This window comes from Rhinoderma darwinii, chromosome 4, assembly GCF_050947455.1.
Source record: "Rhinoderma darwinii isolate aRhiDar2 chromosome 4, aRhiDar2.hap1, whole genome shotgun sequence".
Lineage (NCBI taxonomy): Eukaryota > Metazoa > Chordata > Amphibia > Anura > Rhinodermatidae > Rhinoderma > Rhinoderma darwinii.
The window spans coordinates 307,922,215-307,994,303 of NC_134690.1; the positions used below are offsets into that span (position 1 = coordinate 307,922,215).

Genomic DNA, 72,089 nt, shown 5'->3' on the forward strand with positions numbered 1-72,089 from the left:
CCTCTGTCCGAAACTATATTGACCGGGGCCCCGTGGAGACGCAGAATGTGTTTCACAAACAAAGAAGCTAACGTCTTGGCGTTAGGTAGTTTCTTAAGGGGCACAAAGTGGCACATCTTGCTGAAGCGGTCTACTACCACCCACACCACCGACTTGCCCTGAGATGGAGGCAAATCGGTGATAAAATCCATGGAGATATGGGTCCAAGGTCTCTGGGGAATGGGCAAGGAACGTAGTAAGCCCGCAGGTCGGGACCTAGGGGTCTTGGACCTAGCACAGACCTCACAAGCGGCGACGTAAGCCCTAACATCTTTAGGCAACCCAGGCCACCAATAGTTTCTGGTAATGAGGAGTTTGGTACCCAAGATGCCAGGATGACCAGATAGAGCGGAGTCATGGTTTTCCCTGAGTACCCTTAGCCGGTATTGCAGGGGGACAAACAGTTTGTCCCCAGGGAGGTTCCCGGGAGCTGAACCTTGATCAGCTGCGATGTCAGAGGCTAAGTCAGAATCAGTGGCAGAAACAATTATACCAGGGGGTAAAATACAAGCAGGATCCTTCTCAGAAGGAGGATTAGCCATGAAACTACGTGACAGTGCATCAGCCTTAATATTTTTGGACCCAGCCCTATAGGTAACCAAGAAATTAAATCTGGTAAAGAACAGTGCCCAACGAGCTTGTCTAGGATTAAGCCTCCGGGCAGATTCTAGGAAAACCAGATTCTTGTGGTCAGTAAGGACCGTTACCTGGTGTCTGGCCCCCTCCAAGAAGTGACGCCACTCTTCAAAAGCCCATTTAATGGCTAAAAGTTTGCGGTTGCCAATATCATAGTTACACTCCGTGGGCGAAAACTTCCTAGAGAAGTAAGCACAGGGGCGGAGATGGGTGAGGGAGCTGGTACCCTGGGACAAGACGGCCCCCACTCCCACCTCGGACGCGTCAACCTCCACAATAAATGGCTCCCTTTGGTTGGGCTGAACCAGCACGGGGGCCGAGATAAAGCACTTCTTGAGGGTCTCAAAAGCCTGGACGGCCTCAGGGGGCCAATGGAGGACATCAGCACCCTTGCGAGTGAGGTCCGTAAGAGGCTTAGCGACGACCGAGAAGTTGGCAATAAATCTCCTGTAATAGTTAGCGAACCCCAAAAAACACTGTAGCGCCTTCAGGGAGGCAGGTTGGACCCATTCCGCCACAGCCTGAACCTTGGCAGGGTCCATGCGGAATTCATGAGGAGTGAGGATTTGACCTAAAAATGGTATCTCCTGTACCCCAAACACACATTTTTCGGTCTTCGCAAACAGATTATTTTCCCGAAGGACCTGGAGGACCTTCCTGACATGCTCCACGTGGGAGGACCAGTCCTTGGAAAACACCAGTATGTCATCAAGGTACACTACAAGAAAATTACCCAGGTAATCTCTCAGAATTTCATTAATAAAATTCTGGAAGACGGCAGGGGCATTACACAACCCAAAGGGCATGACTAGGTATTCGAAATGACCTTCGGGCGTGTTGAACGCAGTTTTCCACTCATCCCCCTCTTTGATGCGGATAAGGTTATATGCCCCCCGTAGATCGAACTTAGAGAACCATTGGGCCCCCTGAACCTGATTAAAAAGATCCGGAATCAAAGGAAGGGGATACTGGTTCCTTACTGTGACCTTATTCAAGTTCCGATAATCAATGCACGGCCTAAGACCACCATCCTTCTTCCCCATGAAAAAGAAGCCAGCACCTACAGGAGAAGTCGAGGGGCGAATGAAACCCTTGGCCAGGCATTCTTGGATATACTCCCTCATAGCTTTACGTTCAGGACATGAAAGATTAAATATCCTCCCCTTAGGAAGCTTGGCACCAGGCACCAAATCGATGGCGCAATCGTAATCTCTATGAGGGGGCAACACCTCGGAGGCCTCCTTAGAAAACACATCAGCGAAGTCCTGAACAAACTCAGGAAGCGAGTTTACCGCCTCCCGGGGAGAAATAGAGTTAACCGAAAGACATGACATCCGGCAATTGGGATTATGCAGCTGCAACCAGGGAAGACCTAATACCAGATCGGACGATAATCTCTGCATCACCAGTACAGAGCACTGCTCCAAATGCATGGAGCCAACACGGAGTTCAAAAACAGGAGTATGCTGAGTAAAATAACCATTAGCAAGAGGAGTGGAGTCGATACCTACTACAGGGATAGGATAAGGTAAATCAATAAATGGCATTTTTAGAGACATAGCAAATTCCACAGACATGATATTAGCAGATGAGCCCGAATCCACGAAGGCACTGCCAGTGGCAGACCGGCCAGCAAACGAGACCTGAAAGGGAAGCAAAATCTTATTGCGTTTAGTATTAACGGGAAATACCTGTGCGCCCAAGTGACCTCCCCGATGATCACTTAGGCGCGGAAGTTTTCCGGCTGCTTATTCTTGCGCCTGGGACAGGTGTTCAGTAGATGCTTGTCGTCCCCACAATAGAAGCAGAGACCATTCTTCCTGCGAAACTCTCTACGTTGTGGAGGGGACATGGAGGCCCCGAGTTGCATAGGTACCTCCGAGTCCTCCGTGGAAGAGCGAGGAGACGGGACCTCGGGGGGAATCGCAGGGCAGTCAGAGGGGAAAACATTGAAACGTTCAAGCTGACGTTCCCTGAGACGTCGGTCAAGTCGTACTGCTAGGGCCATAACCTGGTCTAGGGAGTCAGAAGAGGGGTAGCTAACCAGCAGATCCTTGAGGGTGTCAGATAATCCTAACCTAAACTGGCACTTTAGGGCCGGGTCGTTCCACCGAGAAGCTACGCACCACTTTCTAAAATCAGAACAGTATTCCTCAACAGGTCTCCCACCAGGAGAGGTCACCAGCTGACTCTCGGCTAAGGCAGTCCTGTCAGTCTCGTCGTAAATGAGACCGAGGGCAGAGAAAAACCGAGGTGAGGTGAGGGGTACTACAAAGGCAGCGTCAGACTGATTGACCCTCTGAGCCAGGGCCTGGACCTGTAGGGAGAGGCCCTGCATCTGCTGGGTCAGGGTCTCAAGGGGGTCCATGATAACGTCAGCGTAGAAGAAATGGTAGACTAGGTAAGGGCTTGTTATTAGCGCTTGTTATTATGTAATGGCAGGAAGGAGGTGAAGGGAACAAGTGAGCCCTAATCTACCCACCGCCCTGTCCCTGCCTACTTGCAACGACCCGCCCTAGGCGACGGGGTACAACTTGGCGGCGGTCCCTACGCTGTCTAAGTGCAAGGGAGACAAACAGGGAACACGCAAGGGAATACAGTAGCCCACGGAACGCCGCGAGGAAACGGAGGGTTAATGAGCCAGTCAGGATCAGGAAGTAGTGGAGTATACAAACGGGAGCACGGAGCAGAAGCAAGCCAGGGGTAGAGCAACGCAGGATAAACGGAACTGAAGCAAAGCAGAAGCACGGCAGAAGCAGGCTGGAGCAAGGCAGCAGTGGGGCCAGGAATCCAAAAAGAATAACAAGCAAGGAGGAAGAGAAAACAGCAGGTATAAATGGACAGGGGGCGGAGCTAACTCTGACTGACCAGGCCGCGATAGGCTCTCCCACTCCTGAGCCTGCCACCCTGATTGGTGGGAGCAGGTGTCAGTCTCAGAGGTCTGGCCTCAGGTGTCGACTGATTAATCCTGGGAGTATACCCAGATGTAGTACCTGGCAGATCCTTTACAGCTATAGTACCAGTACAGTGGTACCCCCCGAAAAATTACCCCATTTTGGAAACTAGATCCCTCAAAGAATTGATCTAGGGGTGTAGTGAGCATTTTGACCGCACAAGTGTTTTGCAAAAATGAGTAAACAATAGATGTTGCAGATTGAAAATGGCTTTTTCCACAAATATGCCATTTCAGTGCCCAATGTGTTGTGCCCAGCTTGTACCACCGTAGACACACATCCCATAAATTGTTAAGCGGGTTCTCCAGAATACACCATATGTGGTCATAAATTGCCGTTTGGGTACACTGCCAGGCTCAGTTGGACCACCATTTGGCTTTTGAAGCGCAGATTTTGCTTGGTGTATTAGTGGTATTTCAGCTTATAATGTGGGGGCATATGTGAACTGGGCGGAGTACATCAGGGTATATGTAAGCTGTGCGGAGTACATCAGGGTATATGTAAGCTGGGCGGAGTACATCAGGGTATATGTAAGCTGTGCGGAGTACATCAGGGTATATGTAATATGTGAGGAGTACATCAGGGTATATGTAAGCTGTGCGTAGTACATCATTATATATGTAAGCTGTGCGGAGTACATCAGGGTATATGTAAACTGTGGAGTACATCAGGGTATATGTAAGCTGGGCAGAGTACATCAGGGTATATGTAAGCTGGGCGGAGTACATCAGGGCATATGTAAACTGGGCGGAGTACATCATTATTGTAACGTCTATGGTCACGGCCCGTCGATCGGTCGTTAACCCCGACGGCCGTGGCCATGGACAGCTTACCTGCCTCCAGCGTCGTCCCCCAGTCAGGCGCCGGCACTCTCTTCCAGATTCTGAGTGTCTCCGGCGGCTGCGCGCGCCCGCGCGTGCACGGCCTTAAAGGGCCAGTGCGCGCATTTTTGTAAAAAGCTGTAATCTGGCCCAGGCTATAAAAAGGGCTCTGCCCTCTTGCCCTTTGCCAGTTAGTTTTCCCGTTGTTCGTCTTACTTATGGTCTACCAGTGTCTTCCAGCCTCCCAGTGTACCTTGCTCCTGTATTCCGTATCCCGTATCCAGTTCCTGTGCCTACCAGCGTCAAGTGTCTTCTGCCACGCCAAGTGTCATCTGCCACGCCAAGTGTCTTCTGCCACGCCAAATGTCTTCTGCCACGCCAAGTGTCTTCTGCCACGCCAAGTGTCATCTGCCACGCCAAGTGTCTTCCGCTTCATCGGATACTGCCCGCCACGTCTGGCGCCACCTGTCACATCTGCCTCTATCCGTGCTGTAGCCACAGCCACCGCCGGGACTATTTCAGGTACCCAAAGCATTACTGTCTGCCATTGACTTCCGCATAGACTGTGACCTGGTCAGCTGCCTCCCCGCTACGGCGGTGCGGCCTAGTGGGTCCACATACCCTGTGTCCGTGACAATTATATATGTAAGCTGGGCGGAGTACATCAGGGTATATGTAATCTGGGCGGAGTACATCAGGATATATGTAAGCAGGGCGGAGTATATCAGGGCATATGTAAGCTGGGCGGAGTACATCAGGGTATATGTAAGCCGGGCGGAGTACATCAGGGCATATTTAAGCTGGGCGGAGTACATCAGGGTGTATGTAAGCTGGGCGGAGTACATCAGGGCATATGTAAGCTGGGCGGAGAACATCCGGGTTTATGTAAGCTGGGCGAAGTACATCAGGGTATATGTAAGCTGGGCGGAGTACATCAGGGCATATGTAAGCTGGGAGGAGTACATCAGGGTATATGTAAGCTGGGCGGAGTACATCAGGGTATATGTAAACTGTGCGGAGTACATCAGGGTATATGTAAGCTGGGCGGAGTACATCAGGGTATATGTAATATGCGCGGAGTACATCAGGATATATGTAAGCTGTGCGTAGTACATCAGGATATATGTAAACTGTGGAGTACATCAGGGTATATGTAAGCTGTGCGGAGTACATCAGGGTATATGTTAGCTGGGTGGAGTGCATCAGGATATATGTAAGCTGTGCGGAGTACATCAGGGTATATGTTAGCTGGGTGGAGTGCATCAGGATATATGTAAACTGGGCGGAGTACATCAGGGTATATGTAAGCTGTGCGGAGTACATCAGGGTATATGTAATATGCGCGGAGTACATCAGGATATATGTAAACTGTAGAGTACATCAGGATATATGTAATATGTGCGGGTACATCAGGCTATATGCAAGCTGTGAGGAGTACATCAGGGTATATGTAAGCTGTGCGGAGTACATCAGGGTATATGTAAGCTGGGCGGAGTACATCAGGGCATATGTAAGCTGTGCGGAGTACATCATTGTATATGTAAGCTGGGCGGAGTACATCATTGTATATGTAAGCTGGATGGAGTACATCAGGGTATATGTAAGCTGGATGGAGTACATCAGGGTATATGTAAGCTGGGCGGAGTACATCAGGGCATATGTAAACTGGGCGGAGTACATCAGGGTATATGTAAGCTGGGCGGAGTACATCAGGGTATATGTAAGCTGGGCGGCGTACATCAGGGTATATGTTAGCTGGGCGGAGTACATCAGGGCATAATAGGATGATGTAATAATGGGGTGAATGAATAATCCATGGATTGGTGTGGTACGCTTTGAACCAATCCTTTATACACAGGCCAGGTTTATTGGGTATTATGCAAAATATCTGTGCTCCAGTATTGCCTAATGTTTGACTTCTTCACTAGCCCTATAAGCCGCACAAGGCCCTAAAGTTTCCTCATCTCCGATGCATCTACAGGGTCCACCTGTGGGGTCCAGCAAATGACGATGTGGGATATTTAGTGAAATTCTACTGGACCTGAAAAATTAGTCTGGGTCGTCATTTAGCATCATTGCGTTTTGAGAGCCATAACGTGTTATTTTTCTGAGCTGTGTGAGGGCGCGTTTTTTGTGGAACGAGCTGTAATTTTTATTGGTTCCATTTTGGGGTACATGCGATTTTTTTATCACTATTTATTCCATTTTTTGGGAGATGAGGAAACAACAAAACAGCAATTCTAGCACTTTTCTTTGTTTTTTTTTTACAGTGTTCACCGTGCAGTATAAACAACATGTTAACTTTATTCTGTGGGGCGATACGATTACAGCGACACCAAATTGATATCGTTTTTTTACGTTTCACTACGTTCCCACAATAAAAATACTCTTTTCTAAAAAAATCATGTTTTAGTGTCGCCATTTTCTGACAGCCATAACTTTTTTATTTTTTAGTTGATATCGCTGCGGGATGGCTTCTTTTATGCGTGACGAACTGTAGTTTCTATTGGTACCATATTGCGTTACTTGCAACTTTTTGATCACTTTTTATTAAAAAAATTTTGAGACAAGATGACCAAAAACTAAAATGCTGTCATTGTTTTTTATTAAAAATGTTTACGGTGTTCACCGTGTGGTAAAAATAATGTGATATTTTTATAGATCAGGCCGTTCCGAACGCGGCAATACCTATTATGTATAGGTTTTTTTCATATTTTAATTTTTTTTCTAATAAAGAAGTTGATCAGGGAAACAGGGCAAGTGTTGTTTTTTATTATTTATTTATTATTTATTAACTTTTATTTATTTATTTTTCTTTCACATTTTTTTTTACATTTTTTACTTTTTCTTTTACATTGACCTGGGGACTTGAAGATCTGGTCTTCTGATCCCCGGTACGATACACTGCACTACTTATGTAGTGCAGTGCATCGTAACTGTCATTCTTCATTTGACAGTTAGCGTATTAGGTCGTGCCTCGGGCAGGACCTAATAGGCTACCATACCTGGGCAACCAGGAAGCCTAGTAACGGCTTCCTGGTTGCCATAGCAACTATCACCACCCGCGATCCATCGCGGGGCGCGCGGGGGGTACAGAGGGAGCTCCCTCCCTCCGTCAACCACTTCAATGCGGCGGACGTCATTGACAGCCGCATTGAAGGGGTTAAATGGCTGCGATCGGCGGTAACAGCCATCGCAGCCATTGCAGCGGCATGTCAGCTGTGTATAACAGCTGACAGCCGCTGAAGATAAACCGCGCACAGCTCCTGTGCTTGCTTTATCTGCAGGGCGTAACTGTACGCCCGTCTGCGGGAAATCACTTTGATTTCGGACGTACAGTCACGCCCAATCGCGGGAAGGGGTTAATAATCTTTATTTCACATTTATTACTTATTTCATTAGTCCCACTAGGGGACTTTACTGTGCGATCTTCAGATCAATGCTATAATACTTTGGTATACTTCGTATACCAGAGCATTATTGCCTGTCAGTGTAAATCTGACAGGCAATCTATTAGGACGTGCCTCCGGCGCGTCCTAACAGGCATATGTCCAGGGCAGAACTGGGGGCTTTTATCAAGCCCACGGCTGCCATGACAACCCTTCGGAGACCCGCGATTGCATTTGCGGGCCGCCGATGGGTGAACAAGTTAAATGCCGCGGTCACTATTGGCGGCATTTAACGGGTTAAACGGCCGCGATCGAAGTCAACTTCTATCGCGGGCATTGGAGCAGGAGCTCGGCTGTCATCAGACAGCTGAGCCCCGACTCCAGCCTGCACTGGAGACCCGTGCAGGACTTAGACTAGGCGAACGTGAAAAGGCGTCAGCCTAGCCTAAGGCTCCATAGTGATGAACGTGAAAAGGCGTATTGTTGGTCACTAAGGGGTTAATGGAGCTGTACGCACATGTATGCAGTGAGCCCACCCGCTAATAGTCGGCCATAGCGAAGAGACTGCTGAATAAACAACCTGCGACTAGAGACATGCTGGCCGTTATAGTACCACATAGCAGCAGACCACTACTGAACGTCATTACCGGAAAGAGCGCGTCCTGTCAGCGGAGCACACGACACACGAGAAAACCGCCTCTCCTCTCGGGTAATACCTCACGCCGGTCCTGCAGGTGTCGCTGTCCGCGGCCGCTTGGTCTCACGTTTTTTCCTCACTTTGAATCTAAACATCTGACCACGTCCAGTTCGCTCTCTGCTGTTACTTAGGAAACGGGGCGGAACCTATAACTGGCCAATAGCTGCTGGCCATTTTTTCTTTATTCAATAAACTTTATTGTACAGAACAATTTAGACAACCTAAAGCTGCTGCTCGCTGGCGTTCGCCACCGGGGTGCTTAGGGTGGCAGGAGGTCCTGCCTGTCTTATCAGAGTTGTCCTTGAATTAAATGGAGAAGATGTTTTGGAATATTGGGCAGGGGCGTAGCTGGGGGGAAACATTATGAAAAATGGGGGAACCCCACATCGATTTTTCCAATTATTATTTTTTTTTTTTTTTTAGATCGACGTGGGCCCCTCCCCCCCACATTTTTATAGCCAGCCAGATACAACAGAGCAGCAGCCGAGCATTACCAGGGTGGGAAGGGCCACTGTTTTTGTACTTTACCAGCCTGCGGCTGCCCCGGTGCCGGTGATCACTACAGATAGGGTCCGCCTGCCTGGACCTCCGCCAATCAGTTGTATTGGAGGGGGTGCAGCGATAGTGAGAGCGCTGCTTCCCCTTCATTCCGGTCACTTCTGAATCGCCGTCACACCGCAGTGAGAGCGCTGCACCCCCTTCAAAACAGCTGATTGGCGGGGGTCCCGGCAGGCGGACCCCGACCCATCAGTTATTGATAGCCTATCCTGGGGATAGGCCATACAATTTTAGGGACTGGACAACCTGGGCCCCAGCAGGCAGTAATAGTATACTTACCCTCCTCTTCAGCTCCAGCCGCAGCGGAGGTCCTGACTCCATCCAGAGTCGGGATGTTGCGCACAGCGATGCGACGTCATGACGTGAAGAGACGCCAGGATCTCCCCTGCGCTCGGAACGAGGAGGATAAGTATATTGTCAGTTACTATAGTAACAGGGGCACGTGTAGTTTATTTCATAGGCCCCAGGAGGTACTATAGTAACATTTTATAGATGTGGTGCGAGGGGCCGCGGGCTATTGTGGCAGCTGCGACCCCTATAGTTATGCCACTGTATGGAGAAATGACTATACAAGGGATAAGATTTATTTGCTAATAGTGGTGTCAGGGATCATTACTATGTATATTGTTTGAAAAATATTATCCTCACACATATGTATATACATTTCAGTTCTTTGTGTAATATACTGACATATATAACAAGTTCTTTGTTCATGTCGGACACACCTATGGAAGACACCGCCCCCTGGAATGCAAGAAGAGTGAGTCTGAGAAACTGGTAGGGGCTTGGGCACTCCCACATCTCTGGGGAGGAGGCATGTGTCTCTTTCTGTGTTTCTTTGTTCTGAATAAAAAGTTTTCAGTCTTCCTCCTGGCTGAGAGAGGGAAGCTGTGTACCAAACATATTTGGCTGGTTTACTTCTTCCAGGCATGCCTTCAGCTTTCAATTTACAGAGGTGGTTATTCGGTGTGAAATACGGACTTGACATTTGGCGCCCGAACGTGGGGCCTCACTCGAGGAAATATCAAAATCCGGACAATCGACAATCACAGGGTGAAACTGAAGACTCAAAGTTGCCCACTGAAGGAATTTGATCACCTCCGCAACACGGTAAGCAAGTTAATTTTATGAATCTTCGACTTATCTGTGTTAGTGGACAGTCTTGTGGCGATCTGTAGAACCCTTTTGTTGATTTACTGGATTATCTCAGGCGACAGAGGTGATATTTTCAGCTGTGAGGTCAAAAAAACCTGTGAGACCTTAGTCGCGCTCGACTAACCATCGTCTGGGTAATTAGGGACTAGATAGAAAATACGCGGACACAATATAGATGTGTGATAAGTCGTGGATAGTATTATAACCTGTCCTATACGCGGGCACACAGGGTGCAATGATGCACTGATAAGACGTGTGATAAGACGTGAGACAGGTGCAAGCGGGGTGCAATGCAAAACACTGATAAGTCGTGTGATAAGGCATACGCGGTGTGTATGAAAAAAAACCAAAAAAAACAACCTGTTAAGTTGTGTGATAAGTCGTGGGTAATATATATATATATATATATTAACCATGTCAGAGAGTTATAGACCGAAGATTGTTATATAAATTACGTGTATAATATAGACTGTTAGAATGGATGGTTTATGGTCCATATTCAAATCATCAGGATCACCCGATCCTATTCATGATTTGGTGAAGTGAATGGAAGTTAGGAATAAGAAAGGTATTGTATGTTATAGGTATTAGAAAACACAGGACCAGCCGACGCCCGGTAATGGTGTCCGTACCTCATGTTGAGTGTGTCCTCATTGTGGGTGGGAAACCCCCCCCCCCTCACAGCTGCGCACTGTGTTTCCAATGGGAGAGGCTGCCCCCCACCACCCACCCCTGATGTGGTCACGCCCGGCTCAACCAAATCAGTATGAAATAATCGCCTTGTTAATTTTGTCATTTTTAGTGTCTTTCCTATTTTTAGGTTCCATGCTAGACGCTGTTCACTGATGAAGCAACACGTCATCATAATATAGAGATGGTGGCTGACAGATTGGATACTGTTACAGATTATGTGGTTGATGTTTTGAATATAGATAATTCCTATACAATGGTGTGATGAATGATTGCAGATACCTATGTTGTTTTGCCGGCATTGAAAGTGTTAAGATTGTGAGACTAGACGCTGTTAGAAGCTGTGAGTGTGTGACCCCCCCGCCTCCCCCCTGTAGTATGCTGTGTTTGGGAGGAGGAGGGGGGCTGACTGGGTGCAGTCTGCAGAGCTGATGAGACAAAGGATTTCAGTATGCACTGCTGAGAGATATATATATGTCAGTAATGTCTACAAACCTAAATACATTTCTTCTCTTTGCGCATGCGCTGTTGTTTATAAAAGTTACGATATTTATGTGTTGTGATGTGATCAGATTTCATGTGTTCTGATGTTAATTCAGATGTATTAAGCTATAGATACTGTGAGACACGGGGGGGGGGGGGGGTTTGAAAATGTATGTGCCCCCACCGTTCCCTATTTTTATATACAGTTTATTGGTTTGCAGTAATTAATGTTATCAGATATAATATTTTCACATTATAATGATTTCACACATGAGTTATGTCATTGTAAAGATAAAATGTATTTTCGTCAGGAAAAAGTCATTATTGTTTCACATTAATGTTGTACATTACAGGGGGTTAAACTAGTGCCCGACTTTGTTATGTTGAGATGTAGTTTTGAACTCTTCTACATTACTTTCGGAGAGTCACAGTTCTCCCTGTAGATAATGCCCACATAGTGCCACACAGTGCCCATGTAGATAGCGCCAGTGTTCCCTTTAGATGGTGCCAATATAATGCCACAATACCCATGTAGATAGTGCCACCCCCCCCCTGTAGATATCGCCACCGCCCTATACTTGGCAACATTCCCCCCTGTATTTTAGCAATATTCCCGCTGCAGATAGCACCCCCCCCCCCTGTATATGGCACTACCCTTTCTGTAATTAGCACCACTGTAGCTCCCTGTAGAAGCGGAATCCCTCTGGCCGAAGATTCCACACCTATAGGAAGCCCCTGATGTCTCTGTCCATATATGGATTGTGACACCAGGCGCTTCTCCAGTAGCGGAATCCCCGACAGAGTGACGGCCGGGGATTCCGCTCCTAGAGAGAGCCACTAACGACAATGTCCAAATGGACAGTGCCGTCAGGGGCTCTCTAGAAGCGGAATCCCCGGCCAGTGCGATCTGACACTGGGGATTCTGCTCCTAGAGTCAGTCCAGGCACTATCTACTGTGGTGGGGTTGTGATTTGCAGGGGGGGGGGGGGTGGCGGCACTATCCATTGCTATGAATGAAATCGGCAGCTAAATTGCACACTAAAATCAACAACAAAATTTGCAGATTTTGGTATGGATTTTGAGGCAGGTTCCACAGTGTACCCAACCTCAAAGGGTGACTTGTGTCTGAAGGAGTCTAAAGTTTTGAGCTGCAGTGAGGGGTCATATAATTGACCAATCGGCTTCTAAATCCTGTATTCCAAGAGGACTGCCCAGGTGTAAATGCATTTTATGAAAAGTAGCGCTCTTCCAGTATGGAGAAAACTGCTTTTCTAGGGCCACTTATATGTTGCTACTCTGGGTAATTGAATGTGCGACCCATTAACCCTTTCATGACCAAGGGTCATTGATGCCTCTGTGTCCTGGTCAAATTTTCCATTTTTGATATGCACTTCTTTAAACGATAATATCTTTGGAACTGCTTTGAATATCCCAATTAATTTCATTATGGTTTTTTTTACAAGACTTATAAGGCTTTAATTTTCTAGATTAGTTCAGTGTTTTTAAATTTTTCTTATGAGCAGACAAATCACATAAATAAAAAAATTATATATATATATATATATATATATATATATATACACACACACACCGTAGAGCTCTGTAACAATTAGTCACCCTGGATCGCTGTGAGGAGGGCTATATACACACGACCGACCGTGAAAACAATGACAGTCAACAACGGATCAACTGTCAGTTTTACATGGCTGTTTTGCATCCATGTGTCTCAAAATTTTAATTCGTTTCCTGGCCGTCTGACACCATTTTTCACCGCCATTTGCCATCCGTTTTTCATGGACGTTAAAAAAATGGATGAATTATATTTAAGTTTTTTTTGTCCCACCCCCCTGAAAACACCACAGTGCCCATGTAGATAGTGATGCAATACCACTGTAGATAGTGCCACATTGCCCACATAGTGCCAGTGCCCACTGTAAATAGTGTCACAGTGCCCCCACCGTTCCCTATTTTTATATACAGTTTATTGGTTTGCAGTAATTAATGTTATCAGATATAATATTTTCACATTATAATGATTTCACACATGAGTTATGTCATTGTAAAGATAAAATGTATTTTCGTCAGGAAAAGGTCATTTTTGTTTCAGGCTGTTGTACATTACAGGGGGTTAAACTAGTGCCCGACTTTGTTATGTTGAGATGTAGTTTTGAACTCTGCTACATTACTTTCGTAGAGTCCACAAAGGGGGGAATGGTGAAGGGACTGATCAGGTACAATTTTGGTTTGTTTTGAATTAATTAATTTGGTTTCAGGAGATCTAAAAATGTGTAAGAGACCCCAATGAGTAATCCAGATTAAATGTGTATGAGAGTAACCTAAATGTTGAGGTTTTTCTGTGTAGATGGTTCCAGATCTTTCCAGAACAGTAAATACGGCACTGGGTAAGCTGTGCTGTAGTCTCCATCCAATATGAGGTATTGTGTAAAAGACCATCCCCCTCCAGCAAATTTACACATGAGGCAGAGGTGACGTCACCCACACGAGTCTTTATGGATTTAGATGGGGGAGAAGGCAAAACAAAAATTGTCTGGACATTGTTAATTTGATGTAAAGTTTTTAGGAATTTCTTTTATTTTTTATTTGTCTTTGTATTAATCAAGTATTTGCAGAACCTGATAAAAGTGAGATTCTCAAAGTGTTCTGGATTATCAGATGAGTGTGGAGAAGTGTATAACATTTGGTTTTATTTTAGAGGATGAAGACGCCACCCCTTTGAGATGTTCTATCTATATGCGACATGGGTTTCTAATGTAAATTTGTAATAAAGAGATTTTATTATACAGTATGTACAAGACAGGATACGAGGCACCAGGTAAATTACCCAGAAACCACTCTCACCTTCTTGTTCATCTCAAGGAGCGGAGCTGGAGGTGCTCGCTGAGGCTTGTAACCTGGCAAAAGGTAAGACGGCCGACATTTATACTGACTCTAGGTACGCTTTTGGCATCGCCCACAATTATGGGCCCATTGGTAGTAGGAACTTTATTGGATCATCGGGTAAGTCAATTGAGAGAGTGAGAGAAGACAGACCTGACAACAAGGGTATGTGCAGCCAGGTGTCAGTAAATTGGCTTGTCCCTGGATACAATAATGCCACCACTAGGTTTGAAGCAGCCGGCATGATGTGCGTATGGCATGACATAGGTAAAACAGCAAAGGTACCTGTGAAAAGTGCAGCCCGGCCAGATTACCAGTTCCAGCGACTGCAGAACATACAACTACCTGAGGTAGAAGTGTATGACAATGTGCTCGTGTGTGTAGACCTGTTCTCAGGGGGGTCTGAAGCCCGGCCTGTATCCTCCCCACTGCAGATGTTGTGTGTAAGTGACGGGGGAACAATGTTATCCCAAGTATTGACCTGATGTTTGTACAATAAGATATCAGCAGTTCTCCAGATGTTATCCCAAAGTTAGTTTGTTTAATAACTGTATTTAAGAAGTGTTGTGGGAATATTAAATACTGAGGTTAAGTTTTATGTAAAGTTCTAGACCAGCCTTAGCATTGGACTATTAGAGTCATGCGTCAGATAAAAGGTACAGAAGCGGAATATTCCCATTCGAAAACATTTTTATTTGTTTCTTTTTATTTTTGTTGTGAAAGGGAAATTTTAGAGCAGAGAATTCTGTGCAGTGTATATATGTGTATGTATAGATATATATATAAAGGAAAGAGAAATCAGTTTGTAGGTATCAGTTTTAGTTACTGACCAGTTTGAACGTTTAACATAAATCTGTCATTGTTTATGTTTTTCTTCAAGTTAATTATCTGATTAAGATCAATTACTGATTAGGCTATGAAAAGCTTGTTCTCCACAGGAAGAGTCCAACTGGGAGCGGAAGGCGTGAGAACCAGATTCTAACAGAATGTGGACGGATAAAGGAATGTGAACCGGTAACACCCAATGCACTCTTGATGGCTTTTGCATTGATGGTGTATGACCTCACATATGCCCCAAGACTGCAAGGATCGATTTGGTAAGATCTAATTGGTATGTCCCAGGTTTTACAGCTGTTGCTGCTAAATTCTGTTAGAGCTGTTTGATTTGCCTACAGAACAGTCCAGACAGACCGGTGCCAACCTTATCATACCCGCCTCCCACAAAGAGAACCGACCTTGAGAGGCCTTCCCAGGTAGAACGAACCAGATTAGAGTAAGAAAAAATTGGTTTGAGACACTTGTCAAATAAACATGTGGAATCTGTGTATGTTTCTGTGAGGTGGAGATGTTCTAGGCAATCAGCTGAGATCAAGGTACAAATCCTGCTGAAAGAGTATCACCAAGTGCAAATGAAGTACCCAATAATTACACATCTTCTAGGTGCCATGTCCATTGTAACAGAGAAGTTTTATTTTGTTTTTTTCCTTATATAAAGGTGTTTGATGTCGTTTAAGGGCCTGACATTATTGTATGTACTTAGAACAACGTTTATAGTTTATGCGGATGATGTTATCACCAGATTAGTATTTATTTTAACAATTGACAAGAGTTGGGGGTCCCCAGCAAGTGCCAGTAAATATGAACTAAGAGACTTTTAATATGATGAACTCCATCACTGAGATGCGGCAGGCGCAGCCTGAGCCACTACAACGCGTTTATCATGAACAGACGGCAGTGTCACAATTCTAAGCGGCCGCCCAGACAAGTAACTTGCCAGAGAAAGAGTACAGATGCGGAGGGTTCGTGATAGTCACAATACAACTCCACTAATCCGCCTACGTGGGATCTCACCCCAGGCTCACAGCATGAGGTGCTATGTACAGTCTGATGACGTAAACTAAAGGAGACGGTGTCGGACAGATGAGAAGGACCAAACCAAGTCCTGATGACATCAGAAAAGATCAAAGTAAAGACCAAAGACCTGAGTGAATCCGTCAGCAGGATCAAGTATTTTGATAAGTAAGTGACTAGGAGGGGGTAATAATAACTCCCCCACTGGACACCAACGTAGTCTGACTCCACAATTGTGTGGGTTACCCTGAGGGTGACAGTCAGTGAAGAGCAGAAGACAGGAGAAGAAGAAGACGATGGTGTACAGGACTGGCAATGAACTGATGGGGCCCGAAACCTGAGGGTGATAGCATTATGATTATTAGTTGAGGCCCTATTGTTCATAATGTCTGAGGTTTATAATTATAATGTGTGTAAATATGCCACGGTGCTGCAAATTACAATCTGAGGAGTTTTATGTGGAGGTGTGAGGTGAAGATCACTGTGCTGCCCATGACCTGTCATATCTGCAGGGGTAAAGTCCCATTAGGACAGTAAATGACAGTGCGACAATTATTACTGTTAATAAAAATGTAGACCGGATTAATTATATATATATATATATTACAACCAGCAGCGGTTTGTAGATTATATCAAGACAACCATCCTGTATCCAGAGGAGAATAGGGAAAGTTAGGACCACTCCGACACCTTGGAAGTCCAGGTACAAAGGGGGGTTACTCATCAGGAGTAGCTCGTCTCAAGCTGGTGAAGAAATCCAAAACCCCTACCCGCCTGGTTCGAGTGGTCAGTGATAGGTTGCTAGGCAAGACTCAGGGATAGAGTAATAATATTTTTAGGGGGGACTGTCAGGGATCATTACTATGTATATTGTTTGAAAAATATTATCCTCACACATATGTATATACCTTTCAGTTCTTTGTGTAATATACTGACATATATAATAAGTTCTTTGTTCATGTCGGACACACCTATGGAAGACACCGCCCCCTGGAATGCAAGAAGAGTGAGTCTGAGAAACTGGTGGGGGCTTGGGCACTCCCACATGTCTGGGGAGGAGGCATGTGTCTCTTTCTGTGTTTCTTTGTTCTGAATAAACATTTTCAGTCTTCCTCCTGGCTGAGAGAGGGAAGCTGTGTACCAAACATATTTGGCTGGTTTACTTCTTCCAGGCATGCCTTCAGCTTTCAATTTACAGAGGTGGTTATTCGGTGTGAAATACGGACTTGACATTGGACTGCCCCTTTAAGGGGATTAGTGACTGCTATACTGTATAAAAGGGGCGTCTGTTATTCAGGGACTTTGCTGGTCACCCAGAAAGGGGCGTGTGAAACATTTTCAGCTAAAAAGGGAGCCTTGGTGGACTATTCCTTTAAACAGGCTCTGTCACCACATTATAAGTGGTCTATCTTGTACATGATGTGATCGGCGCTGTAATGTAGATTACAGCAGTTTTTTATTTAGAAAAGCAATCATTTTTTACAGAGTTATGACCTATTTTAGCTTTATGCTAATGAGTTTCTCAATTGACAACTGGGTGTGTTTCACTATATGACCAAGTGGGCGTTGTGGAGAGAAGTGTATGACGCTGACCAATCAGTGACCAATCAGCGTCATACACTTCTCTCTTTTTTTTTTTCTTTATCAAAGATTTTTATTTTTGAGAATATACACAACATAACAGCATATACATGGTTTCATACATTTGCAAAATTCACACACAGTGCAATATAACCACTTCAATATCACCTAACATATGCAAAGACATAGAACAGTAGAAGGAGGCAACCTCCTAGTCAGTAAGCAAAAACGAAATAAAAATGCAGTGAAAATAACAATATCATAAGTGCAGCAAAGATAGTGCATTATTTAGGGAAACCAGTCCCCACAGGTGGATGACAATTATCGCATAAAAGTGCACATTATACGACAGACTAACACAGACACAAGACAACAAAGGGAAACACATACGGACATAGCACGCAAAAGGTAGACTTGATATAGGTATTCAAAAAAGGCCATCCAGCCAGAGAGGTAAATCATCACCACCCCGGAATCCACACCACACTGCCCAGGTGCGGACAAAGAGCTCAGCTGTACCCTGATCAGCAGACATCAACTCCTCCATCCTCATAATTCCGTTCACCTCCGTCACCCATTCCTTCAGGGAAGGCACAGTGCTAGATTTCCAATGACGAGGAATCACTGCTCTTGCTGCGGTTAAAAAATGCCGAAAGACACTCTTTTTGAGGTGTGAGAGTGATCCCGGAACCATGGAAAGTAAACCAATGGAGGCCGAGGTCTGAACCTCAGTATGACAAAGTTTATTACCGAGATCAAAAATCTTTCCCCAAAAGGGACGAAGTTTGGGACAATCCCACCAAATGTGCAGCATGGTTCCAGGAGCCTCCCCACACCTCCAGCACTCATCAGGTACATCAGGGAATATCCTATGCAGCAAACAAGGACAGCGATACCATCTAGTGAGAATCTTATAATTTTTTTCCTGAGCAAAGCACGAGGTCGGTAGCTTATGCGCCAGGAAGAAAGATGTGCCCCACTCCTCAGCAGAGTGTCTAGTCCCCAATTCCTCATCCCATGCGGTAGTGAATGTCAGCTGAGAGTAATCGTATTTAGGTAGAAGGATCCTGTGTAAAAAGGACAGCACATGAGAGGGGGCAGTGGTCAACAACAAGTAGTGTTCCAGAGGAGTCTTATCCTGCAGCAAAGCACAACGGTCGCCCATTGAAAAAAGATAGGAGCACAACTGAAAATAGGACCACCAAACCGGACGTCCCCCCGGGCAGGCCCCAGAGACCTCAGACTGTGACAATATTGTACCCTCAGGTGTAAGAGTCTTAGCCAAGAAACCACCGTCCTGTCTCTCCCAACAGAGGAATGTGTCCACACCCACCGCCGGAGAGAAGGAAGGATCATCAAACAGAGGATTTAGAGGACCTGGACGGTGAACAATGTCCATCGTAGCAATGATCCGCTCCCAGACTACAAGAAACTGACGTGTGAGGGAAGGCAGAGAAGATGTAGGCCGCTGAGAAGCAGACAACCAAGGCAGAGACGACAGTGCAATGGGAGACATAGCCTTCTCAATGCGCACCCATTGCTTACCCGCACCTGGAACCAGTCTACCAATCGCATCAGTAACGCAGCTTGGTGGTAGCATTTAAAATCCGGCAATCCTGCCCCCCCCCCTCAATTTTCGGTCGACTAAGGACAGTAAAACGAACACGAGGCTTAGAGGAGCCCCAAACAAATTTAGTTATGGCCCTATGCAATATTTGGAAGAAGCTCGTTGGAATTATGATAGGGACGGTTTGGAATATGTAAAGGAATTTGGGTAGGATGTCCATTTTTACAGCGTTAATGCGCCCAAACCACGATATGCGACTCCCACCATACGCCATTAAATCCTTCAAGGTGCGCTGCAGGATGGGTGTGTAATTTAGAGCGAACAAATCCGACTGGTGTATGGGAATTTGCACCCCCAGATATTTTAGAGATTTAGATTGCCATTTGAACGGGAAAACTCGAGCGAGATGGGTGGCTAAGGCAGTATCGAGAGATATATTCAATGCCTCCGATTTGGAATAATTGACTTTGAAATTGCTCACATGGCCAAACCGCTCAAATTCCCCGGTCAAAGATGGCAAGGAAACCATGGGAGTCGTAATGTATACCAGGAGATCATCGGCATACAATGCTAATTTGTGATGTTTTGCGCCAACACAGACACCATTAACATTAGGGTTGTTCCGCAGTGCCACGGCCAGGTGTTCCATGACCAAAACATAGAGTAAAGGTGAGAGTGGGCACCCCTGCCTCGTGCCATTAGAAATAGACAAAGATTCAGATAACAGACCATTAACTCGAACCCGTGCCGTAGGCCCATGATATAATGCCATAATCCTATCCACCATAATGGCGCCTAGGCCAACCTGTGTCAGGGCACTGCGGAGAAACACCCAATGTACCCTGTCAAATGCTTTTTCCGCATCGACCGAGAGTAAACACATCGGTATCTTATGGGATTGGCAGTATGATGTTAAAAGTAGGGTCTTGTTAGTGTTGTCCCGTGCTTCTCTACCACGCACAAACCCCACCTGGTCATCTGTGACCAAATCGTGTAAGGGAGGCGAGAGTCGAGAGGCCAGCAAGTTCGCAAAAATCTTAACGTCAACATTTATCAATGATATTGGTCGGAAGTTTGCGCACGCCGTCGGATCTTTGCCCGGTTTTGGTAAAAGGGTAATATGAGCCTCAAGGGATTGGGGTGCAAAGGGACATGAGGAAGACACTGAATTAAAAACTTTGGTCAAGAACGGAGCCAATTGATCCTTAAATGTCTTGTAGAATTTATTATTAAACCCATCGGGTCCTGGACTTTTGCCCAAGGGGGAATCTCCAATAGCGCGCTCCACCTCCGTTTCCAGAAAATCTTCCTCAAGTCCCAAAGCCTCCCCGTCCCCCAGGGACGGTAGCGCAGTGTCGTGCACATAACGGTCTATTTTATCACGCAACGCATCCGCCTGCATATCATGAAAATGGCCTTTAAGATTGTATAATGCCGAGTAATACTGTCTGAAGCAATCAGTGATGCCCACCGGATCATGAACCTCACCGCCCGAAGGAGAAGTAATTTTAGGGATATATGACGCCTGGGTGCGAGGATGTAGTATCCGTGCCAGAGACCTGCCACATTTATCTGCAAATTCGTACGAGTGTTTTCGCATACGGTCCCTGAATCGAGCGTGTGACTGGTCTATCAAAGACCGCAAGGATTCTCTCGCTGCAGTAAGTTCCGCAAATATCTGTGAGGAAAGCACTCGCTTATGACGGGATTCAAGGTCCCGTATCTGAGCAAGGAGCCGCGTAATGGCCACCCCTTTTTCCCGCTTCAAACGAGCCCCATGCTGGATCAGGACTCCCCTGACTACACACTTTAGCGCCTCCCACTGTAACGGTAATGGGGTGGTGTCACGTGTATGTACCTCAAAAAAAACGTTTAGCGAGTCCTTAAGAGCTGACACACACACTGAGTCACACAATAGATTATCGTTAAGTTTCCAAGATTGGAAATTGGGTACTGAACTAGGAAACGTAAGTGTCAGAAATACAGGGGAATGATCCGACCAAACCATAGGGCCCACCTCAGAAATAGGATGCCAGGTAAGCAAATGGTGGCTAATAAGAAAGGCGTCCAATCTACTATACATATTGTGTAGCGGGGAGAAGTAAGTGTATTCTCTTGCCTGAGGATGCAGGATCCTCCACACGTCAATCAATTGCATGGAATGCATCACAGTTTTCAAGGCTCCCAAGTGGGACTTCGGAACCGCTGACCTGCCCGAGGAGGTGTCAAGCCTGGCATCGAACGTCAGGTTAAAATCACCGCCCACAATCAAAACTCCCTCCGTGAACTCCTCCAATTTCCGCAAATACCTGCAGCACACTCGCGCCTGATCCTGATTGGGGAGGTACAAATTAGCTAAGGTGAACAGCTTATTCCGAATGGACAGTTTAAGAAACACATAACGACCACCCGGGTCAAGCAGAACGTCTACCAGTTTATGAGAGAGTGACTTGTGGATACAAATACTAGCACCCTTGGACTTGGATTCCGGGTTGGTACTGTGGAACCAGACTGGATAATAACGATTTGTAAACTGTGGAGTGTGGCCCACCTGAAAATGAGTCTCCTGTAAAAACAGGATATTCACACGTTCTTTGTGCATGTTGTACAATATCTGCGAACGCTTTTCGGGGACATTAAGCCCTCTAGCATTAAAGGTACAGATTTTCAGCTGCGCCATTTCCAACGCACGTATGTCTAGCAAATCAAGAAATGTGCTACAACAGTGAAGAGAAGGACAAGACAGACAAGGAAGGGAGACACGACAACGAGGACAAACAAGCGGGTGAACAAGCACCCACTCCTTGATCTAATCAAGGAGAAACAATCCAATATACACCGGATATAACCAGTGAAACCCTAAGAGGAGGAGTGTCAGGACAAGGTCTAGCCAGTGCCCCGCACCCCCCAACCCAGCAAATTTTATATAGCAAATAACGATATAACACACAAGAAAGGAAAACCAAGGCACTTAGTGTGATACCCAAAAATAATTAAATAAGAGTTACGTTGTTAGTAGGGCCCTAAAGAAACCCCAACAGCGAACACCCCTGCATACATTCATTGTCAGCATAAATGTGCAAACAGGTTAGCAATAAAGAAAAATAATAAAAATAATAATACATTCACGATTGTGGCGTGTTAACGGCAATCGACCTATATAGCCACCAGGTCTCCAACAGCAATCACCTGTGATACATAATGCAGACCTATTCAGTAATGACCATATGTAACTCCGCATACAATTGCTTCAGCTGATAAACACAATAACCATTGTAATTAGGCTCCGACAGCAGGCTGCAATTAAGAGACATTAAAAAGGGCATCACATCGGCTCCACAGGCCGACCATCATGACGCCTCATAGGAGAGGCAGGAGAACGACCTCGCCTGCGTGATCGTGGACGCGGCGGCGGGATGGGAACATAAGGCCAATCAGGGAGAGAGACTCTAGGCAAACGGAGAGCCTCGCAGAAATCTGGAACATCCCCCGGTTCACGAACACTCAGCAGTGCCCCGTTCCTGCGAACCTGCAATTGAAAGGGGTGACCCCAAGAGTAGGAGATCTCATGTTCTCTCAAGGCATCCAGCAAAGGACGTAGCACTCGGCGCTTGTCCAAAGTCATCCTGGACAAATCAGACAGTAGCTGGATCTTGACTCCCTGTAATAACACCTCGCCTTTATCCCGGGCCTTCCTCATGATCTGCTCCTTAAGAGAGAAAAAATGGACACGACATAGCACATCTCTAGGCCTATCAGGATCCGGGTTGCGCGGACCTAGAGTCCTGTGAGCTCTATCCAGCTCCGGAGGATCATCAGCAGGGCGCCCGAGTAAAGAATTAAACAGAGACTGTAGAGCAGGAATAAGTTGACCCGGAGAGATATCCTCAGGAATGCCCCGCAGCCGAATATTATTACGGCGATTCCGATTCTCATGATCCTCAGCAAGATTAAATAATGTGTGGATCTGCTGAGAGTGCTGATCCAATCGGTCGGCATGAGAAACTTGTTGCTGAGTAATACTGGATACATCGCTTTCCATCCGCTGTACTTGATCGGACAATTGAGATAAATTGGTAGTAAGAGATTGTATTTCCGATTTATATGTCGTCTCCAGACGGTTTACATAACGTTCCATGTCCTGTTTAGTGGGCAATGCTGATAACTGCTGTCTCAAGCCCTGTAAATCATCCCCTAGGACAGCAGAACCCCCTATGTGAGAGGAGGGATGAACAGCCATATCTCTGGGAGAGGTAGAAGACAGCATTGCAGGCCCCCGCACATGTGGGGAGGATAAGGGAGAAACCTGGCCGCCATGACAGGCACCACGTGGCGAGCAATCCCGCGCAGGCAGCGCCATCTCAGCCCCAGAAGAGCTCGGCTCAATCCCATCCAGCAAGGAGGGAAACTGCCCCTGAGAGCCCGATATCGAGGGGAAGGCACTAGCGGTACCTGATGCAGCGACGCCGGCTGCAGATGATAGCCCCTCTGAAAGCGAAGTCCCGGCGCCATCACGCCTCCCCTCCAGCGGCGCCATCTTAGATGATGTTCCAGATGCAGCGTCGGTCAGAAATCTCTGGATAGAGCCGGCTGAAGACATCTGCCGTGTACAGTAAGGATTCCCCGTGGAGGCCTTGGATTTCCTGACCATCAGGGTGATAGAATGATACTTATTAATGTGCTTATGAGTGGGTTAGGGAAGTGCAGGAACGGAGCTCTCAAGCAGCACGTCTGGTCAGCGCCATGTCCAAGCCACGCCCCCGTCATACACTTCTCTCCATTCATTTACACAGCACATCTTGATCTTACTAGATCTCTATGTGCAGACACATACACACACTAATGTTACTCAAGTGTCCTGACAGTGAATAGACATCACTACCAGCCAGGACGTGATGTCTAATCACAATCCCGACACTTCAGTAACGTTTGAGTTTGACTTACAACACAGTTTATCGAGATCACGCTGGGCTGTCATTTACAGCGAGATCTCGTTGTGCTGTGCTGTAAATCCCACACAAACATTAGCGAAGTGTCAGGATTCTGAATAGACATCACGTCCTGGCTGGAGGTGATGTCTATTAGCTCTCAAGACACTTCAGTAACGTTAATGTGTGTGTATGTGGCTGCACATAGTGATCTAGTAAGATCACTATGTGCAGAGTAAATGAATGGAGAGAAGTGTATGGCGCTGATTGGTCAGCGTCATACACTTCTCTCCACAACGCCCACTTGGCTAAAATGTAAAACACGCCCAGTTGTCTATTAAGAAACTCATTAGCATAAATCTAAAATAGGTCATCACTCCGTCAAAAATAATCGTTTTTCTAAATAAAAAAACACTGCTGTAATCTACATTACAGCGCGGATCACATCATGTACAAGATAGGCCACTTATAATGTGGTGACAGAGCCTCTTTAAGTGTCTTTTAGAATATGTTGGAGATCTGGGATCAGTGTAAGAAGATGTATTGCCCATAGTGTTTGCTAGTCGACTTTTCACTCACTAAAATCCAATGTAATTTAATCCGGCACTTGATAATCCAGAACGTCTGATGATCTGGCTCTTGTTTCCAGCACAAATCTGTATAATGTGGAACCAATGAAGAAATTCCTCTAAGGAAATGTTGTTCTGAAATAATGGAAAGGGTGAAGCTGGGCCCTGAGGAGTGGGGGGCCGACATGCCACATTAGAGGACTCCAGTACTATACATGGACATGATAATTGGGGGTCCCTGATACAGATTTACATTGGGAGCTTCAAGTTATGACTGCTTACAAGTCAGTTTCATATACCTTTGTGTGTCGTCTGATAATCGAGTACCTATAAAGTCCCATTGATGCCAGATTAAAGGAATTTTCCGTACGTTGTGCACTACAGTCATGTAACATTGCTGCGTCCCTGAGGCGTCTTGTGAATATACAAGACTGTTCTGGAAACAAGTGCTGAATTATCAGATTTTCTGGATGATCGGAAGCCGGATTAAGGGAATTTCAGTGTATTTACATCACGTGCGCCGCGCGACCTGACTCATCTTTATTTTTATACAGACGTCAAATGACCTGGTTGTTGTAGTTTTATTCTTTATTATATGAAAGTTCCCACATATTAAATCCTTGTGTGAATGATGGGAATCCGAATCCCATATATGAGGCCGGCCCCGCAGAGAACAAGATTATGTAATATATTGATTATAGGCGTATGGATAGAGAACAGTCCAGCAGGCAGCGCAGTATCGTCTTGTCTCTATTGTGAAGCGATTTGGCGGCAGAATCAGGTTTTGTCGTGTACGGGTTGAACCCACGACTATTAGTAATAATGAAGCGGATCATATTGGTACATCGTGCCCCCTCCCCTCTCAGATCCGGTTATGCCGTGTCCATTCGTTGAACGGTTTCTTCCACCAGATCGCAGCGAGTTACGGTTTCGCTCAGGACGGCGGTGGTGCCCCGCAGGTAACGATAAGAAGCGAACCTGGGATGAGAGTAGGGAGAAGGATTATACGTAGACCATGCGACATTGGTACCATCTGATGGAGTGTCCGCAGCGGGGGCATGTATAGGGGACGGGGCAGGACATGTTCACATTATGGCTCATGGTATATTCACACCCAGGGTCGTACTGGCCCACCAGAAGATCCTGCGGTTGGCCCTGAAGATCCAGCAGAAGACCCCCCCATTGGGAGCTGACACCACACCAATCATAAGTGTAGAGCTAACCTGAGCCCCCGACCCATGGGCACCATAGCAGCCGTAGGGGCTGATTCTATGTACGCACTGCAGGGTTTTATGTAAGTTCTGCAGCTTTCTAATGTGCTTTGTACTTCAATTCTCATCATTTCCAAGATATCTGCTTGCTATCAGTGAATGGAGCATGCATAGTTGCAACCCATTATGTCAAGCTGAAAATGTGCGTTGCTTGTCACAGTCAGACGGTGTGATCAAGTTGTGGTGCATTGCCATGAAATTGTTATGGTAATCACAAATATAAACCGCGATTTGACTGCACCATGTGAATAGACCCTAGCAGAGTTAGGTCAGAACGGATTTTCATTTTCTGGATGTAAACAATTAATATTTCCATTCACTGCAAGCAAGCAGAAATCTTGAACTGGGTGAGGAGTTAGAGCTGATAGTATATTAGAAAGTTGCAGAACTTTTCATTATACAGTGATTAAAACATAAACCCTCCATTATGGACGATCCTTGTTCTCCCCCACAAGAGATTTCAGGGGACACTGCCACCATCAACATTACATTGTCAGCGAGGTAGCATTGATATGGGGGTACCCTATATATGTATATGGCCTCTTATATTATTTTACCTTTTTCCCTTGGCCTCCATTTCGGTGTAACCCCTTAATACCTGTGCCCCTTCACGTGTAATGACACAAAGATCCACGCCACTGCCGGAGCCAAGGTCACAGATGATGCCCGCCGTTATGGAGTCCGTGACTAGTTGCTTAGCGTCCTCCAGCTGAGAGAAGGTGGGAGTCAAATTAAATCTTACTGTCTGCATAGTGAATGAGTCTATTCACAGTATATGAGTCTATTCACACAGTGCGTCATATCGCAGCTTACTGCCACAAAGCAATAAACCACAATTTGACTGCATTGTGTGAATCGACCTATAAGGCCACTTGATCAATATTTCAGGCAAACCCCCTCCTTTGCGCAATAATGATCTACTAAAAATGCATTGAGCTCATTATTTGGCAGGTATGAAAGCGCCGCAGATGACCAACAGCAGCCACTATTGTTGTATAATCTGTGGTGTATGGCCAAATCACCCCGTTATACAGTGACATGACGGATAATGAGGTAATGTTGCCATTCAGGAGCCTGGGAAAGCTGGGCGGCAGTTCCTTGTGGCCATATTAATTGTCACTAAGAAATGACAGAAAAGAAGGATAACATCTTGATAGAAGAGGGCGGCTTTTTTGGGCTCCGCAGCTGCAGGGATATTACATTTCACATTGATGCCCACATTTATGGCCCCCTGTATTCTGTGAATGGAGAGAGCATAGGGGCTGCCATAAAGTGTGACCGGCCATGACAGCAGTTTTCACTTCCCTCCATTCACGGCCTGGATCCTGCGGACAATGCTGGCGGTGATTTGAGTTCTGGATATATATTAGGGACAAGCTTACAATATATTTCCCCTATAAACTACTTAGAGGGGCTCCATGAGGTGCTCCACTTTCACTGTACTTCACGTCTTATGAGGAATATATGGCTACCTACATGAAGTTATTACGCTCTCTCCTCCATGTCGGGTTTGACCATCAGACCCCAGACCATCACATTACCTCCACCATGCTTGACAGATGGCGTCAGGCACTCTTCCAGCATCTTTTCAGTTGTTCTGCGTCTCACAAATGTTCTTCTGTGCAGGGGCGTAGCTAAAGGCTCATGGGCCCCGATGCAAAAATTCTTATTGAGCCCCCCCCCCCCGCAAACTCTCCTAAGTGACCCAACAATGCAGCACTAGCAGCCGGGGCGTCACTAAGGCTGGGTTCACACACCCTATTTACGGACGTAATTCGGGCGTTTTAGCATTGAATTACGTCTGAAAATGCGGCTCAACAGCGTTGGCAAACATCTGCCCATTCATTTGAATGGGTCTTACGATGTTCTGTGCCGACGGTCATTTTTTTTACACGCCGCTGTCAAAAGGCGGCGCGTAAAAAAGACGCCCGCATCAAAGAAGTGCCTGTCACTTCTTCAGACGTAAATGGAGCCGTTTTCCATGGACTCCATGGAAAAACAGCTCCAATTACGTCCGTAATGGACGCAGCGAAAGACGCCTGCACATGCTATTACGGCTGAAATTACGGTGCTGTTTTCTCCTGAAAACAGCACCGTAATTTCAGCCGTAACGGACGCTGCCGTATGAACATACCCTCAGGGCTTAAAATGTCAGGGGAAATAGCCCCAATACATATGTGTCCGCCCCCCAAAAAATGTGTGTATAGGAGACAGCATATCTATAGCACTACGACCCTATAAACTATGGATAGGATTAGATACATTGGCTGAGCAGACAGTATCACACATGATAGGATTAGATACAGTGGCTGAGCAGACAGTATCACACATGATAGGATTAGATACAGTGGCTGAGCAGACAGTATCACACATGATAGGATTAGATACAATGACTCAGCAGACAGTATCACACATGATAGGATTAGATACAGTGGCTCAGCAGACAGTACCACACATGATAGGATTAGATACAGTGGCTCAGCAGACAGTATCACACATGATAGGATTAGATACAGTGGCTGAGCAGACAGTATCACACATGATTAGATTAGATATAGGGCCCAGCAGACAGTATCACACATGATCGGATTAGATATAGGGCCCAGCAGACAGTATCACACATGATCGGATTAGATACAGTGGCTCGGAAGGCAGTATCACACATGATAGGATTAGATACAGCGGCTCAGCAGACAGTATCACACATGATAGGATTAGATACAGGTGCGTTTTGTGCGTTTGTGTTTTTTTACAGGTTCGGTTGTTGGACTTCGGATACGAGGACTTCAATGACGGCGTTTTTTTTATTCTCAATAAAATGGTTAATGAGGGTTGTTTTTTTATTTCAATAAAATATTTTTTCTATGTGCTTGTATCTTTTTAAACTTTATTATCACCGCCTAAGTAACGGCCGCTGGCTGATTGACAACCTCCATTACTAAGGCGGGGCTTAATGTTAGCAGGTGCAGAGTCCAACACTAACCCCCCATTATTACCCCGGTACTCACCGCCACCAGGGGTACTCGGAAGAGCCGGGTACGAACTAGTACCGACCATCTGCAGTGATGGTCAGGCACCGGGGCGGCCGCAGGCTGGTAGTATTAGGCTGGGGAAGGCCAAAAACAGTGGCACCTACCACCCTGGTAATGCTGCCTGCTGCTGCTGTGTTGTATCTGGCTGGATATGAAAATTGGGGGGGGGACCCGCCATCAGTCTTTCCAATTATTTTTTATTTTTATTTTTTTAAATGACGTGGGGTCCCCCCCATTTTTCATAACCAGCCAGATACAATAAAGCAGCAGCAGGCTAGCATTACCAGGGTGGGAAGGGCCACTGTTTTTGGGCTTTCCCCTCTTGATACTACCAGCCTGCGGCCGCCCCGGTAGCCGACCATCACTACAGATGGTCAGGTACTGGATCGTACCCGGCTCTTCCCAGCACCCCTGGTGGCGGTGGGTACCGGGGTAATAATGGGGGTTAGTGTTAGCCTCTGCACCGGCTAACACTAAGCCCCGCCTTAGCAATGGATGCTGTCAATCAGCCGGAGGCCATTACTAAGGCGGTAGTAATATAGTTTAAAAAAAATCAAAGACATAGAAAAAATATTTTATTGAAATAAAAAAAAAACCCACACAACCCTCATCAACCATTTTATTGATAATAAAAAAAAAAGCCATCATCGAAGTAGTCCTGGAATCCGACGTAGTCCAATGACCAAACCTGTAAGAAAACACACAAAAAAACACGATTAGTAACACATGTGTTAGACTTAGATACAGAGCCCATGTGTGATACTGTCTGTGGGACCCTGTATCTAAGCCTACCACAAGGTAGGCTTAGATACAGGGTCCAGCAGACAGTAATCTTATACAGTATAAGATTACTGTCTGCTGGACCCTGTATCTAAACCTACAGTGTGGTAGGCTTATATACAGGGCCCATCAGACAGGATCACACATGGGCCATGTATCTAAGCCTACGATGTGATTGGCTTAGATACAGGGCCCAGCAGACAGGATCACGCATGGGCCATGTATCTAAACCTACAGTGTGGTAGGCTTATATACAGGGCCCATCAGACAGGATCACACATGGGCCATGTATCTAAGCCTACCATGTGATTGGCTTAGATACAGGGCCCAGCAGACAGGATCACGCATGGGCCATGTATCTAAGCCTACCATGTGATTGGCTTAGATACATGGCCCAGCAGACAGGATCACGCATGGGCCATGTATCTAAGCCTACCATGTGATTGGCTTACATACAGGGCCCAGCAGACAGGATCACACAATCTGTGATCCTGTCTCATGGGCCCTCTAAGCCTCCTAAATCGTAGGCTTAAAGGGGTTGTGCAGTCCCTAAACATTGATGGCCTATCCACAGTACAAATCCATCGGTATGATGTGCACGGCCAACTTCTTTTACATATAGCATGGTGCTGTAGGGCTTCAGGACTTGATCTGACAAGTCCAACCCTCCCATGTACCTATTGTAATCCAGGATGCAGTCTGGTTTGGGGGTCTCTGTACTGGTACCTCGTACTGGTACATGGGTACTGGTGTCAGGGCCGCCATCAGGGGGGTATTAGGGGTAGTAGTGTAGGGGGCCCGGCCAAACTTAATTGAAAGGGGGGCCCGGCAACTGCCGCGACTTGCCTTTGGTAGAAAAAAACAGGCCCCTGCAATGGGGCCTGTTTTTTTCACCAAAACAATTTTGTGAGCTGCGGGCCCCACTCTCGTTTAACACCGCCGTGAGCTGCGGGCCCCCCTCTTATCACCGCCGCGAAACACCGCCCGCTTGCGCGCGTACGAGCGAGCGCGCGAACGACCGCGAGCGAACGCGCGAACGACCGCAAGCGCGCGTGTCCAGGCGCGCCGCTGAGAGGGAGGCGGTGCGCCCGCAACACAAGATCCAGGGGGAAGGACAGGACAGCACAGCCACACTGGACAGCGGCGCAGTCTACTTACCTGCTGGCCCGCCTCTGACTCGTCCTCCTCGTCCTCCTCCTCGTCCGACTCCGCCTCCTCGTCCGACTCCGCCTCCTCGTCCGACTCCGCCTCCTCCTCCTTCTCCAGAGTGTGGCTGCGTAAGGAGAGGGGGAGGAGTCTAGTTGTTGCGCGGCGGCAGTTCTACGATCCCCGCCATTTTCTGGAGCCTGGAGGTGAAGGTGAAGGATGACATCTGGACCGAAGACATCACCTGAAGAGGACTGGAGTGGGAGCAGCTCTTCTGACACGGTGAGTAAAGTGTCTCAAAGTGCTGTTTATGTATGGCCCTGTTCACACAGAGTATTTTGCAGGCCGAAAAAATCTGCCTCAAAATTCCTTAAAGAATTTTGAGGCAGATTTTGACCTGCCCACACTATCTTGCCGCGTTTTTTGCTGCGTTTTTTGCCCGCTGCGATTGAGGACAGCAGACAAACGCAGCAAAAAATGCATTTTCTGCCTCCCATTGATTTCGATGGGAGGTCAGAGGCGGAACCGCGGCAAGAAAGGACGTGCTGCTTTTTCTTTTTTCCGCGACTGGCTCCCATTGATTTCAGATTAAATCAATGGGAGGCAGTTTTGGAAGTTTTTTGGTGCTGATTCTGACGCAGTGTCCGAGTCAATATCAAGGGCCAAAAACTGTGTGAACTGGGCCTTATTGTTAGGGCTTATTCAGACGAACGTGTAATACATCCGTGCAACGCGCGTGATTTTCACGCGCCTCGCACGGACCTGTGTTACTCTATGGGGTCGTGCAGACGGTCAGTGATTTTCACGCAGCGTGTGTCCGTGTGTCCGCTGCGTAAAACTCACGACATGTCCGATATTTGTGCATTGTTCGAGCATCACGCACCCATTGAAGTCAATGGGTGCGTGAAAATCACGGCCAGCACTTCCACAGCAGTATAAACTATGAATGAAAACAGAAAAGCACCACGTGCTACAAACATACAAACAGAGTGTCATAATGATGGCGGCTGCGCGAAAATCACGCAGCCGCGCATCATACGCTGCTGACACACGGAGCGGTTATGACCTTTTGCATGCACAAAACGCCACGTTTTTGCGCACACAAAAAGCACACGCTCGTGTAAATCCGGCCTCAGGGTAGGAACACACTAGGCATGAACACTGCGGATTTTATGCAACACATTTTATTGTGGATAATCCGCAGCGTATCACAGTCGCAGCAGAGTGGATGAGGTTTAAACAAATCTCATCCACACGCTGCAAAAAAAATGGACCTGCAGTGTGGCTTTTTAAGCCGCAGCATGTCAATGTATTCTGTGGAATCGCTGCTCCTCTGTCGCGGAAATGCTGCGTTTCTGCCGCAAAAATCACAAATGAGAAAAAATAAAAAAGGCACTTTTTTAAATTTATACAAATTTTAGACTTGCCCCGGCCGTAGTCCTGGTGACGCGATCCTCTATTCTTAGCGCAGCCCCGCCTCCTGTCATGACGTTTCATCCCATGTGACTGCTGCAGGTCACATGGTCTACAGCGTCGTCCCAGGAGGCGGGGCTACGTTCAGAAGAGAGAGATGCGTCACCTAAACTACGGCCGGGGCAAGTCTAAACTTTTTTTTCCCTGCAGGATTCCCGCAGCGGACATGCCTCACGAAACCTGCGCCACTATTTGGTGCGGTTTTGCTGGCGGAATTCCCTGCGGCTACCGGGGCGGATAAGCTGTGTAGTTTTACTCAGCATATCCGCCTAGTGTGTCCCTTATGATGTCGCTCCTGGAGCTGCTGCTGGTCTCTAAATAGGCAGTTGGTCCAGTAGAATTTGGAATTATTTTTTTTTGTGAACCAGCTTAAAAAAACACAAAACTTTTGTATTAGGGCCTGTTCACATCACCGTTCGCTTCTGCTCCGGGGTTCCGTCTGAGGTTTCTGTCGGGTGAACCCCGCAACGGAAAGTGAAAGTGACAGCACAGCTTCCGTTTCAGTCACCATTGATCTCAATGGTGACGGAAACATCGCTAATGGTTTCCGTTCGTCACCGTTCCGGCAGGTTTTCGGACGGAATCAATAGCGTAGTCGACTGCGCTAATGGTGACGGAAACGGAAGCTTTCACTTTCCGTTGCGGGGTTCACCCGACGGAAACCTCAGACGGAACAGAAGCGAACGGTGATGTGAACAGGCTCTAACAAAAAAGTTTTGTATTTTTTTAAGCTGGTTCACAAAAAAAAATAATTCCAAATTCTACTGGACCAACTGCCTATTTAGAGACCGGCAGCAGCTCCAGGAGCGACATCATAAGGGACACACTAGGCGGATATGCTGAGTAAAACTACACAGCTTATCCGCCCCAGTAGCCGCAGGGAATTCCGCCAGCAAAACCGCACCAAATAGTGGCGCAGGTTTCGTGAGGCGTGTCCGCTGCGGGAATCCTGCAGGGAATCCTGCAGGGAAATAAAAGTTTCGACTTGCCCCGGCTGTAGTTTAGGTGACGCATCTCTCTCTTCTGAACGTAACCCCGCCTCCTGGGACGACGCTGTAGACCATGTGACCTGCAGCAGTCACATGGGATGAAACATCATGACAGGAGGCGGGGCTGCGCTAAGAATAGAGGATCGCGTCACCAGGACTACGGCCGGGGCAAGTCTAAAATTTGTATAAATTTAAAAAAGTGCCTTTTTTATTTTTTCTCATTTGTGATTTTTGCGGCAGAAACGCAGCATTTCCGCGACAGAGGAGCAGCGATTCCACAGAATAAATTGACATGCTGCGGCTTAAAAAGTCACACTGCAGGTCCATTATTTTTGCAGCGTGTGGATGAGATTTGTTCATATCTCATCCACTCTGCTGCGACTGTAATACGCTGCGGATTTTCCACAATAAAACGTGTTGCATAAAAACTGCAGCGTTAATGCCTAGTGTGTTCCTACCCTAAGGCCGGATTCACACGAGCATGTGCTTTTTGTGTGCGCCAAAACATGGCATTTTGTGCATGCATAAGGTCATAACCGCTCCGTGTGTCAGCAGCGTATGATGCGTGGCTGCGTGATTTTCGCGCAGCCGCCATCATTATGACACTCTGTTTGTATGTTTGTAGCACGCGGTGCTTTTCTGTTTTCATTCATAGTTTATACGGCTGCGGAAGTGCTGGCCGTGATTTTCACGCACCCATTGACTTCAATGGGTGCGTGATGCGCGAACAATGCACAAATATCGGACATGTCGTGAGTTTTACGCAGCGGACACACGGACACACGCTGCATGAAAATCACTGACCGTCTGAACGGCCCCATAGAGTAACATAGGTCCGTGCGAGCCACGTGAAAATCACGCGCGTTGCACGGATGTATTACACCTTCGTCTGAATAAGCCCTAACAATAAGGCCCAGTTCACAGAGTTTTTGGCCCTTGATATTGACTCGGACACTGCGTCAGAATCAGCACCAAAAACTTCCAAAACCGCCTCCCATTGATTTAGTCTGAAATCAATGGGAGCCAGTCGCGGAAAAAAGAAAAAGCAGCACGCCCTTTCTTGCCGCGGTTCTGCCTCTGACCTGCCATCGAAATCAATGGGAGGCAGAAAATGCATTTTTCCCTGCGTTTTTTGTCTGCTGTCATCAATCGCCGCGGGCAAAAAACGCGGCAAGATAGTGTGGGCAGGTCAAAATCTGCCTCAAAATTCGGTGCGCGGTTCCAGGCGGTCGCGGGTGCGCATGCGCGGGAGTTTGCGGGTGCGCGCGATCGGTCGCACGGGCGGCAGTGTTTGACGGCCCCCATGACGACCCCCATGCTACCCAGGGCCGCCATCAGGGGGGGTATTATGGGTACTGATGTGAGAGGCCCGGCCAAACCTAATTGAAAGGGGGGCCCGCAGCTCACGACATTCTTTTGGTGAAAAAAACGGGCCCCATTTTTTTTTTTACCAAAGGCAAGTCGCGGCAGTTGCCGGGCCCCCCTTTCAATTAGGTTTGGCCGGGCCTCTCACATCAGTACCCATAATACCCCCCCTCATGGTGGCCCTGGGTACCATGATATAGTGCTGGATGGAGTACCGTTAACAGGCGGTGCCACGGTAGGGGGGCCCAGAAAATTTAGCTGTAGGGGGCCCTGAAATTCCTGATGGCGGCCCTGACTGGTGTGGCCATGTATTGTTGTCAATACAAGGACATCTCTCTTGTCCTTGTACTTGACACACAATATGTTGCTGCTAGAATGTTCCCTGCTCTCACCCCTTCTGAGTGTTTGCCCAAGCAGAGTCTTAGGGAGGCCTCTCAGATTTCTTCTAGCAGTGCCGCATGACTGGAAGCGAGGCAGTTGAAGAGTGGGACGCTGGTATAAAAATAATCCAGGGACAGGTGGTAACCCTGGTCCAGCAGTGGGTGCACCAAATCCCACACAATTTTTGCATTAACTCCCAGTAAGCATTCTGGGGGCTGACTACTGGTTTCCTTCCCTTCATATATCCTAAACCTGTAGGTATACCCTGATGCACTTTCGCACAGCTTATACATCATCACGCCATACCTTGTCCTCTTACCCGGCAGGTACTCGCGGAATTGAACCCTCCCTTTAAAATGTACCAAGGACTCATCAATAGAAATACACTTCTTGGGGGTGTATGCTTGGTAAAACCGGGCACTGAAACGGTCTAATAGGGGTCTCCGTTTATACAAAAAGTCAAAACTGGGGTAATCTCGGGGTGGGCACGGCATATTATCAATATAATGTACGAAGAGAAGTATTGCCTAATTTATTTATTTTTTAGTTTACAGTTCAGTTTTGAAGTTGCATTGAGGGGCCCATATATTAGAAACCCCTATCAAACACCCCATTTTAGAAACTAGACCCCTCAAAGTATTCACAACAGCATTTAGAAAGTTTATGAACCCTTTATGTGTTTCACAGAAATTTAGAGCAAAGTAGAGGTGAAATGTACATTTTTTTTTTGTCAGAAAATCCTCTTTATACCATTTTTTTTATAACACAAAAGGTTTTATCAGAGAAACGCAACTCAATACTTAATACCCAGATTCTGCAGTTTTGAGAAATATCCCACATGTGGCCCTAGTGCGGTAATGGACTGAAGCACCGGTCTCCGAAGCAAAGGAGCACCTAGTGGATTTTGAGGAATCTTTTTTATTAGGCACCATGTCCGGTTTGAAGAGGTCTTGTGGTGCCAAAACAGTGGAAACCCCCGAAAAGTGACCCCATTTTGGAAACTAGACCCCTTGAGGAATTCATTGTAGTTTTCTTGGGCTTTTTGATCAGTTTTTATTCTATTTTTAGGTGGCGTGGTGACTAAAAAACAGCAATTCTACTATTGTTCTTTTACTCAATTTTTTTTACAGCGTTCACCGTGAGCTATAAATGACATATTCACTTTATTCTGCGGGGCGATACGATTACGGCGATACCAGATGTTTATAGTTTTTTTTATGTCTTATAGCGTTTGCACAATAAAATACGTTTTGTAAAAAATCATTCACTTTTTGTGTTACCTTATTCTAAGAGCCAGAACTTTTTTATTTTTCCATCAATAAAGCCGTACGAGGACTTATTTTTTGCGTAATGAACTGTAGTTTCGATAAGTTACATTTTTAGGTACATGCGACTTTTTTCTCTCTTTTTATTCCATTATTTGGGAGGTGAAGTGACCAAACAATTGTGTTTCTGGTATGGTTTATTATTATTTTCTTTTACAGCGTTCACCGTGCGGCATAAATAATGAAATAATTTTGTAGTTCAGGCCGTTACGGACACGGCGATACCAATTATGTATAGTTTATTTATATATTTTTATTAATAATAAAGGACTGATAAGGTAAAAAGAGGGATTTTTACTTACTTTTATTTTCTTATTTTTACACATCTTTTTTTTACTTTTTTTTTAACTTTATTACTTTGTCCCACTAGGGGACTTGAGGGCAGGAGGCCCTGATCGCAATTCTAATACACTGCACTACATGCGTAGTGCAGTGTATTAGAGCTGTCAGCTACTCACTGATAGCAAGAAAAGTGGATCCTGACTTTGTCAGGACCCACTAGGCTTCCGTCGATGGCATAACCGGACTCCATTGTTTGGTGTCCGGTTGAAATAGTCACCATCGCCGGCCGCTATCGTGTAGCAGGCCGGCGATGGCAGCTTAACCCCTAAAAAGCCGCGATCTCTATTGAATGCGACTTTTAAGGAGTTAATCAGCGGGGACACAGCGATCGGTCCCCGCTGTAGGAGCTGTTACAGCTACTGTACGAGACAACAGCTGTCACAGCTCCTGTGTTGGGTGGACGGCCGAAACGGCCGTTACTCCCGAGACGTACTATTAGGTCATGGAGCGCGAACGATACAGCTACCATGACCTAATAATACGTCCAGTAGCGGGAAGGGGTTAATGAAGCTGCCAGTTGAGGACCTGTGAGGCGTCTATTTCTCAAACTAGAGACTCTAATGTACTTGTCTTGTTGCTCAGTTGAGCAGCGGGGCCTCCCACTTCTCTTTCTACTCTGGTTAGAGCCTGTTTGTGCTGTCCTCTGAAGGGAGTAGTACACATCGTTGTAGGACATCTTCAGTTTCTTGGCAATTTCTCGCATGGAATAGCCTTCATTTCTAAGAACAAGAATAGACTGTCGAGTTTCGCATGAAAGCTCTCTTTTTCAAGCCATTTGCAGAGTTTAATCGAACCCACAAATGTAATGCTCCAGATTCTCAACTAGCTCAAAGGAAGGTCAGTTTTATAGCTCCTCTAAACAGCAAAACTGTTTACAGCGGTGCTAACATAATTGCACAAGGGTTTTCAAGTGTTTTCTAATCATCCATTAGCCTTCTAACACAGTTAGCAAACACAATGTACCATTAGAACACTGGAGTGATGGTTGCTGGAAATGGGCCTCTATACACCTATGTAGATATTGCATTAAAAACCAGACGTTTGCCGCTAGAATAGTCATTTACCACATTAACAATGTATAGAGTGTATTTCTGATTAATTTAATGTTATCTTCATTGAAAAAAACTGTGCTTTTCTTTCAAAAATAAGGAAATTTCTAAGTGACCCTAAACTTTTGAACGGTAGCGTATATGTGTGTATGTGTATATATATATACACATGTGTGTGTTATATATATATATATATATATAATGTGTGTGTGTATGTATATATATGTTTGTATATGTGTGTGTGCGTGTGTGTGATGTAGTGGAAAAAGGGAGGATCCCGTAAGGCGCTGCTGCGTGGCTGTTGAAGGAACTCAGCGATGGTAGACAAAATTATATAAATAAATATATGTTTATTGAAAAACATTAATAATAATGGCTACGCGTTTCAACGCTGTACTAGCGTCTTCCTCAGGCCGTTAAAATTACATACAAAAGAGGTTGCTTATATATCAACGGAAATCTAAGCACACAGGAAGGAAAAAAAAAAGGGGTCAAAAGGGGAAAGGTCAAAGAATGATTGTGACGTCATAAACAATTCTAAACAATTTTCCGATATAGATGTTATTTATGACGTCACAATCATTCTTTGACCTTTCCCCTTTTGACCCCTTTTTTTTCCTTCCTGTGTGCTTAGATTTCCGTTGATATATAAGCAACCTCTTTTGTATGTAATTTTAACGGCCTGAGGAAGACGCTAGTACAGCGTTGAAACGCGTAGCCATTATTATTAATGTTTTTCAATAAACATATATTTATTTATATCATTTTGTCTACCATCGCTGAGTTCCTTCAACAGCCATGCAGCAGCGCCTCACGGGATCCTCCCTTTTTCCACTACCTCTTTACGTTCTAACTAGCGGTGACCACCTGGTTTACCGGTTTGGATCCTGGCAGCAGCACCTGTGGACTTTTTCATTGCCTTTTCCAAGCACTATCGTGGTGAGCATAATAGACCACGTTCAATATTCTATTTAAACCCCATTGACCTGCACTATGTGGCGCCGTGCTTTTTGCTTTTCTGGTCATTCATTAGATGAAGCGTTAAAAGACAGGAGAAGGTAACCTATTTTCAGACGTAAACAAGGCGTATAATGCCTCATTTTACGTCTGAAAATAGGGCTACAATACGTCGGCAAACATCTGCCCATTCATTTGAATGGGTTTGCCGACGTGCTGTGCCGACGACCTGTCATTTACGCGTCGTCGTTTGACAGCTGTCAAACGACGACGCGTAAAATGACTGCCTCGTCAAAGAAGTGCAGGACACTTATTTGCAACGTAATTTGAGCCGTTCTTCATTGAAGTCAATGAAGAGCAGCTCAAGATTTACGAGCGTCACAGACGCCTCGCATAATGCGAGGAACTTTTACGTCTGAAACGACGCAGCTGTTTTCTCCTGAAAACAGTCTGTCTTTTCAGACGTAAAACGTAGCTAGCGTGTGCACATACCCTAAAGGTCTGAAATGCTGTAATTGCTGCAAATGGAGCATTCTTTGATGAAAGCAAAGTTTGAAGGAGAAAATTATTATTTCAAATAAAAATCATTATTTCTAACCTTGTCAATGTCTTGACTATATTTTCTAGTCATTTTGCAACTCATTTGATAAATATAAGCGTGAGTTTTCATGGAAAACACAAAATTGTCTGGATGACCCCAAACTTTTGAACGGTCGTGTACGTACATTAGCGATGCTGAGTTTGTCAGCTGAGCAGAGCTGTAATGGCTACCATCACTAGTTGTCATCTGGAATCTATTTCCTGTGTTAGAGACCAAGATAATATAGGAAAGGCAATAATTGTATAAATTAGTGATCATTTTTTTTATGAGTCTAATATAATGTCTAATTTATGTAGTATTTGTCTCAAAAGCAAACAGACTTCTTTAGGCGATACTTAAACAATGAAAGAAATAGTGCTTTACAGAGATCTTAGTAATTTGAAGCTTCTACTGTCCAAAAGGAAAAAATCTATTCCTGCTTGAGTTTATTTTGTAGTATATTATAATGTCACCAATGATAATATAATGCATTAAATTAGAAGAATATTTTTTTTGTTATACATGAACACCATGCAAATTCAGAAAGTTTAGTATGATAAATAACATGTACTACATACTAATAGCTACATTATGTAAATGCAGTACAAACTGAAACACAATTCATGCAAGCCTTCAGTTATAATAGTAGGCCCATAAATATATTTACATTAAATCAGAATCAGTCAAACACTTGAGGTTGACTTGGTAACAAAGTAGACCACATACAGTGACCATATTTTAACCAGGCAAGCATGCGGGTGGTACGATAGAACCTTTTCCTTTTAATTTTTTCAAAATGACATTAATGACAGGTTATTATTTACTTAAATCACATAACTATTGTAGAGTGCTTGTGATTATTATTATGTTTATTTAATTTTTACTTAATAGAGAAAAGAGAAGAAATGAATAGAAATAGTGCAGATTTGTAATTTTATGTCTTCCATTAAAGGGAATGTGTTGCCAGAAAAACATGTTTTTTTTTAAAAAATTAAACATTTAGTGTGTGGGTGATTAAACATTGTTCAAATTTTTTTTATTTTTTTCACGAGTCAGGAAATAGTCAGGAAATATTATAAATTAATTCTAATTTATAATACTACCCATTTTTGGTCACTAGATGGAGCTATTCCCAAAATTGCAGCATTGCAACATTGGGTTAAAAGCCCTCGCTCTAGTGAGCTCTCAGCATCCCCCCTCCTTTATCCTGGCTAGTGCCGGGATAAACGATGGGTTTGAACGATGTAACCTCCTACACTGTGTGTCGCCATTTTTTGAGCTAACACACAGTGTAGTAGGTTTACATACAGTAGTAAACACACACAAACACGAACATACATTGAAATCTCTTACCTGCTCCTGCCGCCGCGGCTCCCTCCGGCCCGTCCGCTCCGCTTGCTGCCGCTGGTCCAAGTGCACAAATCCGGAAGCCGCGACCGGAAGTAGTAATATTACTGTCCGGCCGCGACTTCCGGTCCACAGGAAAATGGCGCCGGACGGCGCCAATTTCGAATTGGACTGTGTGGGAGCGGCGCATGCGCAGTTCCCACACAGACGCCGTACACTGAAGTCAATGGGACGGGAGCCGTTCGCAGTCCCTATGGGACTGTGGCTGCCGTATTCCATGTCTGTATGTGTCGTTAATCGACACAGACAGAAATGGAACAAAAAATGGCAGCCCCCATAGGGAAGAAAAAGTGTAAAAATAAGAAAAAGTAAAACACAAACATACAAATAAATATAAACGTTTTTAATAAAGCACTAACATCTTGAACATATGAAATTTTTTTTGGGTGATGACACTGTTCCTTTAAAGGGGTTGCCTCTTGATAACAATCTCCTTCTGTATATCCTATTAGCGTGAATAGAGTCGGCCTTAGGATAGATGATGTCCCATGCGAAATTATCTTTCGGCGGTCCACCCCATCATAAATGCCCCATAAATAAGTATAATGCCACCACACAGTGTAATGCCCTATATAGTGCCCCCACATAGTATAATGCCCCTTTAGTGCCCCACACACAGTAGAATGCTCCTTTAGTGCCCCCATACAGTATAATAATATTTAATATATATTATTCAAGAACACAGTATTTTGTCCCCTAATGCTGCCCACACAGTATTATGCCCCCTAAGTGTCACACAGTATATTGCTCCCTGTAGTGCCCCTACACTGTATAATATGTCCGCCTAGTGGCCTCCATACAGTATAATGCCCACCTCCCCTGGCTGCCACACACAGCCACCCCCCCTTGTAGATAGTGTCCCCCTGTAGATAGTGCCCCCGTACCTGTCCCTGTAGACAGTGCCATAATCCCCCACTTTCACCTTGTAGGCAGTGCCACAAAGCCCCCTGTAGGTAGTGCCACACAGCCCCTGTAGGTAGTGCCACACAGCCCCCTTGTAGGTAGTGCCACACAGCCCCCTTGTAGGTAGTGCCCCACAGCCCCCTTGTAGGTAGTGCCCCACAGCCCCCTTGTAGGTAGTGCCACACAGCCCCCTTGTAGGTAGTGCCACACAGCCCCCTTGTAGGTAGCACCCCCCTTCTGTAGATAGCGGCACTATAGCTCCCTGAAGGAGCGGAATCCCCCTGTGGCTGAGGTTTGCGTTCCTGGATGGAGAGCTTGATGTCTCTGTCCAGTGACATCAGGGGCAACTCCTGAAGCGGAATCCCCATCCACAGCGTTGACGACACTGTGACCGGGGATTCCACTCCATGAGAAGCTCCTGACGTCTCTGTCCTTTTATTGACAGTGACGTCAGGGGCTTCGCCTGGAGCCAAATCACTGCGCCAGCAACCCTGTAGGCGGGGATTCCACTTCACGAGTTGCCCCTGATGTCACTGTCCATATAATCCCCGGCCACAGGGGGATTCCGCTCCTTCAGGGAGCTACAGTGGAGCTATGTACAGGAACGGGGGGGGGTGCTATATACAGGAAGGTGGGGTGGGGGGTGCCATCTACAGAGGCTGCAAAAAATCCCCTTCTCCTCCCATGCACTGCACGCTGTGAGGAGGAGGAGAGAAAGCATGGCCGTGGTTCAGAGGAATGTTGCGGCACCCTTGAAGTGTTCTCGCGGCACCCTGGTTGGGAACCACTGGCCTAGTAGATAGAAGAGCAGGGAGATAACATGGGGGTGCCGTCCAGGCGGGAGGCACCTGCACCCTCATGCCCGGTGTTGCCGCTAGTAGCCGCTTTGGCTGCTACAACGATAGTGACGCCACTGACCGAAGAAGCGACCGGACGGAAATGCAGCTGCTGATTCGCCATGCCCGGGTGCTTCTGAAACACAAGCAGGGGAATGGAGACCTGTGCAATGGCACAGGTCGCACACCCATAAGGTCGGCCCTGAGCATGAATAGACCTAGAGGGGTTTCCTAGTTCCTGGTAACCCCCCTCTGAGAAGCTCATGAGAAAATAGAGCATAGAGACCTGACCTATATAAGTAATATAAGTATATTAAAAACCGCAGTTAAAAAAAAACTTGGTGTGAAAGAGGCCTAAAGGGCTTTTACACTCACATGCAGATCACTGGGAGAATATAGACATGTAGCCTTATCTTTTTTTGTATACACTACCGTTCAAAAGTTTGGGGTAACTCACGCTTATATTTATCAAATGAGTTGCAAAATGACTAGAAAATATAGTCAAGACATTGAGAAAGGTTAGAAATAATGATTTTTATTTGAAATAATTATTTTCTCCTTCAAACTTTGCTTTTGTCAAAGAATGCTCCATTTGCAGCAATTACAGCATTGCAGACCTTTGGCATTCTAGCTGTTAATTTGCTGAGGTAATTGGGAGAAATTTCACCCCATGCTTCTAGAAGTCCCTCCCACAAGTTGGATTGGCTTGATGGGCACTTCTTGCGTACCATACGGTCAAGCTGCTCCCACAACAGCTCTATGGGGTTGAGATCTGGTGACTGCGCTGGCCACTCCATTACAGATAGAATACCAGCTGCCTGTTTCTTCCCTAAATAGTTCTTGCATAATTTGGAGGTGTGCTTTGGGTCATTGTCCTGTTGTAGGATGAAATTGGCTCCAATCAAGCGCTGTCCACAGGGTATGGCATGGCGTTGCAAAATGGAGTGATAGCCTTCCTTATTCAAAATCCCTTTTACCTTGTACAAATCTCCCACTTTACCAGCACCAAAGCAACCCCAGACAATCACATTACCTCCACCATGCTTGACAGATGGCATCAGGCACTCTTCCAGCATCTTTTCAGTTGTTCTGCGTGTCACAAATGTTCTTCTGTGTGATCCAAACACCTCAAACTTCGATTCGTCTGTCCATAACACTTTTTTCCAATCTTCCTTTGTCCAATGTCTGTGTGCTTTTGCCCATATTATTCTTTTCCTTTTATTAGCCAGTCTCAGATATGGCTTTTTCTTTGCCATTCTGCCCTGCAGGCCAGCATCCCGGAGTCGCCTCTTCACTGTAGACGTTGACACTGGCGTTTGTTTTGCGGGTACTATTTAATGAAGCCGCCAGTTGAGGACCTGTGAGGTGTCTATTTCTCAAACTAGAGACTCTAATGTACTTGTCTTGTTGCTCAGTTGTGCAGCGTGGCCTCCCACTTCTCTTTCTACTCTGGTTAGAGCCTGTGTGTGCTGTCCTCTGAAGGGAGTAGTACACACCGTTGTAGGAAATCTTCAGTTTCTTGGCAATTTCTCGCATGGAATAGCCTTCATTTCTAAGAACAAGAATAGACTGTCGAGTTTCACATGAAAGTTCTCTTTTTTTTACAATTTTGAGAGTTTAATCGAACCCACAAATGTAATGCTTCAGATTCTCAACTAGCACAAAGGAAGATCAGTTTTATATCTCCTCTAAACAGCAAAATTGTTTACAGCGGTGCTAACATAATTGCACAAGGGTTTTCAAGTGTTTTCTAATCATCCATTAGCCTTCTAACACAGTTAGCAAACACAATGTACCATTAGAACACTGGAGTGATGGTTGCTGGAAATGGGTCTCTATACACCTATGTAGATATTGCATTAAAAACCAGACGTTTGCAGGTAGAATAGTCATTTACCACATTAACAATGTATAGAGTGTATTTCTGATTAATTTAATGTTATCTTCATTGAAAAAAACTGTGCTTTTCTTTCAAAAATAAGGAAATTTCTAAGTGACCCTAAACTTTCGAACGGTAGTGTATTTGTGTATATATATATATGTATGTGTGTATATATATATATACTTATATATGTATACTTATATATGTATATGTGTGTGTGTGTATATACTGTATATGTGTGTGTGTGTATGTAATATATATATATATATATATATATATATATATATACATATATATATATAATGTGTGTGTATATATGTGTATATATATGTGTGTTTGTATATATATATATATATATATATATATGTGTGTATGTATAATGTGTGTGTGTGTATGTGTATGTGTATACACACACACACACAAACACTGCATATTACATTACACACACGGAGGCCTCGTTTCATTTGTCTTATCCATCATTCATCTCTCCTTGACTTATTCTCCGCTCACCCTCCGTCTGCGCCCAAGGTCAGTACAGTCCTGTCATTCATTAGATGAAGCGATAAAACACAGGGGAAGGTCACGGTCACAGGATCTTGGGCTGTGAATAGAAACTCCATCATTTAAAGGGCCCCATCCACCCTATAGATAAACCGCACAGCACCTGGGCAATGTAGTGCGCAGGACCTGTAGGCGATGTGATATAATTTGTAGATTGCTGTAGAGAGGAGTTCAGAGCCCCCAAATCTTGCCACCAATGTAATTTGGACTTGCAGTGATCCCAGGCTGAGGAGTCCACTGTACTGGGCATGTGCAGCGGTTGTGAAACTACGACTCCCAGCATGCCAGGGCCTTGCCACCTGGTGAGGTTATTAAAGGGGAACTCCACTCAATTTATGGCTGTGCATAAAATGTGTCTTCTCCACACTGAGTGCTCACCCTGTGTCCGCTTCCTCCTCTCCTATCAATCTCCATGCCTCCCTCTGTATATTTCCTGTCCTCAAGGTTACGCCTGTCTCTACATATACACCCAGCATCTCCTAAGGCCCCATCTACACGAACGTGCTTTTGCGGCCGCAATTCCCCCGAAAATCCACGGGAGAATTGCGGCCCCATTCATTTTTCTGGGGCAATGCACACGACCGTAGTTTTTACGGTCTGTGCATGGCCCGGGAGCCCGCTCCGCAGAAAGAACGGACCTGTCTTATTACGGCTGTCTTCTGAGATCCGGGCTCATTGAAAATAATGGCCGCGGCCATGTGCATGTCCCGCGATTTGCGGGCGGCTCGTGGCTGACAGTCCGCAGCCGGCCGACCCGAAATACACGGCCGTGCATATGGCTACGGTCGTGTGCATGAGGCCTAAGTCTTCAGCTTCACTATGGTCCCTCTGCTGCTGCCGGCCCTCGTCGTCCTCTTCTTTCTATACTTAAGATGTTCCCACTCCAAATGTCGCCTGTCAGGACTCGACCAGAACCAGCGCCCTCCGCGTCCCGCACCACTGCCATTTATCGGGAATCTGATGGATCTGGGGCGCAGTGATCTTCCTCGACATTTCATGCGCCTGGCCCAGAAATACGGCCCCATCTATCGTCTCAGCTTCTGGGGTCAAGGTATGTGAGGGTCCGGGTTTTTTTTGTGGTATTTTATTACTAAAACTGCTTTACTTCAAAAACTAGAAATAATAAAAATGACACTGGCACTAAAAAAGTGACGACCAGTGCGCCAAGCATTAGATGTGGTCACTTCTTTAAGGCGACTTGCACCGAGACCAGCACCCATTCTGCTGGAACAATGTAAATTGACGATTCACATGGTCATTACGAAGGACTCCTATGGTCAGCCATACAGCAGGCAATAGGTGGCTCATGAGCCACTGGTTGGGAACCCCCGCTGTAGCCTGTGACTTACGGGTAAAATGGTTTACAGCGGGTCTAGAAAATCTTTATTGGCACAACAAGGCAATGTGTTATGCGGCCCGAAAAAATACCCAAAATAGGCCGTGTGAACATACCCTTATAGCTCTTTAATATGTAGCTGCCTCTTTTTCAAAGGACCAAAAGGTAATTGGACAATTATCTCAATAGGCTATTTAATGGGCTGCATGGGCTATTCCCTCGTTATTCCATCACCAATTAAGCAGGTAAAGGGTCTGGAGTTGATTCCAGGTGTGGGATTTGCATTTGGAAGCTGTTGCTGTGAACCCACAACATGAGGTGAAAGGAGCTCTCAATGCAAGTGAAACCGACCATCGCTAGGCTGAAAAAAAATGAAGAAATCCATCAGAGAGAAGCACAAATGTCAGGAGTGGCCAAATCAACAGTTTGGTATATTCTTAAAAAAAAAAAATTAAAAAAAAGAGCGCACTGGTGATCTCAGGAACTCCAAAAGGCCTGGACGTCCACGTAAAACAAGAGTGGTGGATGATCGCAGAATCCTTTCCATGGTGAAGAAAACCCCTTCACAACATCTACCCAAGTGACGAACACTCTCCTGGAAGTAGGTGGATCAGTATCTAAGTCCACCATAAAGAGAAGACTTCATGAGAGCAAATACAGAGGGTTCACAAGGTGAAAACCAATAATGAGCCTCAGAAAGGCCAGATTAGACTTTACTAAACAACAAGTAAAGAAGCCGCCCAGTTCTGGAACAGCATGAAACTAAGATCAACCTGCACCAGAATGATGGGAGGAAGAAAGTATGGAGAAGGCTCGGAACGGCTCATGATCCAAAGCACACCACATCCTGTGTAATACATGTATAGCATGTGTAGCAATGTGGTGGCATGGTGGGGGCAGTGTGGTGGCATGGGCATGCATGGCTGCCTGGCACTGGGTCACTAGTGTTTGTTGATGATGTGACTGAAGACAGAAGCGGCCGGATGAATTCTGAAGTGTTCAGGGATTTACTTTCTGCTCAGATTCAACCACATGCAGCAGGTGATTGGACGTTGCTTCACAGGACAGATGGACAATGACCCAAAACATTCTGCGAAAGCAACCCAGGAGTATATAAGGCAAAAAAGTGGAATATTCTGCAATGACTGAGTCACCAGATCTCAACGCGATCGAGCTGCATTTCTTTAGCTTAAAGGGAATGTGTCGCTAGAAAAATGCTTTTGGTTTTTTTTTAGTTAAACTGTTAGTATATAAATGATTAAACATTGTTCTAATTTTTTAACATTTTTTCACAAGTCAGGAAATATTATAAATTAGATTCTAATTTATAACATTTCCATGTGCTGGTCACTAGAGGGAGCGATTTCCAAAATTGCAGCATTGGCATGTGGTAAAGCAACCTCATTGCTTTATGCTGCAAAATTGGAGAAGACACACTCGCTTTAGCGTACTCAAACAATCCCCCCTCCTTTATCCTGGCTAGTGCCAGGAGAAAGGAGGGGGTTGAATGTTCAAACCTCCTACACTGTGTGTCGCCATTTTTTGAGCAAATGTACAGTGTAGGAGGATTAGATACAGTGGTAAATACACAGTATAACACGAACATACACAAACATAACTTACCTGCTCCTGCCGCCGCCGCTCCGTCCGCTCCTAGTCCTTGCTTCTGAACATATGGACGGAAGCCGCGACCGGAAGTAGTCATCTTACTGTCCGGCCGTGACTTCTGGTCCACATGAAAATGGCGCCGGATGTCGCTCGGCCGAAGACCTTCCTTTTGGACTGTGTGGGAGCGGCGCATGTGCCATTCCCACACAGACGGCGTACGCTATAGTGAATGGAACGGCTCCCGTTCGCATTCTCTATGGGGATGTATGTGCCGTATTCCATCTCTGTATGTGTCGTTAATCGACACATACAGAGATCAAAATAAAATGGCAGCCCACATAGTGAAGTGAAGTAAAAGTAATAGTAATAAAAAAGTACAACACAAAAACACAAATACATAAAATTTATTTTAATAACATACTAAAAGCAATAACATATAAAAAAAAAAAAATCTGCGCGACACCTTCCCTTTAACCCCTTAATGACCGGGCATGTTTGTACCTTAATGACCAAGCCAGATTTGTCAAATCTGGTATGTCTGACTTTATCAGACAATAACTCTGTGAAAGTTTTGAATATCCAAGTAATTCTGACATTGTTTTTTCGTCACATGTTGTACTTTATTTTAGTGGTAAAAGTAGACTGATACGATTTGCGGAAATTAATTAAAAAATAGAAGAAATTTTGTAAAAATTACCATTTTCCCCTATTTTTAACTGCAATATGTCACATATGTACATACATACTGTACAATTTTTTTAAGTAAATATATATTTCTATCTCTTTACTCTATTTTGGCAGCACTTTTGAAAAAATAAAATAAATTTTCAGCAATTTAGAGGACTTACAAATTGAATAATAATTTTATACATTTTGAAGTACATTTTGTTTTCCTGCACCAAGCCAGGTTTTCAGAGGCTCATAGGTCTCAGAGTGATGGAAACCCCCACAAATGACCCCATTTAGAAAACTAGACCCATTAAGGTATTTACCTAAGGGTATAGTAAGTATTTTGACCCCACAGTTTTTTGCTAAATTTAATACATAGCAGGTGAAAAAAAAAAAAATTTCACTTTTTTTCATAAAAGTATCAGTTTGAAGACCAATTTCTTTGTAAAGCGACCATGAGAATGAAGAAACACACCACAAAATCTATCACCCTCTTTCTCCTGTTTTCAAAAATACCCACATTGTGGCCCTAATGCGCTGCCTGGACACACGGCAGGACCCAAAAGGAAGGGAACACCCGGAGGCTTTCAGGACTCATATTTTGCTTGAAAATGTTTTAGACCCCACTGTACATTTGGAGAGGCTTTGAGCTGCCAGAACGATAGAAACTCCCCATAAATGACCCCATTTAGAAAACTAGACCCCATAAGGTATTTATTTAGGGGTATAGTAATTACTTTGACCCCACAGTTTTTTGCTAAATTTAATGCATATCAGGTGAAAAAAATAATAATTTCACTTTTTTCATAAAAGTATCAGTTTGAAGACCGATTTCTTTGTAAAGCGACCATGAAAATGAAGAAACACACCCCAAAATCTATCACCCTCTTTCTCCTGTTTTCAAAAATACCCACATTATGGCCCTAATGCGTTGTTTGGACACACGGCAGGGCCCCAAAGGAAGGGAACACCCGGAGGCTTTCAGGACTCATATTTTGCTTGAAAATGTTTTAGGCCCCAATGTACATTTGGAGAAGCTTTGAGCTGCCAGAATGATAGAAACTCCCCATAAACGACCCCATTTCGAAAACTAGACCCCTTAAGGTATTTATCTAGGGGTATAGTTAGCATTTTGACCACACAGGTTTTTCGCTAAATATATTGAAATTAGTCTCTAAGAATTAAAATGTACTTTTTTTCTGAAACAACATAGAAATTTTTATTATTTACAAGGAATAACGAAGAAAATGCACCCCAACATTTGTAAAGCAATGTCTCCCGATTACGACAATACCCCATATGTGGTAATAAACTGCTGTTTGGACCCACAGCAGGGCTCAGAAGGGAAGGAGCGCCATTTGGATTTATGATTTTGCTGGAATGGTTTTCGGTGCCATGTCGCATTTGCAATGCACTGGAGGGACCAAAACAGTGGAAACCCACCAAAAGTGACCCCATTTTGGAAAAACCTTCAAGGAATTTTTCTAGGGGTATAGTGAGCATTTAGACCCCACAGGTCTTTTGCAGAGTTTATTAGAATTAGGGCGCGAAAATTAATATCAACATTTTTTCCACTAAAATGTTGCATTTTCTCATTTTCACAAGGGATAAAGGAGGAAAAAAACAACCATTTTTTTATAAAGCAATTTCTCCCGAGTACGGAAATACCCAACATGTTGTCATACGTTTTTTCATTAGAAATGAGTTAACCCTTTCAGGACTGATCTATTTTTTGCTTTCATATTTTAGATTTTCACTCACCGCTTTCCAAGACCCATAACTTTTTTATTTTTCCATCAATAGAGTGGTGTGAAGGCTTATTTGTTGCGGGACAATCTGTAGTTTTCATTGGTACCATTTTGGGGTACATGCGATTTTTTTTGATCACTTTTTATTCAATTTTTTTGCAATCCTGAGCAAAAAACAGGAATTCTGACACCGTTTTTTAGGTTTTCTTTTTGCGGCGTTCACCGTACGCTATAAATGACATTTTTACTTTATTCTGCTGGTTGGTACGATTACGGCGATACCATATGTATATAGGTTTGGTCCTTTTTTTTAGCGTTTGCGCAATAAAATGACTTATTTATAAAAAAAAAAATTTCTGTGTCACCATATTCTGAGAGCCGTAATTTTTAAATTTTTTAGTCAAAAAAGCTGTGTAAGGGCTTGTTTTTTGCGGGACGGATAGAAGTTTTTATTGGTACTATTTTCGGGTACATGCGACTTTTTGATCACTTTTTATTCTTTATTTAGGGAGCGGTGGTGACCCAAAAAATTGCAATTCTGTCGTAGTTTTTTATTGATTTTTTTTTGGGGTGTTCATCGTGCGGGAAAAACAACATTATAGTTTTATAGTCGGGGTCGTTACGAACGCGGTGATACCAGATATGTGTACTTTTTTAACGTGTTCATTTTTTTTTCTATAATAAAAGTTTTATTATAGGAAAAAAAGCATTTAGTGTTTATAGAACTTCTAACTTTTATTTTTACACTTTTTTTAAAACATTTTTATTACTTTTTTTTCTTGTCCCACTAGGGGACACTTAGTCTTGCAGCTTTGATCGCTGCTAGAGTACATTACACTACACACGTAGTGTAATGTACTCTAACTGTCATTGTGACGTGACTGTCACACTGACAGGAAGCAGAGGAGGAACGGCCGGAGGCTGTTCCTCCGAGGCTTCCGTGCATGGCAACCCGGAGGTCATTATCTGACCTCCGATTGCCGTGACAAGCATCGGTAGCCCCCACGATCACTTCGTGGGGGCTGCTGATGTGCTTCAAACCACTTAAATGCGGCGACGGCATTCCGTCGCCGCACTTAAGGGGTTAACTGCCGAAATCAGCGGCGATGGTCCGCTGTCCGGCAAGACTGATGTCTCAGCTGTCGGGGACAACTGTCAGCGCGGGTCTGTCACTCTGTGTTTACACAGAGTGACAGTTTGAAATGCGGACGAAAATGAACGTCATGGTGCGGGAACTAGCAGCCGACCATGACGTTCATTTTCGTCCTTGGTCGTTAAGGGGTTAAAGATTAAAGGTTCTCTTTAATCTGTGTCAATATTGCAGGATGCGATCAGGTGGCCCTGTAAATATAGGAGGTGTCCATTTGCAATAGAAATGAATGGATGAGTATTTTTATCTGCAATTATGGTCCGTAATGGAGTGTGAGGTGTGTGCCAATATACAGAGCTTTACTAGCCTATTCTGCTGCCTTAAAGGGAATGTGTCGCAAATTAAACTTTTTTTTTTTTTAAGTGTTGTTACTTATTGCTATTATATTTTTTAAGTTTTTTGCTGTATTTTTTTTTTTCTTCCATATGGTGGAAAGTATTAAAAATTAAATAATAATTTGACATGTTTTCCTATGTTGGCCACCAGGGGGAGAACTTCCCAGAATTACAGCAAGGTGAATAAGGCAAAGCAACCTGACTCACAGCTGCCGTAAATGTGGGAGGGAATCTCACCCCCCCCCCTCCCACAAGCCAGGAAAAGGTGTCTTCAAATTGCTAAGCAGTGTCCGGCAGCCATTTTGGGTGTGATTCTGCATCTGGCAGAAGTTATAGGAAACACCAAAAGGCTAAGTGTATGTTCACACGCTTACTAAACAAAGGGAAAACCGCTCCTGATTTTCAGCCATTTTTTAATCTAACTCACGTTTTTACGGCCGTTTTTGGAGCTGTTTTTCTATAAAGTCAATTAAAAACGGCTCCAAAAACGTCCCAAGAAGTGATGTACACTTCATTTAGGCGGGCATCTTTTTACGTGCCGGTTTTGGAAAACGACCACGTAAAAAACGCCCTGTCGGAACAGAACGCCGTATCTCCCATTGAAACCAATGGGCAGACGCTTGCAGGCGTCCTGCTTCCGATTTTTCAGCTGAAAACACTGCGTGTGAACATACCCTTACAATGATGAAAGTGAAGAGAATGACTTTTCAGTTGACCGGTTCACACGCCGTGTATTTTTTGCACATTTTACGTGCCAAAAAGCACATTAAAAAAAATGCTTGATTACACTTGATTTTGCACAACTAGAGATTTATCGTTCGGGGGTCTGGGAAAGCTGGGTGACCACCATTACCCCCTCCTACTGGAGTGCGTTTGGGGATGTGACTAATGAACCTTTCACACTCCAGTAGGAGGGGTAATGGTGGTCACCCAGCTTTCCCAGACCCCTGAACGATAAATCTCTCTAGTTGTGCTGAGACTGAGAGGTTCATTAGTCACATTCCCAAACAGTCTCAGCACAACTAGAGAGATTTATCGTTCAGGGGTCTGGGAAAGCTGGGTGACCACCATTACCCTTCCTACTGGAGTGTGAGAGGTTCATTAGTCACATCCCCAAACAGTCTCAGCACAACTAGAGAGATTTATCGTTCAGCTCTTTCCCAGTACAGTTGCATCATGTGTCCTTCATACAAGGGGGGGGGGGCCCGTCGGGGGTCACGAAAGCGGGGGTCTGTGAGATAGAGAGTGGGACAGAAAGAGACACACACCTTACCTGCAGTGCAGCTGGTCTTCAGTATGGCGCCTGCTATCTCCCTGCAAACAGCTGCTCTGCTGTGTGACTCTGACCTGCGTCTGCGCAGTACAGAGACAGAGAGCAGAGTCAATGGAACGGCTCCCGTTCATTGACTCCTATGCCCTGTAACTGCCGTATTCCATCTCTGTATGCATCGTTAATCGACACATACAGAGATAAAAAAAAAATGGCACCCCCATAGAGTAAAAGAAAGAAAAAAAAGAAAAAGAAAAAGTACAACACAAATAAATAAAATTTATTTTAATGACATACTAAAAGCAATATTATATAGAAAAAAATAATTTTGTGATCATCCTACCATTGTTAGGGATCTGCCAGGTACTTCATCTAGGTATACTCCTGGGATTAATCAATCCACACCTGAGGCCAGACCTGTTCGACTGACACCATCTCCCACCAACCAGGGTGGCAGGCTCAGGAGTGGGAGAGCCTATCGCGGCCTGGTCTGTCGGAGTTAGCTCCGCCCCCTGTCCTTTATTACCTGCCCTGTTCTCTCCCTCAGTGCTTGTAATTCTTTTGGATTCCTGGCCCCACTGCTGCTTGCTCCAGCCTGCTTCTGCCGTGCTTCTGCCTTGCTGCAGTTCTGCTTGACCTGCTTTGCTTTGCCCCTGGCTTGCTTCTGTCTCCGTGCCCGCCCGGGTGTACTCACTTCGTCCTGGTCCTGACTGTTGGTTCGCCGTTCCGTTTCCTCGTGGCGTTCCGTGGCTACTGCCCCTTCCCTTGCGTGTTCCCTGTTTGTTTTCCTGTGCACTTAGACAGCGTAGGGACCGCCGCCCAGTTGTACCTCGTTGCCTAGGGCGGGTCGTTGCAAGTAGGCAGGGACAGGGCGGTGGGTAGATTAGGGCTCACTTTCCCTTCACCTCCTTCCTGCCATTACATAATTACAAGCCCTTACCTAGTCTACCATTTCTCCTACGCTGACGCTATCATGGACCCCCTTGAGACCCTGACCCAGCAGATGCAGGGCCTCTCCCTACAGGTCCAGGCCCTGGCCCAAAGGGTCAATCAGGGTGACGCTGCTTTAGTAGTACCCCTCACCTCACCTCTAGAACCCGACCTCAAGTTACCTGACCGGTTTTCAGGGGACCGTAAGACGTTTCTCTCCTTCCGGGAGAGTTGCAGACTGTATTTCCGCCTAAAGCCCCACTCCTCAGGTTCCGAGAACCAGCGGGTGGGTATCATCATATCCCGACTCCAGGAAGGGCCCCAAGAGTGGGCCTTCTCCTTGGCTCCTGACGCCCCTGAACTTTCCTCTGTTGATCGTTTTTTCTCTGTCCTCGGACTCATTTACGACGAGACTGACAGGACTGCTTTAGCCGAGAGTCAGCTGGTGACCTTACGTCAGGGTAGGAGACCGGTTGAGGAATACTGTTCTGATTTTAGGAAGTGGTGCGTAGCTTCTCAGTGGAACGATCCGGCCCTAAGGTGCCAGTTTAGGTTAGGATTATCTGACGCCCTGAAGGATCTGCTGGTTAGCTACCCCTCGTCTGACTCCCTTGACCAGGTTATGGCCCTAGCAGTACGACTTGACCGACGTCTCAGGGAACGTCAGCTAGAACGCTTCAGTGTGCTCCCCTCTGACTTTTCTGCGATCCCCCCCGAGGTCCCGTCTCCTCGCCCCCCCACGGAGGACTCGGAGGTACCTATGCAACTCGGGGCCTCCATGTCCCCTCGACAACGTAGGGAGTTTCGCAGAATGAATGGTCTCTGCTTCTACTGTGGGGACGACAAGCATCTACTGAACACCTGTCCCAGGCGCAAGAATAAGAAGCCGGAAAACTTCCGCGCCTAAGTGATCATCGGGGAGGTCACTTGGGCGCACAGGTATTTCCCGTTAATGTGAAACGCAATAAAATTTTGCTTCCCTTTCAGGTCTCGTTTGCTGGCCGGTCTGCCACGGGCAGTGCTTTCGTGGATTCTGGCTCATCTGCTAATATCATGTCTGTGGAATTTGCTATGTCTCTAAAGATGCCTTGTATTGATTTACCTTATCCTATCCCTGTAGTAGGAATCGACTCAACTCCCCTTGCTATTGGTTATTTTACTCAGCATACTCCTGTTTTTGAACTCCTGGTTGGCTCCATGCATTTAGAGCAGTGCTCTGTACTGGTGATGCAGGGATTATCGTCTGATCTGGTTTTAGGCCTTCCCTGGTTGCAGTTGCATAATCCCACGTTTGATTGGAATACTGGGGATCTCACCAAATGGGGTAATGAATGTCTTATGTCATGTCTTTCTGTTAACTCTATTTCTCCCCGGGAGGAGGTAAACACGCTTCCTGAGTTTGTTCAGGACTTCGCCGATGTGTTTTCTAAGGAGGCCTCCGAGGTGTTGCCCCCCCATAGAGATTACGATTGCGCTATCGATTTGGTGCCTGGTGCCAAGCTTCCTAAGGGTAGGATATTTAATCTTTCATGTCCTGAACGTGAAGCTATGAGGGTGTATATCCAAGAATGCCTGGCCAAGGGTTTCATTCGCCCCTCGACTTCTCCTGTAGGTGCTGGCTTCTTCTTCGTGGGGAAGAAGGATGGTGGTCTTAGGCCGTGCATTGATTATCGTAACCTGAATAAGGTCACCGTAAGGAACCAGTACCCACTTCCTTTGATTCCGGATCTTTTTAATCAGGTTCAGGGAGCCCAATGGTTTTCTAAGTTCGATCTACGGGGGGCATATAACCTTATCCGCATCAAAGAGGGGGATGAGTGGAAAACTGCGTTCAACACACCCGAGGGTCATTTCGAATACCTGGTCATGCCCTTTGGGTTGTGTAATGCCCCTGCTGTCTTCCAGAATTTTATTAATGAAATCCTGAGAGAGTACCTGGGTAATTTTCTTGTTGTGTACCTTGATGACATACTGGTGTTTTCCAAGGACTGGTCCTCCCACGTGGAGCATGTCAGGAAGGTGCTCCAGGTCCTTCGGGAGAATAATCTGTTTGCTAAGACTGAAAAATGTGTCTTTGGGGTACAGGAGATACCATTTTTAGGGCAAATCCTCACTCCTCATGAATTCCGCATGGACCCTGCCAAGGTTCAAGCTGTGGCGGAATGGGTCCAACCTGCCTCCCTTAAGGCGTACAGTGTTTTTTAGGGTTCGCCAACTATTACAGGAGATTTATTGCCAACTTCTCGGACGTCGCTAAGCCTCTTACGGACCTTACCCGCAAGGGTGCTGATGTCCTCCATTGGCCCCCTGAGGCCGTCCAGGCCTTTGAGACTCTCAAGAAGTGCTTTATCTCGGCCCCCGTGCTGATTCAGCCCAACCAAGAGGAGCCATTTATTGTGGAGGTTGACGCTTCCGAGGTGGGAGTGGGGGCCGTCTTGTCCCAGGGTACCAGCTCCCTCACCCATCTCCGCCCCTGTGCTTACTTCTCTAGGAAGTTTTCGCCCACGGAGAGTAACTATGATATTGGCAACCGCGAACTTCTAGCCATTAAATGGGCTTTTGAGGAGTGGCGGCACTTCCTGGAGGGGGCCAGACACCAGGTAACGGTCCTTACGGATCACAAGAATCTGGTTTTCCTAGAATCGGCCCGGAGGCTTAATCCTAGACAAGCTCGGTGGGCACTATTCTTTACCAGATTTAATTTCTTGGTTACCTATAGGGCTGGGTCCAAGAATATTAAGGCTGATGCTCTGTCACGTAGTTTCATGGCCAATCCTCCTTCCGAGAAGGATCCTGCTTGTATTTTACCCCCTGGTATAATCGTCTCTGCCACGGATTCTGATTTAGCTTCTGATATCGCGGCTGATCAGGGTGCAGCTCCCGGGAACGTCCCTGGGGACAAACTGTTTGTTCCCCTGCAATACCGGCTGAGGGTACTCAGGGAAAACCATGACTCCGCTCTATCTGGTCATCCTGGCATCTTGGGCACCAAACACCTCATTACCAGAAACTATTGGTGGCCTGGGTTGCCTAAAGATGTTAGGGCTTACGTCGCCGCTTGTGAGGTTTGCGCTAGGTCCAAAACCCCTAGGTCCCGACCTGCGGGCCTACTACGTTCCTTGCCCATTCCCCAGAGACCTTGGACCCATATCTCCATGGATTTTATCACCGATTTGCCTCCATCTCAGGGCAAGTCGGTGGTGTGGGTGGTAGTCGACCGCTTCAGCAAGATGTGCCACTTTGTGCCCCTTAAGAAGCTACCTAACGCCAAGACGTTAGCTTCTTTGTTTGTGAAACACATCCTGCGTCTCCATGGGGCCCCAGTCAATATAGTTTCTGACAGAGGGGTACAATTTGTTTCCTTATTTTGGAGAGCTTTTTGTAAAAAGTTGGAGATTGATCTGTCCTTCTCCTCCGCCTTCCATCCCGAAACTAATGGCCAAACGGAAAGGACCAACCAATCCCTGGAACAATATTTAAGGTGTTTCATCTCTGACTGTCAATTCGATTGGGTCTCATTCCTTCCCCTTGCTGAATTTTCCCTGAATAACCGGGTCAGTAACTCGTCAGGGGTCTCCCCGTTTTTCTGTAATTTCGGGTTTAACCCAAGGTTCTCCTCCGTCTCCCCTGGTTGTTCCAATAATCCTGAGGTAGAGGATGTTCATCGGGAACTGTGCACTGTCTGGGCCCAGGTTCAGAAGAACCTAGAGGCGTCCCAGAGCGCACAAAAGATTCAGGCGGATAGTAGACGCTCTGCTAACCCCCGGTTTGTCGTCGGGGATTTGGTCTGGTTGTCGTCCAGGAACTTGCGCCTTAAGGTCCCGTCCAGGAAGTTTGCTCCCCGATTTATTGGACCTTATAAGATCATTGAAGTCCTCAACCCTGTATCCTTCCGTCTGGAGCTCCCCCCATCCTTTCGCATACATGACGTCTTCCATGCCTCCCTCCTTAAACGCTGCTCCCCGTCCTGGTCCCCCTCGAGGATACCTCCTGTTCCCGTTCTCACCCCTGAGGGGGTGGAATTCGAGGTGGCCAAGATTATGGACAGTAGGATGGTCCAGGGCTCCCTCCAGTACCTGGTCCATTGGAGAGGATACGGGCCGGAGGAGAGGACTTGGGTACCTGCCCGTGATGTTCACGCTGGGGTATTGATCAGGAGGTTCCACCTTCTCTTCCCCACTAAACCGGGCCCCCTTAGTAAGGGTCCGGTGGCCCCTCATAAAAGGGGGAGTACTGTTAGGGATCTGCCAGGTACTTCATCTAGGTATACTCCTGGGATTAATCAATCCACACCTGAGGCCAGACCTGTTCGACTGACACCATCTCCCACCAACCAGGGTGGCAGGCTCAGGAGTGGGAGAGCCTATCGCGGCCTGGTCTGTCGGAGTTAGCTCCGCCCCCTGTCCTTTATTACCTGCCCTGTTCTCTCCCTCAGTGCTTGTAATTCTTTTGGATTCCTGGCCCCACTGCTGCTTGCTCCAGCCTGCTTCTGCCGTGCTTCTGCCTTGCTGCAGTTCTGCTTGACCTGCTTTGCTTTGCCCCTGGCTTGCTTCTGTCTCCGTGCCCGCTCGGGTGTACTCACTTCGTCCTGGTCCTGACTGTTCGTTCGCCGCTCCGTTTCCTCGTGGCGTTCCGTGGCTACTGCCCCTTCCCTTGCGTGTTCCCTGTTTGTTTTCCTGTGCACTTAGACAGCGTAGGGACCGCCGCCCAGTTGTACCTCGTCGCCTAGGGCGGGTCGTTGCAAGTAGGCAGGGACAGGGCGGTGGGTAGATTAGGGCTCACTTTCCCTTCACCTCCTTCCTGCCATTACAACCATATATCCAACTTTACAGGTGTTTAGAAAGGTGCGGAGTAGAGAGGGAATATCACAACTGTTATCACCCCTCACTCCGGTTTTGGGTAACCCGGAATTTGGCCCAGGTGTAAAGGATCTGCCAGGCACAGCTTCAGGGTTAACTTCCAGAGGTAATCAGTCTTCACCTGAGTCTATCTCTCTGAGACTGACTCCAGCTTCCACCACTCAGGCTGGCAGGCTTAGGAGTGGGAGAGCCTATTGCAGCCTGGCCAGACTCAGCTAGCTCCCGCCCTCTGTCTATTTATACCTGCCTTTCCTGTTCCTCCTTGCTTGTGATTCTTTCCGTGTAGTTTCCTGGCCCAGCTACAGCTCCGAACAATTTGATCCTGCTCCATTCTGACCCTGGCTTTCTGACGACTCTTCTGCTCTGCGTTTTGTACCTCGTGCTCTCCTGGTTTGACTTGGCTCGTTCACCACTCTGTTGCTCACGGTGTTGCCGTGGGCAACTGCCCCTTTCCCTTTGCTTTATATTCCCTTGTATGTTTGTCTTGTGCACTTACTGAGCGTAGGAACCGCCGCCCAGTTGTACCCCGTCGCCTAGGGCGGGTCGTTGCAAGTAGGCAGGGACAGAGTGGCGGGTAGATTAGGGCTCGCTTGTCCGTTTCCCTACCCCTATCATTACATAATCACAAGCCCATATACCTAGTCTACCCTGGTCCCTGACACTACTATGGACCCCCTTGAGACCCTGGCTCAGCAAATGCAGGGTCTCTCCCTACAGGTCCAGGCCCTGGCTCAGAAGGTCAACCAGCCTGATGATACCTTGGTAGTTCCCCTCACCTCAACTCCTGAACCCCACCTCAAGTTGCCCGACCGGTTCTCAGGGGACCGGAGGGCTTTTCTCTCCTTTCGGGGAAGTTGCAGGCTTTACTTTCGGTTAAAGCCCCAGTCCTCAGGTTCTGAGAGCCAGCGAGTGGGTATAATTATGTCCCGGCTCCAGGACGGCCCCAAGAATGGGCCTTCTCCTTGGCTCCTGACGCCCCTGAACTTTCCTCCGTTGATCTTTTCTTCTCTCGGACTCATTTATGACGAGACTGACAAGACTGCCTTTGCCGAGAGTCAGCTGGTGACCTTACGTCAGGGTAAGAGACCTGTTGAGGAGTATTGTTCTGACTTTAGGAAGTGGTGCGTAGCTTCTCGGTGGAATGACCCTGCCTTAAGGTGCCAGTTTAGGTTGAGTCTGTCGAATGCCCTGAAAGACCTGCTAGTTAGTTATCCCTCTTCTGACTCCCTAGACCAGGTTATGGCTTTAGCGGTACGACTTGACCGACGTCTCAGGGAACGACAACGCGAACGTTTATGTGTTTTCTCCTCCGACTCCCCCATGATGCCTCCCGAGGTTCCGTCGCTTCGTTCTTCCCCGGAAGACTCAGAGGTACCTATGCAACTCGGGGCCTTCGTGTCCCCCCAACAACGTAGAGATTTCCGCAGGAAGAATGGTCTCTGCTTCTACTGTGGGGATGACAAGCATCAAGTGAACAACTGTCCTAAGCGTAAGAATGCAGCCGGAGAACTTCCGCGCCTAAGTGATCATCGGGGAGGTCACTTGGGCGCACAGGTATTTCCCGTAAATATGAAACGTAATAAGATCTTGCTTCCCTTTCATGTCTCTTTTGGTGGTAGGTCTGCTACCGGCAGCGCCTTCGTGGATTCAGGGTCCTCTGCTAATATCATGTCTGTGGAATTTGCTATGTCTCTTGCTATGCCTTTGATTGATTTGCCTAAACCTGTCCCGGTAGTGGGTATCGACTCCACTCCTCTTGCTAATGGTTATTTTACACAGCATACCCCTGTTTTTGAACTCCTTGTTGGCTCCACGCATTTGGAGCAGTGCTCTGTACTGTTGATGCAGGGATTATCGTCCGATTTGGTTTTAGGCCTTCCCTGGTTGCAGTTGCATAATCCCACGTTTGACTGGAATACTGGGGAGCTAACCATGGGGTAATGAATGTTGTACGTCATGTTTTTCTGTTAATTCTATTTCTCCCCCTGAGGAGGTGAACACGCTACCTGAGTTTGTTCGGGACTTTGCTGATGTTTTCTCTAAGGAGGCCTCCGAAGTGTTACCTCCTCATAGAGAATACGATTGCGCTATCGAATTGGTACCATGAGCTAAGCTTCCTAAGGGTAGGATATTTAATCTTTCTTGTCCCGAACGTGAAGCCATGAGAGAGTATATCCAGGAATGCCTGGCCAAGGGTTACATTCGCCCCTCTACTTCTCCGGTAGGTGCTGGCTTCTTCTTCGTAGGGAAGAAGGATCGTGGTCTTAGGCCATGCATTGACTACCGTAACCTGAATAAGGTCACTGTAAGGAACCAGTATCCCCTTCCTTTGATTCCTGATCTCTTTAATCAGGTTCAGGGGGCCCAATGGTTCTCTAAGTTTGATCTACGGGGGGCGTATAATCTTATCCGCATCAAAGAGGGGGATGAGTGGAAGACTGTGTTTAACACGCCCGAAGGTCATTTCGAATACCTCATCATGCCCTTTGGGTTGTGTAATGCGCCGGCGGTCTTCCAGAATTTCATAAATGAGATTTTGAGAGATTACCTGGGGATATTTCTTGTAGTGTACCTTGATGACATACTGGTGTTTTCCAAGGACTGGCCCTCCCACATTGAGCATGTCAGGAAGGTGCTCCAGGTCCTTCGGGAAAACAAACTGTTTGCAAAAACCGAAAAATGTGTGTTTGGGGTACAGGAGATACCATTTTTGGGTCAAATCCTCACTCCTCATGAATTCCGCATGGACCCCGCCAAGGTTCAGGCTGTGGCGGAATGGGTCCAACTTGCCTCCCTGAAGGCGCTACAGTGTTTTTTGGGGTTCGCTAATTATTACAGGAGATTCATTGCTAACTTCTCGGTCATCGCTAAGCCTCTTACGGACCTCACTCGCAAAGGTGCTGATCTCCTCCACTGGTCTCCAGAGGCTGTCCAGGCTTTTGAGGTCCTTAAGAAGTGCTTTATCTCGGCCCCGGTGCTGGTTCAGCCCAACCAAATGGAGCCATTTATCGTGGAAGTTGACGCATCCGAGGTGGGAGTGGGTGCTGTCTTGTCCCAGGGTACCAGGTCCCTCACCCATCACCGCCCCTGTGCCTACTTCTCCAGGAAGTTTTCGCCCACTGAGAGTAACTATGATATTGGCAACCGCGAACTCTTAGCCATTAAATGGGCATTTGAAGAGTGGCGCCACTTCCTGGAGGGGGCTAGGCACCAGGTAACGGTCCTTACCGACCACAAGAATCTGGTTTTCCTAGAATCTGCCCGGAGGCTAAACCCGAGACAAGCTCGATCGGCGCTATTTTTTACCAGATTCAACTTTTTGGTTACCTATAGGGCTGGGTCTAAAAATATTAAGGCCGATGCACTGTCGCGTAGCTTCATGGCCAGCCCTCCTTCGGAGGAAGATCCTGCTTGTATTTTGCCTCCCGGTATAATCATTTCTTCTATTGATTCTGATTTAGTCTCTGAAATTGCAGCTGATCAAGGTTCAGCTCCCGGGAACCTTCCTGAGGACAAGCTGTTTGTTCCCCTGCAATACCGGCTAAGGGTACTTAGGGAAAATCATGACTCCGCACTATCTGGTCATCCAGGCATCCTGGGCACCAAACACCTCATTGCCAGAAACTATTGGTGGCCTGGGTTGCCTAAAGACGTTAAGGCCTACGTCGCCGCTTGTGAGGTTTGTGCTAGGTCCAAGACTCCCAGGTCCCGACCAGCGGGCTTACTACGTTCGTTGCCCATTCCCCAGAAACCTTGGACACATATCTCCATGGATTTTATCACCGATTTGCCTCCATCCCAAGGCAAGTCGGTGGTGTGGGTGGTAGTAGACCGCTTCAGTAAGATGTGCCACTTTGTGCCCCTCAAGAAACTACCCAACGCCAAGACGTTAGCTACCTTGTTTGTCAAACACATCCTGCGTCTCCATGGGGTCCCTGTAAATATTGTTTCGGACAGAGGGGTACAATTTGGTTCTTTGTTTTGGAGAGCCTTCTGTAAGAAGTTGGAGATTGATCTGTCCTTCTCCTCTGCTTTCTATCCTGAAACCAATGGCCAAACTGAGAGGACTAATCAATCTCTAGAACAATATTTAAGGTGTTTTATCTCTGACTGTCAATATGATTGGGTCTCATTCATTCCCCTCGCTGAATTTTCCCTTAATAACCGGGTCAGTAACTCGTCAGGGGTCTCCCCCTTTTTCTGTAATTTTGGGTTTAATCCACGGTTCTCCTCAGTTTCACCTGGTAGTTCCAACAATCCCGAGGTAGAGGTCGTTCATCGGGAACTGTGCACAGTCTGGGCCCAGGTTCAGAAGAACCTAGAGGCGTCCCAGAGCGTACAAAAAACTCAGGCTGATAGAAAACGTTCTGCTAACCCCTTGTTTATGGTCGGGGATCTGGTGTGGTTATCATCTAGGAACTTGCGTCTTAAGGTCCCGTCCAAGAAGTTTGCTCCCCGGTTTATTGGGCCGTATAACCTATAGCAGCTTGGCCAGACTCAGCTAGCTCCCGCCCTCTGTCTATTTATACCTGCCTTTCCTGTTCCTCCTTGCTTGTGATTCTTTCCGTGTGGTTTCCTGGCCCAGCTACAGCTCCGAACAATTTGATCCTGCTCCATTCTGACCCTGGCTTTCTGACGACTCTTCTGCTCTGCGTTTTGTACCTCGTGCTCTCCTGGTTTGACTTGGCTCGTTTGACCACTCTGTTGCTCACGGTGTTGCCGTGGGCAACTGCCCCTTTCCCTTTGCTTTATATTCCCTTGTATGTTTGTCTTGTGCACTTACTGAGCGTAGGGACCTCCGCCCAGTTGTACCCCGTCGCCTAGGGCGGGTCGTTGCAAGTAGGCAGGGACAGAGTGGCGGGTAGATTAGGGCTCACTTGTCCGTTTCCCTACCCCTATCATTACACCAGGTCTGTCAGATCAGACCTTTAAGATATGGGTACAGCAGGGGCATTTTAGAGTAAGTCATTTTTATAGGGGCAATGCATGGCTGCGTGCAGGGTCGCCATCAGGAATTTCAGGGCCCCCTACAGCTAAATTTTCTGGGCCCCCCTACCGTGGCACCGCCTGTTAAAGGTACTCCGTCCAGCACTATATCATGCTACCCAGTGCCGCCATCAGGGGGGGTATTATGGGTACTGATGGGAGAGGCCCGGCCAAACCTAATTGAAAGGGGGGCCCGGCAACTGCCGCGACTTGCCTTTGGTAGAAAAAAAACAGGCCCCTGCAATGGGGCCCGTTTTTTTCACCAAAAGAATGTCGTGAGCTGCGGGCCCCCCTTTCAATTAGGTTTGGCCGGGTCTCTCACATCAGTACCCATAATACCCCCCCTGATGGCGGCCCTGGGTAGCATGGGGGTCGTCATGGGGGCCGGCAAACACTGCCGCCCGTGCGACCGATCGCGCGCACCCGCAAACTCCCGCGCATGCGCACCCGCGACCGCCTGGAACCGCGCACCGAATTTTGAGGCAGATTTTGACCTGCCCACACTATCTTGCCGCGTTTTTTGCCCGCGGCGATTGAGGACAGCAGACAAAAAACTTAGGGAAAAATGCATTTTCTGCCTCCCATTGATTTCAAGAAAGGACGTGCTGCTTTTTCTTTTTTCCGCGACTGGCTCCCATTGATTTCAGATTAAATCAATGGGAGGCGGTTTTGGAAGTTGTTTGGTGCTGATTCTGATGCAGTGTCAGAGTCAATATCAAGGCCCAAAAACTCTGAACTGGGCCTTATTGTTAGGGCTTATTCAGACGAACGTGTAATACATCCGTGCAACGTGCGTGATTTTCACGCGCCTCGCACGGACCTATCTAACTCTACGGGGCCGTGCAGACTGTCAGTGAGTTTCATGCAGCGTGTGTCCGTGTGTCCGCTGCGTAAAACTCATGACATGTCCTATATTTGTGCATTGTTCGCGCATCACGCACCCATTGAAGTCAATGGGTGCGTGAAAATCACGCCCAGCACTTCCGCAGCAGTATAAACTATGACTGAAAACAGAAAAGCACCACGTGCTACAAACATACAAACAGAGTGTCATGATGGCGGCTGCGCGAAAATCACGCAGCCACGCATCATACGCTGCTGCCACACGGAGCTGTTATGGACCTTTTGCATGCGCAAAATGCCACGTTTTTGCGCACGCAAAAAGCACACGCTCGTGTAAATCCGGCCTTAGGGTAGGAACACACTAGGCATGAACACTGCGGATTTTATGCAACACATTTTATTGTGGAAAATCTGCAGCGTATTACAGTCGCAGCAGAGTGGATGAGGTTTGAACAAATCTCATCCACACGCTGCAAAAATAATGGACCTGCAGTGCGGCTTTTGGCTTTTTAAGCCGCAGCATGTCAATTTATTCTGTAGAATCGCCGCTCCTCTGTTGCGGAAATGCTGCGGTTCTGCCGCAAAAATCACACATGAGAAAAAAAAAAGGCACTTTCTAAAATTATAAAAAAGTTTAGACTTGCCCCGGCCGTAGTCCTGGTGACGCGATCCTCTATTCTTAGCGCAGCCCGGCCTCCTGTCATGACGTTTCATCCCATGTGACTGCTGCAGCGGTCACATGGTCTACAGCGTCATCCCAGGAGGCGGGGCTACGTTCAGAAGAGAGATGCGTCACCAGGACTACGGGGCAAGTCTAAACTTTTTTTTCCCTGCAGGATTCCCGCAGCGGACAAGCCTCACGAAACCTGCGCCACTATTTGGTGCGGTTTTGCTGTCGGAATTCCCTGCGGCTACCGAGAGTTTTACTCAGCATATCCGCCTAGTGTGTTCCTACCCTTATGATGTCGCTCCTGGAGCTGCTGCCGGTCTCTAAATAGTCAGTTGGTCCAGTAGAATTTGGAATTATTTTTTTTTGTGAACCAGCTTAAAAAAATACAAAACTTTTGTGTTAGGGCCTGTTCACATCACCGTTCGCTTCCGTTCCGGGGTTCCGTCTGAGGTTTCCGTCGGGTGAACCCCGCAACGGAAAGTGAAAGTGACAGCACAGCTTCCGTCACCATTAGCGCAGTCGACTACGCTATTGATTCCGTCCGAAAACCTGCCGGAACGGTGACGAACGGAAACCATTAGCGATTTTTCCGTCACCATTGATCTCACTGGTGACGAAAACATCGCTAATGGTTTCCGTTCGTCACCATTCCGGCTTATCCGCCCCGGTAGCAGAAGGGAATTCTGCCCGCAAAACCGCACCAAATAGTGGCGCAGGTTTCGTGAGGCTTGTCCGCTGCGGGAATCCTGCAGGAAAAAAAAAGTTTAGACTTGCCCCGGCCGTAGTCCTGGTGACGCATCTCTCTCTTCTGAACGTAGCCCCGCCTCCTGGGATGACGCTGTAGACCATGTGACCGCTGCAGCAGTCACATGGGATGAAACGTCATGACAGGAGGCCGGGCTGCGCTAAGAATAGAGGATCGCGTCACCAGGACTACGGCCGGGGCAAGTCTAAACTTTTTTATAAATTTAAAAAAGTGCCTTTTTTTTTTTTCTCATGTGTGCTTTTTGCGGCAGAACCGCAGCATTTCCGCAACAGAGGAGCAGCGATTCCACAGAATACATTGACATGCTGCGGCTTAAAAAGCCAAAAGCCACACGGCAGGTCCATTTTTTTTGCAGCGTGTGAATGAGATTTGTTCAAACCTCATCCACTCTGCTGCGACTGTAATACGCTGCAGATTTTCCACAATAAAATGTGTTGCATAAAATCCGCAGTGTTCATGCCTAGTGTGTTCCTACCCTAAGGCCGGATTCACACAAGCGTGTGCTTTTTGCACGCGAAAAAAAACGTTGCATTTTGCGCATGCAAAAGGTCCATAACAGCGCCGTGTGTCAGCAGCGTATGATGCGCGGCTGCGTGAGTTTTGCGCAGCCGCCATCATTATGACACTCTGTTTGTATGTTTGTAGCACGTGGTGCTTTTCTTTTTTCATTCATAGTTTATACTGCTGCGGAAGTGCTGGGCGTGATTTTCATGCTCCCATTGACTTCAATGGGTGCGTGATGCGCAAACCACGCACAAATATAGGACATGTCGTGAGTTTTACGCAGCGGACACACGCTGCGTGAAAATCACTGACGGTCTGCACGGCCCCATAGACTAACATAGGTCCGTGCGAGGCGCGTGAAAATCACGCACGTTGCACGGACGTATTACACGTTCGTCTGAATAAGCCCTAACAATAAGGCCCAGTTCACAGAGTTTTTGGGCCTTGATATTGACTCGGACACTGCGTCAGAATCAGCACCAAAAAACTTCCAAAACCGCCTCCAATTGATTTAATCTGAAATCAATGGCAGCCAGTCGCGGAAAAAAGAAAAAGCAGCAAGTCCTTTCTTGCCGCGGTTCCGCCTCTGACCTCCCATCGAAATCAATGGGAGGCAGAAAATTCATTTTTCGCTGCGTTTTTTGTCTGCTGTCCTCAATCGGCGCGGGCAAAAAACGCAGCAAAAAACGCGGCAAGATAGTGTGGGCAAGTCAAAATCTGCCTCAAAATTCTTTAAGGAATTTTGAGGCAGATTTTTTTTTGCCTGCAAAATACTGTGTGAACAGGGCCATACATAAACAGCACTTTGAGATAATTTACTCACCGTGTCAGAAGAGCTGCTCCCACTCCAGTCCTCTTCCGGCGATGTCTTCCAGGCAAGGTCTTCGGTACAGACGTCCAGTCCTTCACCTCCAGCCAGGCTCCAGGTAAGTTTTGTCCATGTGTGACCGCGGCTGCGCGTGCTTCGTTCGCTAGTGCGCGCGCGGGTGATCGTGGGTGCGCGCGCGGACGATCGCGGGTGCGCGCTTCCGGGCTTTCGCGGGTGCGTGCGGTCTCGAGTGCGGGCGTTAGTGGGTGCGCGCTCGCGACTGCGCACGTGCGGGAGTTTCCTTGTGCGCGGGATCGGTCGCGCGAGGGCGGTTTGACGGCCCCCCATGGGGAGGGGGCCCGCAGCAGCAGCAGCTCACGACATTCTTTTGGTGAAAAAAACGGGCCCCATTGCAAGGGCCCGTTTTTTCCTACCAAAAGAATGTCGCAGCAGTTGCCGGGCCCCCTTTCAGTTAGGTTTGGCCGGGCCCCTCACACCAGTACCCCTAATACCCCCTGATGGCGGCCCTGGCTGCGTGGAGAAGAGCTTTCCCAGCCAGAGGGTTATCCCGGACCCGTCCCAATGGCAGGCGTTATAATTGACTCATTACTTGTCAAGACTACCTACACCGGCTTCCTATGACCGAGCTCTATCTTCCTTTGAAACTTTGTGTTCTCAAACGGGGCATGTGAGACGGGCCCTGTCCAGTCTTTACTGCGTGCTGCTCACTCCTGCTGAGGATTTCATCCCACCATATATTACGAAATGGGAAAGAGATCTTCAGATTACTCTAAGGGTATGTTCACACGAGGGTGTCCGTTACGGCTGAAATTACGGGTATGTTTCAGCCTGAAAACATCCCCGTAATTTCAGCCGTACCGGCATGTGCAGGCGCTTGTACGCCGCGTCCATTACAGCCGTAATTAGCGCTGCTATTCATTGGAGTCAATGAATAACGGCTCCAATTACGGCCAAAGAAGTGACAGGTCACTTCTTTGACGCGGGCGTCTATTTACGCGCTGTCATTTGACAGCGGCGCGTAAATATACGCGTGTGAACAGACAAACGTCTGCCCATTGCTTTCAATGGGCAGATGTTTGTCAGCGCTATTGAGGCGCTATTTTCAGACGTAATTCGGGGCAAAAACGCCCGAATTACGTCCGTAAATAGGCCGTGTGAACATACCCAAACACAAGAGCAAAGGGAAAAGATCATGCTCCTCACACATAAGGCGTCTATTAGTAACGCCTATCAGGAAACCAGTTTTAAAATACTATCCCGTTGGTACAGAGTCCCACATGTGCTACATAAAATGTTCCCGGATGTTTCTCCTTTATGTTGGAGATGCGGCAGAGAAGAGGGAACGCTTTTACATATATTCTGGAGCTGTGAGAACCTTCGCACCTATTGGTCAGAGGTTCAAGATATCATTCTAGAGATCACAGGAATCTCGCTGGGAGATGATCCGGCATGGATTTTGCTGCACCACCACGATATACCTGTGGGGCGCTACAGGAAGATGTTAGTGAGACATTTGCTGAACGCAGCTAAGGCTTGTATTCTCGGGGGGTTGGAGATCCTCTGAGCCTCCTGTGACTAGACAATGGCTGGAGCGCATTCACGAAATTCGGAGAATGGAGGAGTTGCTCCATTCCGCACCCGAACGAGCAACGCAGTTTCAGAAAACCTGGTTCTATTGGTTTGACTTCTGCAAGTCGGACAGATACAAGAGGGCCATGGGTGAACTGATTAGTGGAGAACCAGGGAGCTCTTGAGTTCTCTCTGGTCTGTGATGTGCTGTGGGGGGGGGAGAGTGAGGGGAGGACATCTCCCCTTCTCCCTCTTAAGATTTTCCCTATACCCCCCCCCCCTTCCTTTTGTCCTTCTACCCTTCGTTTACTTCCCTATTTGAATCAATCGTTACTAAGAATTGACTGAGATGTGGGTGATGGAGGGGCGGATGAGGGTGTAATGCTGGTATTCCTGTCTTGCTATACTAATGCTTGTAGTGTATTGATGGTACTATGTTGGGAGGACTTTGATTGCATATTTACTTATAGTTGTTGAAATATAGGTTGAAATGATCGGCCCTCATGGGCTTTTTCTGTACCCATGTCACCCCCTTTTCTTTTTCTGTATCCCCATTTCTTTTCTTGAAAATAAAAAATTTGAAATATAAAAAACAAAAAAAACAAAGGAGGAAACCCAGCGTCTGGTGATGTCCATGGGTTCCAGACTTCAGGCCATCATTGCCTGCAAAGGATTCTCTACAAAGTATTAAAAAAAACATTTATGGTAATGTTAATTTGTCCAATCACTTTTGATCACCTGAAATGAGGAGGTTGTGTAGAAAAATGGTGGCAATTCCTAAACTTTTCACAGGAGATTTTTGTTTAACCCCTTGAAATAAACCTGAAAGCTTCAACTTCAATTGCATCTCAGTTGTTTCATTTCAAATCCAATGTGGTGGCAGCAAAACCCAAATCATGAAGATTGTGTCACTGCCCAAATAATTCTGGACCCAACCCACACACCCACCCACACAGCAAACACTCTGAACAAGCATAGCTGCAGTGTAAAGAATGGGGGTGGGACAGAGCAAGAGTATTGAACTACAGCGAAGCTGGAGTCATTGATCATATCCAAGCCCTTATGAAGATTAGTCTAAAATGATGAAGATCAAAGTTATAATATACATTTTTTTTTTATTTTAAAAAATTAACAAATCTTCACAGAATAAAAACAGGAAGCGGATCATAAACTCAGCAGAACAATTAGAAGGTCGGCCAGATCAGGTTTCATTAGCGGTTGTGTCCAGCGTCTTTGTTAGCGGTTTTGTCCAGCAGTGCCGCCTTGTGGTCATTTTCTGTGCTACATCCTGGACCCCTATAACCCATTACATAGCTGGACAGAAAAACGACTGCACTACCACCCTGCAAACTGCAGTGGCAGCCATATTGGTTGTAACAACTTTCCCATGAACAGATAAAACAAAGAAAAAGCCTCCACTGTAACCAGTGTCAGGAGGGGGCGCTAAAGCCGGTTTACTCTTCCAAACTGGATCTTTTATGCAATGGTAAAACTTGTATTTCCCAATAGATTTTCTCCATTAATATAAAACTATTTACACGTGATCATTCTTCATCAAATCTTGAGAGATAAAACGGCAGCGTTATCACAGTTCATGCGGGATGCCTCGGATTCTCCGTGCGAGCTGCATGTCCTTCACAAAGAGAGTGCCCCTATTGGCCTGGTGACTGAAGAGGTAAGAATCTTCAAAGAGACTCACGAGGAAGTCCTCAGCTGACTGTGGATACAGAAGAGCATTAGTCCCTCTTAAAGTGACAGCACTCCCGGTATAATTTACTACACAGCTCGAAGGACTGATCAGATTTCACTTTTATGAGCTGTTAGCTAGAGTGATGGTGGGGGGGGGTCTGGCCTCTGGAACTCCCACAATGCATCACAACCCCTCTGCAAATGTCCCGCTAGGGCATATGGATGTGTTAGAGGGGGCGGGGGCTGAGTAGTGAACCACTGCAAAGAGCAGCTCCCTCTCTGGTTGACCCATGCGTTACATGGACAGTGCATTGTATGAGATACTGACCTCTTGTAGCGCCATAAGTGCGGTGCTTTGCCAGTAGTAAAACACGCCACGGGAATACTTCAGGCAGATCTCTCTCACCTGCAAGAATAAAAGGGGAATATCACTGACAATAAAGAGGAGCAGCCGCAGAGGACACATCCACTCACCAGGCGGAAAAACGGGATTTTCTGAATGAGCAGATTGGTTGATTTTTGGTACTTTCTTATTTCCATCAGTGCACGGGCTCCTGGGCGGTAGCGTCTTCTTCGTTGTGTGCTCGGTCTGTGACTTGTTTCCCCACTACCTGTAAGAAAGAAATCCATAATCATAGCTGAAAATGAATCTCCCGCTACATGGAAATTCACTGTCTGGCCGGGTTCACACGTAGCGTAAACACGGCGGATTTTCTGCAACGGATTTCATTGCGGAAACTCCACAGCGTAATACAGAAGCAGAAGAGTGGAGGAGATTCAAACAAATCTCATCCAGACGCAGCCGAAAAAAACCCGCCAAACTTACCCAGATCTCTCTGCTCCTGCGTTCAACCCGGCCTCCAGGGATGATGTCTCATCCCATATGACTGCTGCAGAACATCAGAGGGACACGTCACCATGGCTACGGGTAAGTATGGTTTTTTTTCTACCTTCTATGGACATTCCAGCCGAAAAACTGCAGTTTTTCAGCCAGAATTACCTCCGGTGCCCAGGGCCAATACGCTGTGTACTTTTACGCCGCGTATCTGCCCTGTGTGAACATGGCCTATTACCTTAATGTCCCCCAAGGAACATCAGGTAAACAGATTTAAAACATAACATGCTACCTGCAGCCACCACTAGAGGGAGCTCATTGTATATGGTTGTACATTGAACTTGGTAACAAAACAGTATGCAGTGAGCTCCCTCTAGTGGTGGCTGCAGGGAGACAAA

General features: G+C 46.5%; 1 protein-coding gene across 2 annotated transcripts in view; it reads right to left on the reverse strand.

Moving 5' to 3' along the window:
* Window positions 1–70,262: 70,262 nt before the first annotated feature.
* The window catches only part of LOC142761176 (histone H3-like centromeric protein A), a 7,662-nt gene continuing 5,835 nt past the window's right edge, over window positions 70,263–72,089 (reverse strand). For both annotated transcript variants that reach the window (XM_075864369.1, XM_075864370.1), the window contains exons 3-5: window positions 71,331–71,467; window positions 71,185–71,262; window positions 70,263–70,884 (exon numbers count right to left, since the gene is read on the reverse strand). In XM_075864369.1, coding sequence (XP_075720484.1) covers window positions 70,753–70,884; window positions 71,185–71,262; window positions 71,331–71,467 — 347 coding nt within the window. In that variant the 3' untranslated portion in view covers window positions 70,263–70,752. The remainder of the gene's footprint in view (window positions 70,885–71,184; window positions 71,263–71,330; window positions 71,468–72,089) is intronic.